Here is a 72,089-nt window from a genome sequence, read left to right on the forward strand (position 1 = left end):
TAAAAGAGGAGAAAAACCGGCTTCTGTCACCACGTGGTCGCCAAGTTTTGTTTTTTTTACTTCATTCCTCCTGGAGGAGAAGCTCAGTATAAATCTGCTGCCATCTACTGGTTACACTGAGTGTTACAGCAGAGCAGCTGCTTTATAAATGAAAAAAGGACAAGAAACCAGCGTTACTCTGCCATCCAGACAGTGGCGGTCCTAGCCTGTTTGGAACCCCGGGCAAACACTCCCTCTGCCCCCCCCCCACACACACACACACATAAAACATATTAAGGATTATACATTAACATAAAACTGTTGTCGGAACCATACTGAATTTCGCCAGAGAAACACACATATGAAGAGAGAGAGAGTATGCATAGTATGCAAACAGCTACCAAACAGCCATCATAATACGTCATACAATGAGAACAGGACAAATCAACAACTGACAATGACTAATTAATATTAAAATCTGTAACATAATGTTTGGAGTTTAGTCTGTTACTGTTGCTATTTTTACCATTTCTTCTTGGAGCAACTGTAACACACATAATTTCCTTAGGGATTAATAAAGTAATCTGATTCTGATTGTTTCAGGATGACCTGCCATTATCCAATCACACATCTGCTTACCTGCATCTTTTGCTCGTTTCTCTTCCTCTTCTTTTCTCTTTTTTCTAAACTGAGCACCTGATGGCTTTGAACTTTTCTTGTCCATTGTTAGGTTTTGTAATGTTGATTGTCATTTATGCTTAGAAATATTTAACCATATATGCTTAGAGGTGTATAATTAATTGTGTAGTTATAGGATGTGTGATCCTTAATAGTCTGCAAAGGCTTTGTGCACATTCCAGAGTGTTCTGGCATCCACACCTACACTCTGGGAGCATGGGAAGAGGTCGTACCTTGTTTTATTGTTTTATGGTAGGATAAACGTGGCTATATCTGTTTTAGTCTGAGTGCCTTTTGTTTAGATGAACTGGTGGACTTTCCAGACCAGTAGGTTTAGGGAAGTCATTTATGGGGTCATACTCTGACCCCACACACACACACACACACACACCCACACGCACAGTATTCTTTGTTCACATGTTTACCTATGTAAGATGTTATATGTTAATGACCCTATGCATATTCATGTAACCACAATAAAAGGAGTGCTATGGGGAACCTGGCTGAGAGTCTGATGGAGGTCAAGTGGTGGAACGACACTTGGCTCCAGGCAGGTCTCCCTCATGCATGAGTAACATGAAGAACTTTGCCTACTTTGGGTCTTGCTTTGCTGTGTAATTATATTGTCTTCAACGTTCCAGCGAATAGGTTTAAGCTACAAACCTATCATCCATCTTGGTTTTAATTTTGCACTCCAGTATGAACACCCATCCCTCAACCCAAGGATCACCACAACATAACCTAACAGACCTACACCTTAGTTCACAGATTCACTTTGTCTAATGTAACATATGTGTTAAATACTTTTGAATTTCACCCAAAACACTTTTTTTTTAAAATTGAGATGCAAAATGACATATTTAATCTCCTACCTGTGTGATCTGAGTCTGTGTGCGTTCGTGTGTGTGTGCGCTGCGTGGTGACGTAGGCGCGTGCATGTGTGCCGGGTCACAGCTCCTTTCAGCATGGCCGGAGGTAAGTCACTGCCACGTTGCTCTCTGCTAATTAAAGTTTGTTCAGAGCCCAAGCTGCAATGTGAATACAGCCGAACTGCCGTGTTTTTGTTTGTCATTAAGAGACTCATTCGGGATAAGTTTTGTGGAGGGCGGAGTTCGCTAATATTCACTTTATATGAGTTTTAGCCGAGAACGCAGCTGAAATGCTAGCATGCTAAGTTAGCCTGATCGCTAGCGGCTTGTGAGCGTATTCGCTGCAGTTTTTTTAACAGCGTGCACTCTTTTTTCCTTCGTCAGGAGAGGTGTACTGGCAGTCGCGTAACACACACAGAACAGACGCTTATTTCTGTGTTGCAGGTATGGAGATGTTGTTATGTTTTGGAGATGCAGTCTTTCATTCATTGTTTTTATAAGTACAGTGTTGTATTGCCTGTTAGATGGCGGTTATTAATATAATTGTACTGAAGTATAATGTTTGAATTATAAGTACCAGAATATTGGGTCCTGGTTATTGAATTGTATTTATCTGACTGTTTATTTGTTTTTGAATTATTTTGTTTATTGTTCTTATAAGTTGTTTTTAATGATTTTTCAGTGACATATTATTTATTTTGTGCTTTTTATTTTTGAGAGCTTAAGTTAATGTTTTAAAACAATTTGTTGTATTTGATTTATTATATTGTAGTGTTAATGAAGCTGCGGGCACAGCTCCTTTCAGCATGGCCGGAGGAGAGGTGTACTGGCAGTCGCGTGACACACACAGAACAGACCCTTATTTCTGTGTTGCAGATGTGCAGTAAAGAGCTAAAGACCCAGTACTGTCTCCTGCCTCTTACTTTCACGCCAGAACGCAACGCAAAGACAGGCGTAACACATGAACGGGTTACACTAAGGTTTATTTCTGAGATTTCACACAACCCAGGATTCAAATCATGAATACATAATGGGCTTGGATTTACATCATTATAAATGAAATGTGCTCTACAGGAAGCAGCAGCCCCCCTCCCCTTTCGACGGGTTGTGTGTGAGACTTTAAATCTTCAAACTGTAAATTTTAAATTGTTATTGATCCCTTTACCCCGAGTCCTAAAGTGTATATTTATTTTCTTACTCTTCTTATATTTATTGTTTGTTTACTTGCACTGCTGTAACTGGAGCCTCGTCGTCTCGTCTCTCTATATACTGGACTGTCTGTAGCGGAGATGACAATAAAGTTTACTTTGACTTCAGCAGCGAGCAGGCGCACCGAGGGCTCTCGCTCACTTTTCGTGTATAGAATTTTGAAAAAAGTCTGTATCATGATGTCTGGTGTTTTCGTGTTTGTTGGTTTGTTTTTATTTTGTTTTATTTTGAGACTTGGTTATTTGACGCTGCTCCAGCCAGCCAGTGAATCCCCCGCCGCCCCGACCTCTCCTTCCTGTGCCGCAAGCAGCAGGCGCACCTCGCAAACGGAGGGCGCTCTTACTCCCAGCAAATGGGCGATAGAAAACCGATCGGTGCCTGTACCATTCCCAATAATCGCTGGCTGACGTCGGGGCAGCATGAGTACGAGCATTTTTTTTTTTTTTTTTGCCGATGCCCGTGATGCCGCCCCCACCACGATGCCGCCCCGGGCAACCGCCCGTGTCGCCCGTATCTAAAACCGCTACTGGCAGTGTTTGCTTTATTTTAGACAAACACACCTCCTCCTGGTTCTACCTCCATCACTCTCTCCTCCTCTTCTCTCTGTGCTGTTGCCTGTTGGATCAGTCTATGTTGTGGTTCTACTGGTGTTACTAGTTCTGCTGGTGAGACGATGTGTTCACAGGAAACTTGAAGGTTTGTACATATTCATTCTTATTCATTGTGGTATTTTGTTTCCATTCTGTCATCATAATTTGGTCCATTTAGATTCTTAAATCATAAAAGTGTTTACTTTAAGTCATTTCAGCAGATGGAGAAGATGACATCACCAGTGACATCACATACAGTGTTGTGAAATCATCAAATCATCAACAACCTCCAGTCAAAGAAACCAGAGATGGAGGTTTGTGTGTTCACCCAGGTGTCATCCACATACCTGAACCAATGACTTGGTGGTGTTTCAGGGTAGGATAGCAAAGCCCTCTTTTCCACGTCTTCCATATACAAGTTACCCACAATGGGTGAAACTGGGGAGCCCACGGCACACCCATGTTCCTGCCTGTAGAACTGACCCTTGTATGTGAAACAGGTTGAATTAAGACACAGTTTCAAAAGCAAGCACACCTGGTCCAACAGCCTTGTCTTGTTCTAACTACTTCAGACAGTCTGTCACCCTCGTCCTGTGACCACTTCCTGGGTCTCTTTCAGTCTTCAAATATAAAGTTTTTACAGCTTATAGATTTTAAGTTCTGCTCCAATCATTTGGGTAAAGATAAGAAACACTTTGATGGCCTATAAGTGAAAGAGAAAACGTGATAAACGAATAATATAATTAATAAATAATAAATAATTATATTTTTTTGATAAGTGAAGTTCACTGAACTGAAAGGAAAATTTGGTTTGATGATGGTTGACATGTTTTCCAAATAGAAGTTTTTCCTCTAGTAAGGAGATACAGGTGCAGCAGAGCATTGCTGGAAGAAATGATCCCAAGGGTGGAATCTCCTGAGAAATCTTCAGAGACCCAGTGAGAAGTAGGGACCATAGCTGACAGCCCAGGCAGGGGTTGAGGTCAAAGGTCATGCTGTTTGGGGACCTGCTGGTCATCATAAGAAGATTCTGGAACCACAGCAATGACCATAAAGCTGCATTGGATGGAGAGCTGTGCCACGGGGCTTTCCAGAGGTAATCACGAGGAGATTGTGGACAACAGATGGAGATCTGAAGGATGAGGGGAGCGTTCCAAGCTCCAATCGACCGTGCAGAGAGGAAGTTCAAGGATGGCATCATTATTCTGTGAACAGAAACCAGAAGCTATGGTGGTGACGGGGAATGACTGACAGCAATTTCCTATGAACATCACCTAATGCTGTGTCACTGTGCTATGCATACTTTGACACTCTGAAGAGGGTCTTCCTTTGTGTCATTGTTGTTGTCATTTGCATCATGAACAAGACTGCTGAAGTGACTCAACAGGTGGGGTTATAACAGCAGTAAAATAATTGAATCCAATACCCTTTCCAAAAAAGGTTTTCTGCAGAGACGAAAGGACAATAGAGGAGTCATAAGTATCCCCCCACAGGAAGAATGCATGAAATGAGGTGATGAGGGTTGATAGAGGCCATAAAACAGGAGTGCTGACAAAGGCCTGCAGCCTTGAAGAGAACTGAAAGCCACATTGACAAACAGCAAAACTAACTGGTATGTTTGTTATACCCATGTCTGCATACATTTGGACTCTGGTCATATGGACAGTGATAGAAACAACTGGAAGAGACATTTATGAAGCTCTGAGGAACTCAAACCACTCTGCATGTGTGATTTACACACCTGGAGGAGATGCACCACAAAGCTGGAATGATTTTGCAAATGTTAATTTCTATGTTTGACTATTAACATTCATTTGCTTACTTGGAGGGAACGATGCTCGTCACAGTTCTCTCCCTCATGCACGAGCAACACAAAGAGCTCTGGTGACTTGCGTCTTGTTTTTGCCATTGTAGTAGAATTGTCTTGGCGTTCCAGCAATAGGTCTGTGCTAGATGAACGTATCAGCAACCTTCAAACACGTGTGGAGAATTCATTATTTCTTTGAAAGATTTTTGACTAAATAACAGAAAAAAGAAAGTAAGAGAAAGAGATGTCAGAGATGAGTGTCAGTAACACAAAAGTAACACTCAGTGTCATGCAGTGACTTTTACACAACCAGATCAGATGAACCAACTCACACTAAAACATGCATTTTGCTGCACTCTTTACACTTATTTCTTTTCTTTCTGCTCTTTTATATATTTTGTAAAACCACAAAAAATATTTTATATCAGCAGCAATTTCTCTCAAACTGCTGCATCACAGCTTTCATGCTCTGACCTGCATGTGAAATGAGAGAAAAGCTCTTTATTAGTAACTTTTACAACTTCTGGCAGGTTAATGTCTGAACTTCGGAGTGAAACACACCCTTAGTTACAAGAAATAACACCACAGTCTGTAACTAAGTGAATCCACCTTAACACCACCTGTGTGTGTGTGACTGCATTACACTCCCACTGCTGAGAACCTGAACAAGAAGCAGAACAAAGTCTGAAATAGAAGCTGACAAACAGCTGCACCACCAAGTGACACTTTATTTTATAAACTTCACAACAGGTTTCATGTTGTGACCTGTGGAGGTGAAAAGACACAAAACCTGTTTGACAGCTTTTGAGCTGCAGGCAGGATTGAAACACACCTTAGTTAAAAGTCAAACAACAACATTTTTCTCCTCCCCTCACGTCACTCAAATGTGACAAACCAGGAAACAGGAAGTTCTTCGTCCTCAGTAAAGAGAGACGCACAGACGATCAGACTGAGCTCAGACCAAACTAGCAGCTTCCTCTGAGTGAGTCCAGCTACAGGAGAGAAAAGTGGAAAACTCCAACACTGCTGCTTCAAGCTGCTGACGCTCCACACACTGAATGTGAGTTTGAGCAAAAACACGACTCAAAGGAAGTTTCAGTGAAGGTGGTAGAGGAGGGAGGGGAGCCAGGACTGACTGTACTTCCTGTCTGCTGTTTTCAGCTTCACTCACAGACTCAATGGATCTCTGCAGTCTGCACTCTGAGAAACTCAAACTCTTCTGTCTGGACCATCAGCAGCCAGTGTGTGTCATCTGCAGAGACTCAGAAAAACACACCAATCACAGATTCAGACCCATCGATGAAGCTGCACAACAACACAAGAAGGAACTTCAGGAAACTCTGGAGCCCTTAAAGAAGAAGTTAAAGGTTTGTGAAGAAGTTCAAGTGAAGTTTGATTCAACAACAAAACACATTAAGGTCCAGGCCCGACACACAGAGAGGCAGATTAAGGAGCAGTTTAAGAAGCTTCACCAGTTTCTAGCAGAGGAAGAGGAGGCCAGGCTGGCTGCACTGAGGGAGGAAGAGGAGCAGAAGAGTGGGATGATGAAGGAGAAGATGGAGGCTCTGAGCAGAGAGATAGCAGCTCTTTCAGACACAGTCAGAGCCACAGAGGAGGAGCTGAGAGCTGAAGACGTCTCATTCCTGCACAACTACAAGGCTGCAGTGGAAAGAGTCCAGCGCTGCCCCCTGCTGGATGATCCACAGCTGCCCTCAGGAGCTCTGATAGACCAGGCCAAACACCTGGGCAACCTGACCTTCAACATCTGGAACAACATGAAGGACATGGTCTCCTACACTCCTCTCATTCTGGACCCAAACACTGCTCATTCAACCCTCATCATGTCTAAAGATCTGACCAGTGTGAGAGAAGGAGGAGAGAGGCAGCAGCTTCCTGATAATCCAGAGAGGATTGATCGTTACTGGTCTGTCCTGGGCTCTGAGGGCTTTAACTCAGGGACTCACAGCTGGGATGTTGATGTTGGAAACAGTACATGGTGGGTACTGGGTGTGTTAGCAGAGAGGAAGGGAAGCATACATTCTGGATTATGGATAATATGGTTGTATAAAGGTGAATACTCAGCATATTCACCATCAGTAGAATCTGCTATCTCAGTCCAGAAGAAGCTCCAGAGGATCAGAGTGAATCTGGACTGGAACAGAGGAAAGCTGTCGTTCTCTGATCCTGATACTAACACACACATACACACCTTCACACACACTTTCACTCACAGGATGTTTCCATACATTCGCACTGATGGTAAAGTGAAGGTGTGTCCGTTGAAGGTGTCAGTGTCAGTGCAGCAGATGAGTTGAGGATGATGATATTTCTAATGTTGTTTCCTGTCAGTGAATTGAAGCTGTTAAACTGCAGCTGTCCTCCTGCTGCCTCGTTGTTCCAAAGCTCTTTGTTTCTCTTTTAGTTCTCACTGTTTCTTTCTGTTTCTGCTGTCCACCTTTTCACATGGAAAATCATTTCACTGTTTCTCACTGAATGACTCCCCAAACTAGATTTGAAATTCTATCAAGTTTCTAATCATTACAAGTGATTCATGTTTCTATTTGATGTGTAAATGGAGATGATTTAGTCTGCTGGGATATGGACTGACATGTGTTGAATGGGAGGAGCAGTTTGTTGTTGTCTTCTTGTCTGTTTATGACAACAATAAATCTATTGTTGAAACAATGATTCATGTTTAACTCCATATATGAAATGTTTCTGATCTTTGAATTCTGTTTGATTAAAGACTTTCTTCATGACACAAATGAGATTTCAGTGTATTAATAGAACTAAATAAGCTCAGAGTTAAAAGGCTGGAGTATTATGTACGTGCTTCACTGTCAGTATCTTCAGGGGGATTCAAAGGGAAACATCAAACATCAAAGATTTAAAAAATAATAAAGATAATAAACACACAGGTCAAAGGTCAGAGTCACAGGAATTAGGAAACAGTTCAGTTTCTTCCGTTTGAAATGTTTCAGTTTCTTTGCTTGATCAGTTCACACTTCTCTCTGTGAACGACTTCAGTGCTTCGTCCATGACTCCTGAAGGTAAAGGGCCCAAAGAGCCAATCAGCAGCTCTGAAACAGGAAATATGACTCATGGAGAAGTTCACAACAGTTTCAGCTGCCAATTGTACTCATCACCATGGAGACTGATGCATCAAATCTAAATAAAGGCTGGATGGAGGCAGAGTGAGTGTTGTAGATGCTGCATTTTGAAGCCTCAGTGTTTAAATTGTGTCCACAGCCATGTAGACAGAGTGGGTGGATTTGCTTCTAGAAGGACTTTGTTGCAGCTCTACAGCAGGTATTTGTTGTTGGATGACATCACATTCAGCAGTGCTGTGACTGAGCCATAAATGTCAGGGCTCAGACGAGGCCCACACATGCGTGTTTGTCGGTACACACAGTTAAGATATGGAACATGTGAACATGAGACATATGAAGAGACTGAACAGATAAAACGTCCTTTATATCCATCAGTGACTTGATGGAGCTTCTTGCTGCAGTGTGTTTGGGTTTGGCTGATAACACTGGTCCTGCATGTTTCCTTCATGCTCTGTGGTAAAAGTGCATCAGTCTGCAGCTCTGTGGTCGTCCTTCTTCTTTTTTTTCCTTAAACTGTCCATTATAGCGTGGTCTTCCTACTTATCTTGACACAATACTCAGTCACGTTGCCTGCTGCAAACTTAAAAGAAGTCTGACGAATGAAGTGAAATTGTGCTCTAAGCAGAAGTGATTGTGAGCGTGTCTGAGGTCACGGTGTGTGTGAAAAGGTATCCAGCTGGGGCAGACATGATTCTGCAGGTCACCTGCCCAGTGGACAAAAAGAAATAAAATAGTTGTGTGGATGACATATGAATGATAATACGAAGAGTGTTTGGTGTTTCTCAGCCTGAAACAGCTGTAATGCTACTTTCTGTTTTGGAGAAAGGACAGTTAAAAAAACAGAGAGAGAGATGTGTGTTGTTTTAAGCAGTGATGAGAATAATGAAAATGTGATGAGAGAGCAACACAAAAGTATAAGTACAGGGATGAAGCTCTTTACAGGAAGGGTCAGAGCAGACTCTACCTGCTGAGGCGGCTGAGGTCATTTGGAGTCCAGGGAGCGCTTTTAAAGACCTTCTATGACTCTGTGGTGGCATCTGTCATTTTTTACAGTGTTGTATGTTGGAGCAGCAGTTTATCAGCAGCTGAGAGGAAGAGGTTGGATAAACTCATCAGGAAGGCCAGCTCTGTTCTGGGATGCACCCTGGACCCAGTGCAGGTGGTGGGAGACAGAAGGACTCTGGCCAAAATAACATCTCTGATGGACAGAGTCTCCCACCCCATGCATGTAGATGTTGCTGAACTGCAGAGCTCCTTCAGTGACAGACTGCTGCATCCTCGATGCATGAAGGAGCGTTTCTGCAGCTCCTTCCTCCCTGCAGCTGTCAGACTGTACAATCAGAACTGCTCCCAACAAACACAGATGTTTACATCTGCGCTGTTTCTTGCTCTATTTTATCAACCGATTCACACTATAACCAGGGTTGCCTCTTATCTGTATTTAATTTAATTTAACAACAGTATGGTACTCAGTTTTTGGTAAACATTGTCCTTCATGTAAATATGTAAGAATTATGTATGTTTCTGTTCTGTGTCTTGTGTACTGTTTGTTTGTATATGTGTTTTCTTGCTGCTGTTACACCCAAATTTCCCCTTGTTGGACAATTAAAGGATTATTCTATCCTTGTGATATTTAATCCATCATCTCCCTGTCAAACAAAATAGATTTTGAATTGTGTTTCTGTCAGGAAGCCCCACTTTGACTCTTGGAAATCGTCTCTTCTAAATCAGACCATCCAAAGTGGACTATATAGATGATAGAGTCATCCCTCCAAATTGATATAACAACACTCGTGGTAAAGTTGTGGACTGGAAGAATACCTGACCAAGATTATCTTGCAATGTTTTGCAGCCGCCAGTCAAGCCGGTAGATAAATTTGGTCTGTGATTGTCGCAGCTGGCTGTGTGGCTGGATGGAGGACGGACCCAAATGCAGGACTCTCATATGGGAATTTAACTGAAAAGGCAGCTTTATTGTAGGACCACGATGGGAGAAGGGAGACTCTCTCTTCAAACGCTAGCTCCACAGCTGCCATCTAGCAAAGTTTTGAATGCGTCCCTGCTGCAACACACCTGAATAAAATGATTTGGTCATTAGCAAAACTCTATAGAACGTGACTGCATGCTGAGGTGTCAAATCACCCTTTTGATTCATGTTACAGCAGCTCATGAGTGAATGAACTAAATAAAAGTATTTTTAGAAGTACATTTTTCCAAACACTTCCATTGACTTACATTTATTCAAATTTACTTGAGTAGGGTTAGGGGTTCCACCTCTGCATGCAGTCAAGTTCTACCCATATGGAAAAGATATATATAAATCTGATAAAGTTTGTATCTGTCTTGTGTGAAACTTGTATGAAAAGCATACAAGAGTGAAAACAGATATAAGATCTCTTGAAAAATTATATAATGAAACTTGAATGTTTTGGATACTTACTAAAACAATATATGAAAGTAATGAGAAAGTGGCCACTTTCATGAGTAAATCATGTAAGCCTTATATGATTTACTATATGAAGTAGGCCACATCTGATGCAAATCTTTTATAAGTTTTCTTTTCCATATGGGTTTGCATGGCCTCTGCACCTGTCCCTCCTGCACTTTCCTGCTCAGTGTTTCGAATGTTTAGTTACTCCTCGGCCTCTTTAGCAATAAAGACACTTTTAATAAATCTAGCCTATTTGTAGCTCTGTACTGAACACTTGGCTTCACAAAAAACTGTGGCTGTGCAGCCGAAGGTAGCGTTACCTCTGGCAGATTGTCCCTGACAGCCGGGAACATGAGGAGGAAGCGTAGTCCTAAACAGAATCCCCCGGTACACAACCAACCCGTTCATGTGTCTAACAGTTGTTCACCACTCAGCAGCACACCCACCGGGAATCAAAGCAGTGATTCTGATCTGCGACATGTGAAGCTAGAGACACCAGTAACCACAGTCTTCTAGGGGCCGTAGTGTGGTGGGCCAGGAGTACCAAAATCAATTAATTTAATCCACCATTAAATAATTAATTAAATGTTACATTAATTAATTAAAATTGGAATTAATTAATTAATTAAATAAACATTACAATAATTAATGAAATGCCCATTCATTTCATTTAAAATGTCAATAAATTATTCATTCAATTATTTCCAATTTTAATAAATTGACACATTTACTTAATTATTTAAGTTTATTTATGTATTTATTTAATTCATTTTGGCAGTCCTGGCCCTGCGGCTGTCTTCAAGAATTTATTTTATCTGTCAGCCTCACCCATCAGGTGGCCAAGTCAGGGGGCGGGGTTCACACCGATCGAGTCATAACTAGGGATGGGTACCGGTATCCGGTGCCATGATGGCACCGGTTCTGACATAAACGGTAGTAACCAGACCGAAAAGCAGCGCACATTTCGGTGCTTTATTTCAGTGCTTTTTTTTTCCTGAAATGTGATACACTTTAGATTCTAGCCAATTATTTTACGTTTCCGAGGATAGTAGGCGGGTCCAGGTACGTACGTTCTTTTAGAGCAGAGCTACAGATTAAAAATGCCCAAGGCGAAGCGGTCAAAAGACTGGCTGTACTTCACAGCAAAATATGCATACTCAGCAGCCTGCAACAAGTGCTTTAAGCTGATACTGTGATACTGTCAAAGGAGGTAACACCTCGAATCTAATGAAACACCTGGCGACGCATAGCGTTTTTTTTAAAAGCCGAGAAATGCGCCGTATTTGATAGCTTGCTGCAAGACCTCACACCGAGCACATCTACTGCGGGTGTGGTGCCTGTTATCGGACCCGGAGTTAGCAACATCCCCCAAAAACCCGAAGAGGAGAGTCCTGGCCCCTAGCCCTGCCAGTGTAGCAGAAATGATGAGGATGATGATGCAGCAGCAGCCGTTCTTCTCTGCGTGAGTCGCTTAATGTTATTCGTGTGTAATTTAAGTTGAGTACGCTAACCACGTTATTACATTAATGCATGTAAGGTGAACTAGCAAACACCGTCGTAGTTACATGCAGCTGTCTTCTTGTTTGATGGCAGATACTCCCTTCACCCTGGCCAAAAAGGCTAAAATGACCAAAGAAAAAGTGGAAAACAGTTAAACATGAGAGGTTTTTGGACAAAGTTTGTGTTTTTTCCATTGATTAAGCACTGCTTCCAGCCCAGAATGATACCATATATGCCCCATAGCTGCAGAAAATGCTAACATTGTTACCTTTTTACAAAAGAACAGCTGAATATGAGAGGTTTTTGGACCAATTTTGTTTTCTCCATTCTTTAAGCACCAGTTTGAGCACCGTTTCAAAAGTACCGGTTTGGCACCGGTATCGGATAAAACCTAAACAATACCCATCCCTAGTCATAACCATTGCTTTTGCCTGGTGGCCGTTGTTTAGTGGGTACTCCCAGTGGAAATGCCCCCCCCCCCCCTCTTTCCTCCTTGTATAAAAAGATGTTAAATGTTAGTTTTAATTCAAAATGAATGCTTAACAAAGTTTAACACAAATGAACACCAGATAACAAAGAAAACGAATGGATAAGCCTAACATGCTCAAGTGAGACATTAAACTTTACCAAAACTATGCAGTTATGAAACGTAACTTTAACCTCAGCCAAACCGATTTGCTCAATTGTAAATAAAACAGCGAAGTAAACATGACCCAACAGACAAAACCTGAGTGAATTATGTCCTGTGTTTAATCACTGAGAGCTAAAACTCAGCGGAGGTTTTAAAGCTGTGCCAGTGACCGGATATCAGCCGCTGATAAAGTTGGTCCGTGGTTCGAGTACTCTAGTTTTCTCAGTGTCCATCACCTCCTTTTAAATCTCGTTTGTCATCTTTAACACAGGTCAGTCACTCTGAATAAAACACAAGCTCCAGCAGCTCTGCGCTCAGGAAACAAACTACATTTACTTATCTTACTTATCTAGCCAAAAACCAAAAATTGGCCCGTGTATAGCATCCTGCTATGCGATTGCATTTGTCCCTGACCACCAGAATCCCTCACGTTAACTTTTATCGAGTGGAAAAAAAGTTGGTGTTCATCCTCCAGCTTCACTGTGCTAATGTTATGCTAACATAGATGTGTCGCTAGCGATTACGTAGCACAACATTATATACCAGTTAGCCCAACTTCAGTAACCCTACAAACACCACTGCTGTTTAGTTTTCTGTCTTTATGTTGGAAGTGATAGCAGAGCTGTACGTTTGAATTACTTTCAAAAATCTCTCAGTCAGAACATGGTATGAAATGTTTAGGTGTAAACTAGCGAGCTAACTTCCTGTTAACTTCTAACTCCATTAAATTTAATAAATTCTGTTTTCATGGATGTTAAACTTAATTGTTACACCTGGTAAAGCAGCAACGCTGATGATTTTATTAAAGATGAAAGAATTTAGACCGTTTTTAAAAAAAAATTTAAATAATCGTTTTCTTATTTTCTTATTTTCAAGTGTGTGTGAAGCTGACACACATGAGCAAAATCTGTTGATTTCATTTGAAAGTTAATATGTCTATAATATTTTTTAGTTCTTCAACATATGTTTAATCAGCATGTGGCTTCTTTGTTAGTCACTGAAAATATAAACAGACTCACACTGGTTCTGAAAATAAATCAATATTAAATGAATATAAGATCAGATCTTCATTTGCAACAATGTGGACACCATCATGTTAGTGATGTTCGATTCGTGAACGAATCGTTCAATACTGGAGAATCACTTTACTGACTCGTGAATCATGATTCACAAGCCCAACTGACTCACTGACTCATCCCTGTTTCTGTTAGCAAACTAATTCCATTAGTAGAAATATATCTAGCTTATAATTAAAATTGTGGGGGGGAAAAACAACAGCCAGTTTATTAACAAAAACATTTCTGCTCTGAACTGGAAGAAAAAACCCTGAGTAGAAGCTCACATCAAGAAAATAGCTCCTCGGTTCACAGTAGCATCGCAGGCAAAACATGCTAACAGCACATTTGAGCTACTCACCCCCTCCCTTCCTGTGCTGAATCGTAAGCGTAAGCAAATCACTCAGGTCTCGCTCACCCCCTCCCTCCTGTGCTGAATCATAGAGCGAGCAAACAACTCACTCACTCACTCACCCCCTCCCTCCTGTGCTAAATTTTTTGCACTCTCTGGTCAACTGACTCAGTGAATCAAATGACTCAAAAACACGATTCACTTTGGTGAGTGACTCATTAAAACTCGATTCAGTAAAAAGAATCAAATTTACCATCACTACATCATGTCATCTTTGGCTCCTCCAGCTGAGACACACCTTCACAGACACACAGCCCCTCCCCTCACTAACAGCTGGATCACTGTCACAGGTGACACACTCACCTGTCTGTATTTCTGCATGTTTCAACATTCACAATGTGACGACAACTTAATGACTGTGTTCAGTGGCGGTCCTAGCCTGTTTGGCAGGCAAAACATATTAAGGATTGTACATTAACATAAAACTGTTGTACACACACACACATATGAAGAGAGAGAGAGTATACATAGTATGCAAACGGCTACCAAACAGCCATCATAATACGTCATACAATGAGAACAGGACAAATCAACAATTGACTAATCAATATTAAAATCTGTAACATAATGTTTGGAGTTTAGTGTGTTACTGTTGGTATTTTTACCATTTCTTCTTGGAGCAGCTGTAACCCACATAATTTCCTTAGGGATTAATAAAGTATTCTGATTCTGATTGTGCCTCTGCCATTCCCAATATGCGCTGGCTGATGTCGGGGCAGCAAGAGTACGAGCATTTTTTCTTTTTTTGTTGCCGCCCAAGGCGGCAACCACCCATGTTCCTTACAAATTCTTTACAAATCCTACCATGTGAATTCATGAATTTTTTTTTCACATTCTGTCTCTCACAGTTGAAGTGTACCTCTGGTGCAAATTACTGACCTCTGTCATCATTTTAAGTGGGGGAACTTGCACAATCGGTGGCTGACTAAATACTTTTTTGCCCCACTGTATTCATTCTTATTCATTGTGGTATTTTGTTTCCATTCTGTCATCATGATTTGGTCCATTTAGATTCTTAAATCATAAAAAGTTTTTACTTTAACTTATTTCAGCAGATGGAGAAGATGACATTACCAGTGACATCACATACAGTGTTGTGAAATCATCAAATCATCAACAACCTCCAGTCAAAGAAACCAGAGATGGAGGTTTGTGTGTTCACCCAGGTGTCATCCACATACCTGAACCAATGACTTGGTGGTGTTTCAGGGTAGGATAGCAAAGCCCTCTTTTCCACGTCTTCCATATACAAGTTACCCACAATGGGTGAAACTGGGGAGCTCACGGCACACCCATGTTCCTGCCTGTAGAACTGACCCTTGTATGTGAAACAGGTGGAATTAAAACACAGTTTCAAAGGCAAGCACACCTGGTCCAACAGCCTTGTCTTGTTCTAACTACTGTGAAATCATTATTTTAAATTAGGTTATCTTATACCCATAGTCAAGGTAGATGAAGTATGTTAAACAGCTGTAGAAAATAAATATATTCCTTAGTCTAGGATGTGTGCAAAATATGTAACTTAGTTTCCTTATATTTTTAGGTTAAAGAACATGACCCCTTTGCAGTATATTCTTATAGTATGTTAGACAAAATGTCTCAGTATATTTTTGGTAGTAGGATAGACAAAAGTTCAAGTATATCTTTGGGGATTAAAAGAATGTGACCATCCTTTGGGTTCTGTTAGACAGGTGGGCGCCACCATTTATCTGCTGTGAATGTTTTACACTGTTTTCTTGTCATGTCAGACTGCGTAAATCATTTTCTGAGAAGGTTGCGTGCGAAGGACCTTGGTCCAGTAATAGCAAAAGCAGACAACATTCTGTGCCCCCACCCTTGTAGGAGGTAGAAAGACAGGGAGCCCGAGGTCATAACTTAGGCGCCATGACAGATAAGGGACTGTGAATGTTTAGGTTTACGACCAGGTGGGGGCCAGTGGAAAGTATAAAAAGCTGTGTAACACATCAGCATTTTGAGACCTGCTGTGACCCTCTCATGCATCTCTCCCCATCCGGATGGTTTTTATGCTCATTGTGTGAAAATTGTATGGAAATAAAGGATTGTTGATTGAGCATTTATACACCGAGTAAGTGTCCTTCCTTCAGCCCAAAGATTCAAAGAACTGGGAGAATTCAACAACTTGGTGCCGTGACCCGGATCTTTTGGTGTGCTGAGGAAGGGGCAGATTTGGCCTGTGGTGAGATCATGCGACAAAGCGAACGGAGGACCGGTCCAAACATCAAAAGGTAAGCACAGCCTGTTGTATTATAAATACCAAATGTGCATATTGGGCTTTCCAAATTAATCTGTTCGCTGAGTTACACGTATTTTCACATTAAATTATCGGTGACTGGTTTTCGGCGCAAGATACTAAAACCATTCTACGTTGAGACTAGAATTCAAGTGTGTTATAGGAATTTTCTAGCAAGATACTAAAAACACACTACGTTGAGACTAGGGTGCAGCCCACTTTACCCTACATAATTAATTTTGTCTAAAACTGGCTTCTGTTGCAAGAAATGGGGAAAAGCTTCCAAAACGCGGCCAAAGTGTAGAATATGAAATAGAGGTGAAATAGAATCTGGCTTATGGTGCGCTTGCATTTTCAAAGGTGAGCTCAGAGGTTTCCGTGTGTGTTTCTGCTGGTGAGACGCGCTTGCTGTGTTTCTGTGTGTGAAATATGAACATGGTGACAGTGACGGTTAATGTGTGAATGGGAGGACATTAGAGCAAAGACACATTTTAGGATCAAAGGTTGATGCCTAGTGGACCTGTGGAAATTATTTTTGTTCATGGTGTGGCAACCCCCCTGCCTGTGGACGCGCAGTCAGGTCCAGCGGCGTCTGGTTAGCTGAGGTGGTGACTTGGGAACTGAGGACTCCCGCATAGCCACAGAATAACACTGAAAACGTTTGTGTAATCATGGGTTTACATTTATTCTGGACTAGAGCAAGACACATTTTGCGAACAAAGGTTGAGTTCTAGAGTAGTAAAAGAAAAAAGGTTGAAAAAGGTTGCATTCCTCGTTTCAGTGGTTGAAATTGTTGTTTGCCTGTCCCCTGACGAGTGTTAAATTAAATAAAGAGGGCATTTGGAGCCACATAGAGAGAGACGGGTTGAATTGGGTGTATTACTCTGTGGTGTAAAAAAAAAAAAGGAGAGAGAAAGAGAGTTGGAGGTGTGTAGTTTGTGTGAAAGCGCCGTAAGAGTCGGCGTCTCGTCAGAAGTACGGGAGTCAATTAAAGTAACAGAATAATTTGTGTCTAAAAGTGTGTTTGTGACGAATTGAGGAGGCCCCCGTTTGGGAGAAATGGAGGCTGAGAAAACAGTTGCAAAAGTGCAGGAGGAGAGAGCCCATGTAACGGGGTGGGCAGTGACGTGCCAGGGGGTGGAGCATTGGATGAGGGAGCCAAAGGAGGAGTCTGATAAGCTGATGCTGCCGGCTTCCCCGGTGAAGTCATCGCTTACTGCCTTCCCACCCCCTCTATCCTGTGTTGAGAGTAGAGCAGGGCTGGCTGGTTAATTAATTACAAAAAAGCTGGACTTTCTTCGGTTGGACCAGTTATCTTAAATTTGTCAAAGTTGTGTAGGCGTTAAAACTTTCAGGCCTGAGAGTGATTGTAAATATAAGACGTCTTTGTAATATAATAGAGAGTTGAGTGTGAAACGAGGCTGTGTGTGACGACAGCGCGCTGCGAGCTAGTTTAGACGGTGTGTGAACATGCAAATGAGGTGGCTGCTGTGAAGCCCACAGAGGACTTCCTGTTTAGCGTGTTATTGAGTTTTATAAGTATGATTTGCAAACAATGATACATGCCTGTAATTAAAACACTGATTTTGTTGATTATAATATTATAGATACAGTTTTTGAATGACTACGGTGAATGTTTGATGTTTGGCTGGGTTTTGATATAGGAGAGACGGCTTTGCAGCTGCTGGGGGTGAGTGTCGGTGACTGGAAATCTGCATGCCCATAAAAGGCAACTGCCTGACTGTGTGAACTATGCACCAAGAGAGAGAGAGAGTAAAATCTAGGCAGATGAACCAAATGGATGTTGTAAGAAAAATAGTAAATGAATGTTTTAGTCTCTTAATACAGGTGGATTTCTCTCAACCTGGAAACCTGAGTACAGCAGCAAAAGGATAGATTAACAAAATTCGGACGACACACAGGCCAAGCTCTGGCTCAAAATTTTACAGCTTGACCTCTCACTTTGTCCCCACCCGAAAAAGAAGCTTAAAGGACATCTTCTCCTCCAGTTATCGGTTACCATCACTGGAAATTTTCAGGCAAGTTTTTCACTGAATTGTTTTTGGCACCATGTGTCCCTGAATCTCACAAGCAAGCTCTAATTCCTGGCTGAAGACATGGAATGCTGTTATTTAAGGTGGGAAATCAAAATTTGGGAAACAAAATTAAAAACATACACAATTAGAGAAATGCCTTGTTTGAGAAAAAGTTAAAATAACCCACCCACAAACGCACACACACGCAATGAAGAAACAGCTTACATTCATGAACACGTGAAGATTTTCCAGCAAGGTTAAAGCAGCGAAACTTAACATGCACCTGTTGTTAAATGATAAAGTTTATCCACTACTAACAAATAAACTCTCTGGGTTGCAGGACAACAACTTGACTTCAAAAAGAAAGACACTGGTAAATCACAAACCAGTGATGAAACAACAAATTTAGTGGTTAAAAGAGTCAAATTGTGACATGTTTTCTTCTGATTGATTAATATAAGTGATTACTGAATGAAATAAAATTCCTTATTTGAATTATTAAACATGATCTTAAGAATTTTAACATGTACCTGTGTTGTCCTGTCAACTTGGTGGGTTAGGAGTTGATTATATAGTGAGAAAAAACAAAAAAAAAGGGGGGGAGAAGGCTGACACAGGGCCTGGCCCCTCTCTGAACAACACAGCCAAAACAACATCATTTTCAAACAACATCATTTTCCTGTTCGTCTGTTTTTGTTTTGTTTTTGTTTTTTCTCTTTATGCTTAATTACAGGCTGCTTTGTCGGCCCGGAAAGCCGAGGCTGACCTGGACTCCTGCTCTCCCCTCTACTACCTTTGCTCTCCCTTCTACCATCTTTGATGTGACCCCGACTAAATGCTACAGCAGCTGGACCCACAACAACAGCCTGAGAATGTCAACAGTGCTGCAGGAAAACGATCTCATGCAGCGGAGACGGAGAACGTTAAATCCAAGGCCCGTTTCATGACACGGGGAAGATTTCCAGACAGCTTCAGCTGACAGAGCTGTGACGAGACGCCTATTAAGCCCGGAGGAAAAGTGAGGCCGAGCAAAAGAATGCTGACCTTAACAACTCTGCATTAAAACTGTGCAGGACAGTGATGGACCAACACGGATGATCGGGCAGCAAAAAGGGCGTGCCAGAGACACGAGGAGTGACTGAGGTCAGGAGGCACCTCAGATTGGACAAAAGCAGCAGAAGAACATAAGCTGAAGGCACAGGTGTCGGGGCTCGGTCAGGAGGTGACCTCTGAGAAGAGCCGAACAGCAGAGCTGCAGAAGGCCGTGGAGCAAAGCAAGGAAAACATCAATAAACTTAAATCTGACGTGTACGGAAAAGACTGAGGTTTCTGCCCTCAGTAAGAGCTCAAGACATCAGAGCAGAAACTGAGCATGGCTCAGGAGGAGCTGGCTGCTAATCGAACCCATCAGTCAGGCTTAGAGTCCCAGATACAGGACTTAAAATCAGGCCGGAGCTTGCTGGAGCAGGAGGTTGCCAAACCTGACGAGAAGCTCCAACAGCAGGAGCAAAACCTGAAAGAGCTACAGAAGCAAAAGGGTCAAGTTAAGGAGGAGCTGGACAAGGAGAAGATGCAGGACACTGGAGAAAAGGACTGCCTCAATTGGGGCCAGAACCAGTATGGAGAGAACTTTGGGCAGCAGCACCAATGGACCCAAACGGACTGAAAAGGGGGAGGCAGGACCCCAGAGCACGCTTCAGGCCATGGTTTACCCAGAACACCAGAACAGGAAAGTGATGAACACAAACACACACACACACAAACACACACATCTACATACACTGACTCAGAAGCAAGAGAAACACACATATGAACACATATCCACTCGTTGATTGACTGAGAAATGACACACACACGCACACAAATCGAAATGCTGATTCAATTCACTGAGAAGTGATCCACACACACACACATACGAATGTTTGTGCAATGAAGAGTGATACACACACGCTGCTGCAATGAAGAATGCTTTACTAACAAATGCTATGCTGATACGCAAAATGCTGCACACAAACGTTCAAATACAGAATTTGTTACAACAACAAGAAGCCATTGATTGTTTATTGGTTAAATGCATTTCATGTCACCCAGAGGGCATTTGTGTAGATTTAGGGGACAGGGTCTAAAGCAGTTTGGTTATGAAAACAATGTCTGTGAGTGATGTCTGTTCATGGCTCAAGGCCTCGACTGAATTGTTTACTGTGCTTCACACAGCCTGATAAGGAGCAGTGGTACAGAGTGAAAATGATGAATTAACGGTGTGAGCCTTATTTCGGAGCGCCACATTTTTGTGATTGAGATTTAATTGAAGGAGGAACACACTAAAAATAAAAAATAAAAATTAAAAAAAAACAAAAAAAAACAAAAGGGGGCCAGCCCTCGGATTTACGTAAGTATCCCACGTGTATTTAACACAATTGCCTCAGGCTTTAAAGATCTGTACAAAATTCAACAGGAAATCATAGCTTCCTTGTATTTCCTACATTGTTGGCATGCTGGTGAGTGCTGTTGCTCCACAGTAAGAAGGTCCTGGGGGCAAATCCACAGTCTGGCTAGTTTGCAGTGGTTTCTCTCTGGGTATTCTGGTTTCCTGCCACAGTGAAAAGTCATGCAGCTGTTAGAGCTAGGTTAATTGATGATTCTAAATTATCTGTGAATGTAAGTGTAAATGGTTGTTTGTTTCTAGGTGATAGACTGGTGACCTGTTCGGGGTGCACCCTGCCTCGTAACCTATCCCTTTCTGGTGAAGTTTTGGTTGATTTTGGGTTTTGCTTAACACTAGGTTGATTTTATCAGTGAGGTTTGGATTGTTTTCTTTCTCTAAGAGAGAGAAAGGTGGTTTTATGCTTGGACATGTTTCTAACGGGCCCCAGTATTTGTTATTATATGAGTATTTTATTGGTTACATTTGTTTTTGCTTTTGTTACAGTGCACTGAAATAAGAACATCTGAGAGGAGTGATCCACCGGTGGTGATATTTTGGTATTTTGTGAGTTCCTGATTTAACAAATCAGCTCTTTAATCCAGGCCTGAGAGATTGAACTTTAAAGCGCTATAAAACATTCTTACTGAAAACAGTCGCAAAGTATTTTTCTCCACATTAAAATGGGCTCAGGAGAAAGCCACTTATTGGGGACAATTAGAAAATGAGAGTCCCTGCCTAAAAAGGATTCAGCGAGGTAATCCGACCTAAAGTTCTTCTTTTTCCTTTTGAAATGACGTCATTTTGCTGAGGGTGGAAATCAAATGCGGCGATGGTTTCCACTATCAGCAAAGAATGAATGAATGAATGAATGAATGAATGAATGAATGGATGAATGGATGGAAATAAAAACAAACTGACTGACTGGTAAAAGCTGACAAGACTTGACCACGACTCAAAGTTAACCTCCACCTAGAAAGGACAAAAGGGTGGATGAATTTATCTGTGCACAGACAAACATGAATTGGGTTGATTCTCTCCCTATAGCACTCATGAGTGGGAGGTGCTCAGTTAATCAGAGCACCGGGTTTACCCCATATGAACTGCTGACAGGGAGACAATTTCCAGATCCTGCAGCAGGTGTAAGAGAGTTAAGAGAGGAAACAAATGTATCTGAACATGTGAAACAGTTTAAAGCACCGAAGGCTCTTGTCTCTAGTTTCACTACGCAGGTGGGAGATCCGACCGGAAAGGTCGAAGGACCTTGGTCCAGTAATAGCAAAAGCAGACAACATTCTGTGCCCCTACCCTTGTAGGAGGTAGAAAGACAGGGAGCCCGAGATCATAACTTAGGCGCCATGACAGATAAGAGAGTGTGAATGTTTAGGTTTACGACCAGGTGGGGGCCAGTGGAAAGTATCAAAAGCTGTGTAACACATCACCATTTTGAGACTTGCTGTGACCCTCTCATGCATCTCTCCCCATCCGGATGGTTTATGCTCATTGTGTGAAAATTGTATGGAAATAAAGGATTGTTGATTGAGCATTTATACACCGAGTAAGTGTCCTTCCTTCAGCCCAAAGATTCAAAGAACTGGGAGAATTCAACACTACTTCAGACAGTCTGTCACCCTCGTCCTGTGACCACTTCCTGGGTCTCTTTCAGTCTTCAAATATAAAGTTTTTACAGCTTATAGATTTTAAGTTCTGCTCCAATCATTTGGGTAAAGATAATAAACACTTTGATGGCCTATAAGTGAAAGTGAAAACGTGATAAACGAATAATATAATTAATAAATAATAAATAATTATATTTTGTTGATAAGTGAAGTTCACTGAACTGAAAGGAAAAATTGGTTTGATGATGGTTGACATGTTTTCCAAATAGAAGTTTTTCCTCTAGTAAGGAGATACAGGTGCAGCAGAGCATTGCTGGAAGAAATGATCCCAAGGGTGGAATCTCCTGAGAAATCTTCAGAGACCCAGCGAGAAGTAGGGACCATAGCTGACAGCCCAGGCAGGGGTTGAGGTCAAAGGTCATGCAGTTTGGGGACCTACTGGTCATCATGAGAAGAATCTGGAACCACAGCAATGACCATAAAGCTGCATTGGATGGAGAGCTGTGCCACGGGGCTTTCCAGAGGTAATCACGAGGAGATTGTGGACAACAGATGGAGATCTGAAGGATGAGGGGAGCGTTCCAAGCTCCAATCGACCGTGCAGAGAGGAAGTTCAAGGATGGCATCATTATTCTGTGAACAGAAACCAGAAGCTATGGTGGTGACGGGGAATGACTGACAGCAATTTCCTATGAACATCACCTAATGCTGTGTCACTGTGCTATGCATACTTTGACACTCTGAAGAGGGTCTTCCTTTGTGTCATTGTTGTTGTCATTTGCATCATGAACAAGACTGCTGAAGTGACTCAACAGGTGGGGTTATAACAGCAGTAAAAGAATTGAATCCAATACCCTTTCCAAAAAAGGTTTTCTGCAGAGACGAAAGGACAATAGAGGAGTCATAAGTATCCCCCCACAGGAAGAATGCATGAAATGAGGTGATGAGGGTTGATAGAGGCCATAAAACAGGAGTGCTGACAAAGGCCTGCAGCCTTGAAGATAACTGAAAGCCACATTGACAAACAGCAAAACTAACTGGTATGTTTGTTATACCCATGTCTGCATACATTTGGACTCTGGTCATATGGACAGTGATAGAAACAACTGGAAGAGACATTTATGAAGCTCTGAGGAACTCAAACCACTCTGCATGTGTGATTTACACACCTGGAGGAGATGCACCACAAAGCTGGAATGATTTTGCAAATGTTCATTTCTATGTTTGACTATTAACATTCATTTGCTTACTTGGAGGGAACGATGCTCGTCACAGTTCTCTCCCTCATGCACGAGCAACACAAAGAGCTCTGGTGACTTGCGTCTTGTTTTTGCCATTGTAGTAGAATTGTCTTGGCGTTCCAGCAATAGGTCTGTGCTAGATGAACGTATCAGCAACCTTCAAACACGTGTGGAGAATTCATTATTTCTTTGAAAGATTTTTGACTAAATAACAGAAAAAAGAAAGTAAGAGAAAGAGATGTCAGAGATGAGTGTCAGTAACACAAAAGTAACACTCAGTGTCATGCAGAGACTTTTACACAACCAGATCAGATGAACCAACTCACACTAAAACATGCATTTTGCTGCACTCTTTACACTTATTTCTTTTCTTTCTGCTCTTTTACATATTTTATAAAACCACAAAAAATATTTTATATCAGCAGCAATTTCTCTCAAACTGCTGCATCACAGCTTTCATGCTCTGACCTGCATGTGAAATGAGAGAAAAGCTCTTTATCAGTAACTTTTACAACTTCTGGCAGGTTAATGTCTGAACTTTGGAGTGAAACACACCCTTAGTTACAAGAAATAACACCACTGTCTGTAACTAAGTGAATCCACCTTAACACCACCTGTGTGTGTGTGACTGCATTACACTCCCACTGCTGGGAACCTGAACAAGAAGCAGAACAAAGTCTGAAATAGAAGCTGACAAACAGCTGCACCACCGAGTGACACTTTATTTTATAAACTTCACAACAGGTTTCATGTTGTGACCTGTGGAGGTGAAAAGACACAAAACCTGTTTGACAGCTTTTGAGCTGCAGGCAGGATTGAAACACACCTTAGTTAAAAGTCAAACAGCAACATTTGTCTCCTCCCCTCACGTCACTCAAATGTGACAAACCAGGAAACAGGAAGTTCTTCGTCCTCAGTAAAGAGAGACGCACAGACGATCAGACTGAGCTCAGACCAAACTAGCAGCTTCCTCTGAGTGAGTCCAGCTACAGGAGAGAAAAGTGGAAAACTCCAACACTGCTGCTTCCAGCTGCTGACGCTCCACACACTGAATGTGAGTTTGAGCAAAAACACGACTCAAAGGAAGTTTCAGTGAAGGTGGTAGAGGAGGGAGGGGAGCCAGGACTGACTGTACTTCCTGTCTGCTGTTTTCAGCTTCACTCACAGACTCAATGGCTTCCAGATCAGAGGAGGATCTCTGCTGTCCGGTCTGTCAGGAGGTCTTCAGAGATCCTGTTCTTCTGTCATGTAGCCACAGCTTCTGTAAAGACTGTCTGAAGAGATGGTGGAGAGAGAGACCAACACACGAGTGTCCAGTTTGTAACAGAAGATCTTCAAAGTCTGAACCACCTTTTAATCTGGCTTTAAAGAACCTGTGTGAGTCGTTCTTACAGGAGAGAGATCAGAGAGCTTCAGAGGCTCTCTGCAGTCTGCACTCTGAGAAACTCAAACTCTTCTGTCTGGACCATCAGCAGCCAGTGTGTGTCGTCTGCTGTGCCTCAGAAAAACACACCAATCACAGATTCAGACCCATCGATGAAGCTGCACAACAACACAAGAAGGAACTTCAGGAAACTCTGGAGCCCTTAAAGAAGAAGTTAAAGGTTTGTGAAGAAGTTCAAGTGAAGTTTGATCAAACAGCAGAACACATTAAGGTCCAGGCCCGACACACAGAGAGGCAGATTAAGGAGCAGTTTAAGAAGCTTCACCAGTTTCTAGCAGAGGAAGAGGAGGCCAGGCTGGCTGCACTGAGGGAGGAAGAGGAGCAGAAGAGTGGGATGATGAAGGAGAAGATGGAGGCTCTGAGCAGAGAGATAGCAGCTCTTTCAGACACAGTCAGAGCCACAGAGGAGGAGCTGAGAGCTGAAGACGTCTCATTCCTGCACAACTACAAGGCTGCAGTGGAAAGAGTCCAGCGCTGCCCCCTGCTGGATGATCCACAGCTGCCCTCAGGAGCTCTAATAGACCAGGCCAAACACCTGGGCAACCTGACCTTCAACATCTGGAACAACATGAAGGACATGGTCTCCTACACTCCTCTCATTCTGGACCCAAACACTGCTGATCCAGAACTCATCCTGTCTGAAGATCTGACCAGTGTGGTAGAAGGAGATGAACAGCAGCTTCCTGATAATCCAGAGAGGTTTGATCATTACTACTCTGTCCTGGGCTCTGAGGGCTTTAACTCAGGGACTCACAGCTGGGATGTTGATGTTGGAGACAGTACACGGTGGACACTGGGTGTGTTAGCAGAGTCTGTGCAGAGGAAGGGAAGCATAGACTCTGGATTATGGGTAATATTTTTCTGTGAAGGTAAATACTACACATACTCACCATCAGCTCCATCAACTGATCTCTCAGTCCAGAAGAAGCTCCAGAGGATCAGAGTGAATCTGGACTGGAACAGAGGAAAGCTGTCGTTCTCTGATCCTGATACTAACACACACATACACACCTTCACACACACTTTCACTCACAGGATGTTTCCAATCATTGGCACTGTTGGTAAAGTGAAGGTGTGTCCGTTGAAGGTGTCAGTGTCAGTGCAGCAGATGAGTTGAGGATGATGATATTTCTAATGTTGTTTCCTGTCAGTGAATTGAAGCTGTTAAACTGCAGCTGTCCTCCTGCTGCCTCGTTGTTCCAAAGCTCTTTGTTTCTCTTTTAGTTCTCACTGTTTCTTTCTGTTTCTGCTGTCCACCTTTTCACATGGAAAATCATTTCACTGTTTCTCACTGAATGACTCCCCAAACTAGATTTGAAATTCTATCAAGTTTCTAATCATTACAAGTGATTCATGTTTCTATTTGATGTGTAAATGGAGATGATTTCGTTTGCTGGGATATGGACTGACATGTGTTGAATGGGAGGAGCAGTTTGTTGTTGTCTTCTTGTCTGTTTATGACAACAATAAATCTATTGTTGAAACAATGATTCATGTTTAACTCCATATATGAAATGTTTCTGATCTTTGAATTCTGTTTGATTAAAGACTTTCTTCATGACACAAATGAGATTTCAGTGTATTAATAGAACTAAATAAGCTCAGAGTTGAAAGGCTGGAGTATTATGTACGTGCTTCACTGTCAGGATCTTCAGGGGGATTCAAAGGGAAACATCAAACATCAAAGATTTAAAAAATAATAAAGATAATAAACACACAGGTCAAAGGTCAGAGTCACAGGAATTAGGAAACAGTTCAGTTTCTTCCGTTTGAAATGTTTCAGTTTCTTTGCTTGATCAGTTCACACTTCTCTCTGTGAACGACTTCAGTGCTTCGTCCATGACTCCTGAAGGTAAAGGGCCCAAAGAGCCAATCAGCAGCTCTGAAACAGGAAATATGACTCATGGAGAAGTTCACAACAGTTTCAGCTGCCAATTGTACTCATCACCATGGAGACTGATGCATCAAATCTAAATAAAGGCTGGATGGAGGCAGAGTGAGTGCTGTAGATGCTGCATTTTGAAGCCTCAGTGTTTAAATTGTGTCCACAGCCACGTAGACAGAGTGGGTGGATTTGCTTCTAGAAGGACTTTGTTGCAGCTCTACAGCAGGTATTTGTTGTTGGATGACATCACATTCAGCAGTGCTGTGACTGAGCCATAAATGTCAGAGCTCAGACGAGGCCCACACATGCGTGTTTGTCGGTACACACAGTTAAGATATGGAACATGTGAACATGAGACATATGAAGAGACTGAACAGATAAAATGTCCTTTATATCCATCAGTGACTTGATGGAGCTTCTTGCTGCAGTGTGTTTGGGTTTGGCTGATAACACTGGTCCTGCATGTTTCCTTCATGCTCTGTGGTAAAAGTGCATCAGTCTGCAGCTCTGTGGTCGTCCTTCTTCTTTTTCTCAGAAACCTCCTGATTTCTTTGTTCTCACTGTTTTGCAGAGGTGTTAAGATTAAAAATAAAAACTGTGAAAAGTTGCTGCTATTTATAAATTTATAAAAAGACACCATTTAATGCTTTTAATAAGCTTAAAAGAACAGAATGAAATGTCTCCATCGCTGTAGTGTAATAATATCACAGCACTGTTGCAGTAATTTTAATGTGTTTATTGTACAGAGACTGATTCAGCTGTGGTCTACTCAGCAGTGAGAACTGAAGACGTCCGTTATGGACAAACAACCATCAGAACAAGGAGGCCCAGGTACAGCTGCTCTTTATCTTTGACTGTGGACAGAGACAAGCTAGCTGCTCCCCCTGTTTACAGCCATCATGCTAAGCTAAGCTAACCAAACCACATTGTGACTCAAGCCCAGAGCTCAGACTTCAAAGACATCAAACGTCTCATCTTTCTGTCAAAACACAAAACAAAAAGATTCCTTGTAAAGTTGACCTTTTCCTTAAACTGTCCATTATAGCGTGGTCTTCCTACTTATCTTGACACAATACTCAGTCACGTTGCCTGCTGCAAACTTAAAAGACGTCTGACGAATGAAGTGAAATTGTGCTCTAAGCAGAAGTGATTGTGAGCGTGTCTGAGGTCACGGTGTGTGTGAAAAGGTATCCAGCTGGGGCAGACATGATTCTGCAGGTCACCTGCCCAGTGGACAAAAAGAAATAAAATAGTTGTGTGGATGACATATGAATGATAATACGAAGAGTGTTTGGTGTTTCTCAGCCTGAAACAGCTGTAATGCTACTTTCTGTTTTGGAGAAAGGACAGTTAAAAAAAACAGAGAGAGAGATGTGTGTTGTTTTAAGCAGTGATGAGAATAATGAAAATGTGATGAGAGAGCAACACAAAAGTATAAGTACAGGGATGAAGCTCTTTACAGGAAGGGTCAGAGCAGACTCTACCTGCTGAGGCGGCTGAGGTCATTTGGAGTCCAGGGAGCGCTTTTAAAGACCTTCTATGACTCTGTGGTGGCATCTGTCATTTTTTACAGTGTTGTATGTTGGAGCAGCAGTTTATCAGCAGCTGAGAGGAAGAGGTTGGATAAACTCATCAGGAAGGCCAGCTCTGTTCTGGGATGCACCCTGGACCCAGTGCAGGTGGTGGGAGACAGAAGGACTCTGGCCAAAATAACATCTCTGATGGACAGAGTCTCCCACCCCATGCATGTAGATGTTGCTGAACTGCAGAGCTCCTTCAGTGACAGACTGCTGCATCCTCGATGCATGAAGGAGCGTTTCTGCAGCTCCTTCCTCCCTGCAGCTGTCAGACTGTACAATCAGAACTGCTCCCAACAAACACAGATGTTTACATCAGCGCTGTTTCTTGCACTATTTTATCAACCGATTCACACTATAACCAGGGTTGCCTCTTATCTGTATTTAATTGTATTTAATTTAACAACAGTATGGTACTCAGTTTTTGGTAACCATTGTCCTTCATGTAAATATGTAAGAATTGTGTATGTTTCTGTTCTGTGTCTTGTGTACTGTTTGTTTGTATATGTGTTTTCTTGCTGCTGTTACACCCAAATTTCCCCTTGTGGGACAATTAAAGGATTATTCTATCCTTGTGATATTTAATCCATCATCTCCCTGTCAAATAAAATAGATTTTGAATTGTGTTTCTGTCAGGAAGCCCCACTTCAACTCTTGGAAATCGTCTCTTCTAAATCAGACCATCCAAAGTGGACTATATAGATAATAGAGTCATCCCTCCAAATTGATATAACAACACTCGTGGTAAAGTTGTGGACTGGAAGAATACCTGACCAAGATTATCTTGCAATGTTTTGCAGCCACCAGTCAAGCCGGTAGATAAATTTGGTCTGTGATTGTCGCAGTTGGCTGTGTGGCTGGCAGGAGGACGGACCCAAATGCAGGACTCTCATATGGGAATTTAACTGAAAAGGCAGCTTTATTGTAGGACCACAACGGGAGAAGGGAGACTCTCTCTTCAAACGCTAGCTCCACAGCTGCCATCTAGCAAAGATACCGGTCTGGCACAACTTCCTCCCACATTTCCGGTTCACGCACGTCAAAATATGCAATTTTGAGACGCGATGGATTTTTCTTGGACACGCGTTGAGGTGCGAATGTGCACGCGTCAAATTAGGGGCGTTTGGGGCGTTTTCGTTCGCGACTATCGCGTTCGGTGTGAACACACCATAAGAAGCACTAAGAGCATGGGTCTCCAACTGCAGTCCTCAAGGGCCGGTGTCCTGAAACTTTTGAATGCGTCCCTGCTGCAACACACCTGAATAAAATGATTAGGTCATTAGCAAAACTCTATAGAACGTGACTGCATGCTGAGGTGTCAAATCACCCTTTTGATTCATGTTACAGCAGCTCATGAGTGAATGAACTAAATAAAAGTATTTTTAGAAGTACGTTTTTCCAAACACTTCCATTGACATACATTTATTCAAATTTACTTGAGTAGGGTTAGGGGTTCCACCTCTGCATGCAGTCAAGTTCTACCCATATGGAAAAGATATATATAAATCTGATAAAGTTTGTATCTGTCTTGTGTGAAACTTGTATGAAAAGCATACAAGAGTGAAAACAGATATAAGATCTCTTGAAAAATTATATAATGAAACTTGAATGTTTTGGATACTTACTAAAACAATATATAAAAGTAATGAGAAAGTGGCCACTTTCATGAGTGAATCATGTAAGCCTTATATGATTCACTATATGAAGTAGGCCACATCTGATGCAAATCTTTTATAAGTTCTCTTTTCCATATGGGTTTGCATGGCCTCTGCACCTGTCCCTCCTGCACTTTCCTGCTCAGTGTTTCGGATGTTTAGTTACTCCTCGGCCTCTTTAGCAATAAAGACACTTTTAATAAATCTAGCCTATTTGTAGCTCTGTACTGAACACTTGGCTTCACAAAAAACTGTGGCTGTGCAGCCGAAGGTAGCGTTACCTCTGGCAGATTGTCCCTGACAGCCGGGAACATGAGGAGGAAGCGTAGTCCTAAACAGAATCCCCCGGTACACAACCAACCCGTTCATGTGTCTAACAGTTTTTCACCACTCAGCAGCACACCCACCGGGAATCAAAGCAGTGATTCTGATCTGCGACATGTGAAGCTAGAGACACCAGTAACCACAGTCTTCTAGGGGCCGTAGTGTGGTGGGCCAGGAGTACCAAAATCAATTAAGTTAATCCACCATTAAATAATTAATTAAATGTTACATTAATTAATTAAAATTGGAATGAATTAATTAATTAAATAAACATTACAATAATTAATGAAATGCCCATTGATTTCATTTAAAATGTCAATAAATTATTCATTCAATTATTTCCAATTTTAATAAATTGACACATTTACTTAATTATTTAAGTTTATTTATGTATTTATTTAATTCATTATGGCAGTCCTGGCCCTGCGGCTGTCTTCAAGAATTTATTTTATCTGTCAGCCTCACCCATCAGGTGGCCAAGTCAGGGGGCGGGGTTCACACTGATTGAGTCATAACCATTGCTTTTGCCTGGTGGCCGTTGTTTAGTGGGTACTTAACAAAGTTTAACACAAATGAACACCAGATAACAAAGAAAACGAATGGTTAAGCCTAACATGCTCAAGTGAGACATTAAACTTTACTAAAACTATGCAGTTATGAAACGTAACTTTAACCTCAGCCAAACCGATTTTCTCAATTGTAAATAAAACAGCGAAGTAAACATGACCCAACAGACAAAACCTGAGTGAATTATGTCCTGTGTTTAATCACTGAGAGCTAAAACTCAGCGGAGGTTTTAAAGCTGTGTGCCGGTGACCGGATATCAGCCGCTGATAAAGTTGGTCCGTGGTTCGAGTACTCTAGTTTTCTCAGTGTCCATCACCTCCTTTTAAATCTCGTTTGTCATCTTTAACACAGGTCAGTCACTCTGAATGAAACACAAGCTCCAGGAGCTCTGCGCTCAGGAAACAAACTATATTTACTTATCTTACTTATCTAGCCAAAAACCAAAAATTGGCCCGTGTATAGCATCCTGCTATGCGATTGCATTTGTCCCTGACCACCAGAATCCCTCGTTAACTTTTATCGAGTGGAAAAAAAGTTGGCGTTCATCCTCCAGCTTCACTGTGCTAATGCTATGCTAACATAGCTGTGTCGCTAGCAATCACGTAGCACAACATTATATACCAGGTAGTCCAACTTCAGTAACCCTGCAAACGCCACTGCTGTTTAGTTTCCTGTCTTCATTTATGTTGGAAGTGATAGCAGAGCTGTACGTTTGAATTACTTTCAAAAATCTCTCAGTCAGAACATGGTGTTACCGCGCCAGATCCACGGTCCCGAACCGTAGTAAAGAAACTCTGGCAGTTACTTGAAAGTTCCGTAACTGGCTCGTAGCCAGTAACAGCTTACTATACAGGTCAACTCTGCTAGCAAAAAGATCGAAGGAGGCGTAGGAAACTGCTTCACCGAACTTTATTTCTTCTCCAAGGCACGAACACCGCGTACAGTGGGCTGAAACAGTCTACTCACAGCGAGCATCGCCGACACAACTCTGGCTGTCGAGGGAGTTATTATATTCCTTTAATTTATTTTCTTTCCGTCTCTTCTGTAGCTAACCGTTACTTTTTTTCTTCTATTCAATTCAATTCAATTCAATTTTATTTATATAGCGCCAAATCACAACAAATGTCGCCTCAAGGCGCTTCATAGATACAGAGAAAAGCCCAACAATCATATGACCCCCTATGAGCAAGCACTTTGGCGACAGTGGGAAGGAAAAACTCCCTTTTAACAGGAAGAAACCTCCGGCAGAACCAGGCTCAGGGAGGGGCGGCCATCTGCTGCGACCGGTTGGGGTGAGAGAAGGAAGACAGGATAAAGACATGCTGTGGAAGAGAGACAGAGATTAATAACAGATACGATTCAATACAGAGAGGTCTGTTAATACATAGTGAGTGAGAAAGGTGACTGGAAAGGAAAAACTCAATGCATCATGGGAATCCCCCGGCAGCCTACATCTATTGCAGCATAACTAAGGGAGGATTCAGGGTCACCTGGTCCAGCCCTAACTATATGCTTTAGCAAAAAGGAAAGTTTTAAGCCTAATCTTAAAAGTAGAGATAGTGTCTGTCTCCCGAATCCAAACTGGAAGCTGGTTCCACAGAAGAGGGGCCTGAAAACTGAAGGCTCTCCCTCCCATTCTACTTTTAAATACTCTAGGAACAACAAGTAGGCCTGCAGAGCGAGAGCGAAGTGCTCTAATAGGGTGATATGGTACTACAAGGTCATTAAGATAAGATGGGGCCTGATTATTTAAGACCTTGTATGTGAGGAGCAGGATTTTGAATTCAATTCTGGATTTAACAGGAAGCCAATGAAGGGAAGCCAAAACAGGAGAAATATGCTCTCTCTTTCTAGTCCCTGTCAGTACTCTTGCTGCAGCATTTTGGATTAACTGAAGGCTTTTCAGTGAGTTTTTTGGACATCCTGATAATAATGAATTGCAGTAGTCCAGCCTGGAAGTAATAAATGCATGAACTAGTTTTTCAGCGTCACTCTGAGACAGGATATTTCTAATTTTAGAGATGTTGCGCAAATGGAAGAACGCAGTCTTACATATTTGTTTAATATGTGCGTTGAAGGACATATCCTGGTCAAAAATGACTCCAAGGTTCCTCACAGTGTTACTGGAGGCCAAGGTAATGCCATCCAGAGTAAGAATCTGGTTAGATACCAAATTTCTAAGCTTTTCAGCGCCGAGTACAATGACCTCAGTTTTATCTGAGTTGAGAAGCAGAAAGTTAGTGGCCATCCAAGTCTTTATGTCTTTAAGACATTCCTGCAGTTTAACTAATTGGTGTGTGTTATCTGGCTTCATGGACAGATAGAGCTGGGTGTCATCTGCATAGCAGTGAAAATGTATGCTATGTCTTCTAATGATGCTGCCTAGGGGAAGCATGTATAATGTAAACAGAATTGGTCCTAGCACTGAACCCTGTGGAACTCCATAATTAACCTCAGTGTGTGAAGAGGACTCTCCATTTACATGCACAAATTGGAGTCTATTAGATAGATATGATACAAACCACTGCAGTGCAATACCTGTAATACCTACAGCATGTTCTAATCGCTCTAATAGGATATTATGGTCAACAGTATCGAATGCTGCACTAAGGTCAAGAAGGACAAGCACAGAGATGAGTCCACTGTCAGAGGCCATAAGAAGATCATTTGTAACCTTCACTAAAGCTGTTTCTGTGCTGTGATGAGCTCTGAAACCTGACTGAAACTCTTCAAATAAACCATTCCTCTGCAGATGATCTGTTAGCTGTTTGACAACTACTCTTTCAAGGATTTTTGATATGAAAGGAAGGTTGGAGATTGGCCTATAATTAGCTAAGACTGCTGGGTCTAGAGATGGCTTTTTGAGTAAAGGTTTAACTGCAGCCACCTTGAAGGCCTGTGGTACATAGCCGATTATTAGAGATAGGTTGATCATATATAAGATCGAAGAATTAATCAATGGCAGAACTTCTTTGAGCAGTTTTGTAGGAATGGGGTCTAAAAGACACGTTGATGGTTTGGAGGAAGTAATTATTGACGTTAACTCAGAAAGATCGATTGGAAAAAAAGAGTCTAACTTAACATCAATGGAACTACAAGTAGCTGTAGATAATATTACATCTGTGGGATGATTATTGGTAATTTTTTCTCTAATGATAAAAATTTTATTTGTGAAGAAGTTCATGAAGTCATCACTAGTTAACGTTAAAGGGATGGTTGGCTCAAAAGAGCTCTGGCTTTTTGTCAGCCTGGCTACAGTGCTGAAGAGAAACCTGGGGTTGTTCTTATTTTCTTCAATCAGTGACGAATAGTAAGCTGTTCTGGCTTTGCGGAGGGCTTTCTTATAAAGCAACAAACTATTTCTCCAGGCTAAATGATGATCCTCTAAATTTGTGACACGCCATTTCCTCTCCAGATTACGAGTCGTCTGCTTGAGGGTACGTGTTTGAGAATTATACCACGGGGTCATGTACTTCTGATTAGAGACCTTAGTTTTCACTGGAGCTACAGTATCCAGAGTCGTACGTAGTGAGGAGGTGAAATTATTAACAAGATAATCGACCTCTGTTGGGGTAGCGTTCAGATAGCTGCTCTGCTCTGTGTTGGTACAGGGCATTGACGATGATAACAGTGGCTGGATTATATTCTTAAACTTAGTTACAGCGCTTTCAGAAAGACATCTACTTTGATAAAGTCCACTCTCCACTGCTGCGTAATCAATTATTGTAAATGTAAATTTTATCAAGAAATGATCAGACAGGAGAGGGTTTTCAGGAAACACTGTTAAATGTTCAGTTTCTATGCCATATGTTAAAACCAGATCTAGAGTGTGATTAAAGTGGTGGGTGGGTTCTTTTACATTTTGAGAGAAACCAATTGAGTCTAACAACAGATTAAATGCCATGTTGAGGCTGTCATTTTTAGCATCTACATGGATGTTAAAATCACCCACAATAATTATTTTATCTGAGCTCAGAACTAAATCAGATATAAAGTCTGAGAAATCAGACAGAAACTCTGTGTAAGGCCCAGGTGGACGATAGATGATAACAAGTAAGACTGGTTTCTGAGTTTCACAGCTGGGGTGGATAATGTTAAGCATCAGGCTTTCAAATGAATTAAAAGTCTGTCTTGGTCTTTCATTAATTAATAGACTGGTGTGAAAAATTGCTGCCACACCGCCCCCTCGACCTGTGCTTCGAGATTTCTGGTAGTTAGAATGACTCGGGGGTGTTGATTCATTTAAGCTAACATAATCATCCTGCTGCAACCAGGTTTCTGTAAGGCAGAGTAAATCAATTTGTTGATCATTTATTAAGTCATGTACTAACAGAGACTTGGAAGAGAGAGACCTAATATTTAATAATCCACATTTCACTGTTTTACTCTTTGGTTCAGATGTGGATACTGTATTGTTCTTTCTTTGTAAATGTTTAAGTTGTTTGTTGCTGGTTTTTAGTTTGTTTTTTGTCTTTTTGGAAGCAGACACAGTCTCTATGGAGATGGGTTTTTGGGGGGGTAGCAGGAGGAGAGAAGCTGCAGAGAGGCGTGTAAGACTGCAACTCTGCTTCCTGGTCCCAACTCTGGATAGTCATGTTTTGAGGGGTTTAATAAATTTGTCCATATTTCTAGAAATGAGAGCTGCTCCATCCAAAGTGGGATGGATGCCATCTCTCCTAACAAGACCAGGTTTCCTCCAGAAGGTTTGCCAATTATCTATGAAGCCCACATCGTTTCTGGGACACCACTCAGACAGCCAGCAATTTAAGGAGAACATGCGGCTAAACATGTCACTCCTGGTCTGATTGGGGAGGGGACCAGAGAAAACTACAGAGTCCGACATTGTTTTGGCAAAGTTGCACACCGATTCAATATTGATTTTAGTGACCTCCGATTGGCGTAACCGGGTGTCATTACTGCCGACGTGAATTATGATTTTATTGAATTTACGTTTACCCTTAGCCAGCAGTTTTAAATTTCCTTCAATGTCGCCTGCTCTGGCCCCTGGAAGACAATTGACTATGGTTGCCGGTGTCTCTAGCTTCACATGTCTGAGAACAGAATCACCAATTACCAGAGTTTGACCCCCAGCGGGTGTGTCACCGAGTGGGGAAAAACGGTTAGACACATGAACGGGTTGGTGGTGTACCTGGGGCTTCTGTTTAGGACTACGCTTCCTCCTCACCGTTACCCAGCCTTTCCCCAGCTGCTTGGGATCTGCCGGGGAACAGCTAGCGGGGCCTACGCTATCTTCGGCTGCACCAGCTACAGGGGCCTGGCTAGCTAAGGGTGAGTGCAAGGTGCGAAGCTGAGTCTCCAGATCAGTAATCCTGGCCTCCAGAGCTGCAAATATGCTACATTTGTTACAGATATCATTACCGCTAAAGGAGGCCGAGGAGTAACTAAACATCTGACACAATGAGCAAGAAAGTGCAGAAGGGACAGGTGAAGTAGCCATGGTGCTAACGGGTCGGCTACGAGCTAAGCTAGCGAAACAGTACAGAGACAGTGAGTGACAGTGAGTGAATACTTTGGCTATAAATTAGGTAGTGAGTACACAGAAAGTGTGCTTCGGATGAAGCACGTGAAGATTATACTGTGAAAAAAAGAATGTATTTAGAAGTTGTTAATTAAACTGCTAAGCAAATAAGCTACTCAGAAACACCACTGTGTTTGAGCAGGAACAGGAAGTGATACTATACCACAGAGCGAGCGAACACCAAGTGACAGCGCCACCGACAGGGTGGCGCTGTCACTGTTCTCCGCTCTCTCTCCACACACCCACACCAGCAGTCCCGCTACACACATCCCAAAATACATTTCCCATCAGGCTTCACCCTTAAAGGGCCATGCCTGTAACAATGGTATGAAATGTTTAGGTGGAAACTAGCGAGCTAACTTCCTGTTAACTTCTAACTCCGTTAAATTTAATAACTTCTTTTTTCATGGGTGCCTGGATGTTAAACTTTGTTTACACCTGGTAAAGCAGCAACGCTGATGATTTTATTAAAGATGAAAGAATTTACACCGTTTTTTAAAAAAAATTTAAATAATCGTTTTCTTATTTTCAAGTGTGTGTGAAGCTGACACCATCATGTCATCTTTGGCTCCTCCAGCTGAGACACACCTTCACAGACACACAGCCCCTCCCCTCACTAACAGCTGGATCACTGTCACAGGTGACACACTCACCTGTCTGTGTTTCTGCATGTTTCAACATTCACAATGTGACGACAACCAAATGACTGTTCAGTGGCGGTCCTAGCCTGTTTGGCAGGCAAAACATATTAAGGATTGTACATTAACATAAAGCTGTTGTACACACACACACACATGAAGAGAGAGAGTATACATAGTATGCAAACGGCTACCAAACAGCCATCATAATACGTCATACAATGAGAACAGGACGAATCAACAACTGACAATGACTAATTAATATTAAAATCTGTAACATAATGTTTGGAGTTTAGTCTTTTGCTGTTACTATTTTTACCATTTCTTCTTGGAGCAACTGTAATCCACATAATTTCCTTAGGGATTAATAAAGTACTCTGATTCTGATTGTTTCAGGATGACCTGCCATTATCCAATCACACATCTGCTTACCTGCATCTTTTGCTCGTTTCTCTTCCTCTTCTTTTCTCTTTTTTCTAAACTGAGTGTAGCTGACGCTGAAATGTTTGTGTGGGTTGCCATGACAACACTAAAGCGCGTCTGAGATCGTTATTGTTTTCTATTTGTTTTCTTTATTTGCTTCTCATGCTTATGTACATTTGCATTTGCAAAAGATAATCTATGAATCCAGTGATACATCTTTCTTATAAGAAATGTTTCTGTTAAAAAATTATTGTGTTGTAGTCACTTCCTGTGAGTCGCGGGAACCGGAAGTTGTGCGCGGGAGAGACAAGACAGAACGGTAACACGGCGGACTTTTTTTGGAATGTACAACTTTTCTACTGCTGGATTTTCAAGGCGTACACGGTAAAAATCATTATGCTGTTATTTGTTTAATACTTGTGCACTTTGTGAAACGAAATAAGTGGCTGAGATGAATATTATATGTGCTATTGATATTATTTTACTTGTTTTTAGTTTTCACGGTGCTCCATGATTGTGAGAGGAATAAAAGAATTGTGGACATCAGTACGAAGCGTGGATTCTTTCGACCAGAGTAGAATCAGTGAAAACGTGGCCCAATCCATCTGGAGGCTTCGGTGTACAAAGCTCTTCTCCTCCTGCAGCAAGCTACAGGCTTCGGTGTGCAAGTTCTTCTCCTCCTGCAGCAAGCTACAGGCTTCCGTGTGCAAAGCTCTTCTCATCCTGCAGCAAGCTACAATTATCGGTTGCTTCTCATCCTGCAGCGAGCTACAGGCTTCAGTGGACACGTTGCTTTGCATTTTGTAACAACCAATCGGGAGCTGCAGATTCAGCGGACACTCCAAGAAGCGGTTTCAGGCTAAAGCGTGAGTCCTCAGGCTATATTGCGCAGTTATTATACCTTATGAGTTGATGGATAGAACATGAGCTACAAATTTGCTATAATGGACAAGAAATTAATAGTGTTCAAATTTCAGACTGTGTAAAAAAAAAAAAAAAAAAAAAAAAAAAGGGGCAATCTGTTAAAGTTCTGGAAATTGTTGTTTTCTTACCTATTGTTTGCAAGCTTCATGAAGGCTGAAATTGAAGATTTATTTGCTGTCATACGTAAGAATCTAAGTGCCTTTGTGTTAATTTTAATAATTCTCCGCCTATTACATCCATTCCATTCTTGTAATTACCTTAGATATCTTGTCTTCTTCATAAGATACCCCCTTTAAAGTCTGAAAATGTCTAAAGATGGTCATAGTCACCCTGATGTTATGTCAGAAGTACAAGATGCAGTTGATTTGGAAGAGGAAAAAAGTGTAGTGTCCGAGAAATCTGAGACAAAAACAAGAAAATCCTCTCGTGAAAGGCGATTAACGCCAAAAATGCAGGAACTGAAAGATCAAGCGTTAACTCAAAAGGAGAAGAGGTTCAAAGCAACATATGAGAAATGGAAAAGCAACGTAAGAGACATTCGCACAAGGTTAAAGCAAGTATGCTCTGAGAGTGACATGTATGATATGATGGATGAGGCTGAGAAGATAGAGTCTGAATTAAAGGAACAGTATGACAGAATTCGACTCCAAACCTCACCAAGTCAAGAAATTCGAAGAAAGATCGATGCATGCTCAGCCGTGACGGCCGACTTGCTGCAGCTGATGAGAGTGCGTCTGACTGAAGACGAAGGTGAGTTTGACACGGTGGCAGAAAGATCAAGGCTACGCATGCTACTTGATAATGAATACGCTAGGTCCATATATGGATCCACAGCCTCCAGAGTTACTGCACCCAGCTGTCACAATTCTAACCATCTCTCAGAGTCACCTAGCATTTCAGCTATGAGGGCGGAAGTGGCTGCTCAGCTGGCTGCAAAGAGAGCCGAAATTGATATGGAAGCTGCCATCGAAGCTCAACGTCAGCAGTTGAGAAAACTTGAAAATCAGAGGGACATTGATGTAATTCAGGCAAAGCTAAATGTCTACACTGAAGAAGAGGGAAGGGATGGGACACGCAGTCCTCCATTCAGCAAAGTGAGTGATGCTCACCCCTTCACTCACCACATCCCAGATCAAGAACGGCAGGTTGTGCAAAACGAGACATCATTGGTCCAATCGCTACAAGAGTCATTAGCTCTCACTCGCTTGCCAACTCCAGAACCTTCTGTATTCTTGGGCGATCCTCTGAAGTTTACAGAATGGAGCATAAGCTTCAAAGCCCTCATAGAGAGACGATGCTCTGACCCTGCAGACAGGCTATTCTACCTGCAAAGGTACATAGCAGGTGAGGCAAAATCCTCTCTTGAAGGCAGCTTCTACAGAAAAGATGAAGAAGCCTATCAACAAGCATGGGATAGGTTAAATGCTAGATATGGCCATTCCTTTGTAGTGCAGCGGGCTTTCAGAGAGAAGCTAAATGGGTGGCCGAAGATTGGTGGAAAGGAATATCTGAAGTTAAGAGAGTTCAGTGATTTCCTCCAAACATGTAGTAATGCCATGCCTCACATAAAGGGCTTACAGGTTCTTAACGACTGTGAGGAGAATCAGAAAATACTAGTCAAGCTTCCTGATTGGGTGACATCTAGATGGAACCGTTATGTCACAGAGCAGCTAGATCGGGGCAACGACTATCCAAGCTTTCATGAGTTTGCTTCCTTTATCTCTAAGGAGTCACGCATAGCATGCAATCCAGTGTCATCCTTACATGCCTTAAGGCACTCTGCAGAGGCACCACCAAGAGAGATGAAGCGTTCAAAAGCAAACACGTTTGCCACAAATGTGAAACCCCCAATTCCATCAAGCTCCACCGCCAAATCTGACCCTGGTGAAATCAAGTTGGGAGATGCAGGGAAACCAAAGAAATGGACCACACCAACACAAAATTCCAATAATGGCCAGTGTATTTGCTGTAGTGAGAACCATTCCATACATAAATGCAAGAGGCTTATGGACATGTCTGTAGAGGATAAGAAAAAATGCATACTTGAAAATAAGTTGTGTTTTGCATGTCTAAGAAAGGGTCACAATTCTAAAGACTGTAGGAACAGGGCCATGTGTGGCATATGCAGAAAGAGTCACCCAACGCCATTGCATGAAGATCGTTCTACAGCAGCATCAACACAAGGCGCAGTTGAAGAAAGTACGTCGTCATTATCATGTTGTGTGAGTGGAGGTGAAGGTGGGAGTACGTCGATGATAGTCCCAGTGTGGATCTCAACACTTAGTGCTCCGGACACTGAAACCCTAGTGTATGCACTATTGGACACTCAAAGCAGTCACACATTTGTTGATCAGGAGGTGTGCGAAAAGCTACAAGCAACAATGGAACCAGTGAAACTTAAACTTTCCACCATGATGGGGAGAGACTCAGTCGTGAAGAGTCAAAGAGTATGCGAGCTCAAAGTTAGAGGATTTTCCTCTAATGTTTCCATCAGTTTGCCTCCTGCCTACACAAGGGACTTCATTCCTCTTGACCGCACACATATTCCCACTTGCCAGACAGCCAACAAATGGAAACATCTTGTAAGCATGGCCCAGGAGATACCCCCGTTGATGGACTGTGGTGTTGGATTGTTGATTGGATACGACTGCTCCAGAGCATTAATTCCAAGAAGGGTCATCACTGGGGGCATCTATGAGCCTTATGCTATTGAGACGGACCTTGGTTGGAGTATTGTGGGAAGCGCACCACAGTGTGTGCAGGCTAAAGATGTGACTGGTTTTTGCCATCGAGTGTCTGTCAGAGAGGTGCCACCCATAACACCATTTGCTGTCATCAAGGCCCTGGAGTCCGATTTTGCAGACACAAAACCTGGTGACAGAAGCATATCTCAAGAAGATATTTCCTTCCTGCAGATCTTGAAAGACAGAATCCAACAAAATAAGGATGGTCACCTGGAGATGCCTCTCCCTTTCAAAGCACGTCCGCATCTCCCAGACAACAAAAGGCTGGCGTTAGTACGGCTGAAGCATCTAAAGAGGAAGCTGGACAGAGATCCCAAATTCAAAATAGACTACGTGAGATTTATGGAAGGTGTCTTCAAGGATGGAGATGCAGAGAAAGTGGAAAACCAAGCAGAGCTGGGGAAAGTCTGGTATATCCCACATCAAGGAGTTTACCACCCCAGAAAACCAGGCAAAATCAGAGTGGTTTTCGACTGCTCTGCAAGGTATGAAGGCACCTCCTTAAACGACCATCTGATAACAGGACCTGACCTCACAAATAGCCTAACAGTAGTGCTGTGCCGCTTCCGTAAACATCCCATTGCAGTCATGTGTGATGTGGAGAAAATGTTCCACAGGTTTCATGTGAACGAGGATGATAGAGACTACCTGCGGTTTCTCTGGTGGGAAAATGGAGACACAAACTCTGAACCCAGAGAGTACCGCATGAAGGTTCACCTGTTTGGAGCATCATCCTCCCCTGGCTGCGCCAATTATGGCATGAAACACCTTGCCATCCAATGTGAGAAAGAGTACCCCTCCGCAGCTAGCTTCATCCAGAAGCATTTCTATGTCGACGATGGTCTCATAAGTGTAGAGTCGGTGGGTAAGGCAATTGAACTGGTCAAAGAAGCCCAAGCCGTGTGTGCCAAAGGAAAGCTGCACCTTCACAAATTTCTCTCCAATAGCCGAGAGGTCCTTGACTCTGTTGATGTTGCAGAGCGTGCTACGGAGGTAAAGAATGTTGATCTTAATCACGATGATTTACCAGTTCAAAGAGTGCTAGGTATAAGGTGGAACATTGAAAATGATAGCTTCTCCTTCAAGGTGTCACTTGGGGAGAAACCAGCAACGCGTCGAGGGATTCTCTCAATTGTGGCCTCCTTGTATGACCCTTTGGGGTTTCTTGCCCCAGTCATTCTTGAAGGGAAAAGAGTGCTGCAAGAGATGTGTCAGAGAGGCACAGGGTGGGATGAGCCACTACCCAAAGGCTTGAAGTTAAGGTGGGAGACTTGGATGAAGGATTTGGAGAACCTGGAAAGAATTGAAATTCAAAGATGCTTCATACCTGACAGCCTTGGTGAGATTCAGAGAGCAGAGCTTCATCATTTCTCCGATGCAAGCAGTCAAGGGTACGGCCAGTGCTCTTACATCAGAGTGGTAAGCAGAGAAAGGGTATTCTGCTCCTTGGTCATGGGCAAGGCGAGGGTTGCACCAACCAAAATAGTTACCATACCGAGACTTGAGTTAACTGCAGCAGTAACCTCGGCAACTGTGAGCAGCATGTTAAGGGGGGAGCTAGAGCTCAAGATTGATGACGAATATTTTTGGACAGACTCAAAGGTCGTGCTTGGTTACATCAATAATGAAGCAAGAAGGTTCCATGTGTTCGTGGCAAACCGCGTGCAGAGAATTCGAGAAACCACCGATGCACGGAAATGGTATTATGTTGACACAGGAGAAAACCCTGCTGATCATGCCTCGAGAGGCCTCAAAGTAGCTGACCTCATCAAGTCAAATTGGTTCTCTGGTCCCAGCTTTCTATGGGAAAGAGAGATAGCCACAAAACAGGCTACTTCAGATTTGCTGGTGGGGGACCCAGAGGTGAGGACTACTCAGGTGTTGAAGGTTGATGTAGCAAGGCAGTTTGACATCCAGAAGCATCTGCTGCGGTTCTCAAGATGGACTACAGCTGTCAACGTCATTGCTTGTATCCAGCGGCTGGCAAAGAGGATCAGGACTGCTGAGCCTTTAAACGTGGAAGAGAGAAAGCAAGCTCCACAGACTCTCGTCAAGCTTGCACAACAAGATGCTTTTCAAGAGGAGTTAAACACGCTCAGCCAGAAACTAGGAAGACTGCCTTGCAACCACCAACTCTTTCAGCTAGACCCATTTCTCCAAGATGGCATAATGAGAGTAGGAGGAAGACTGAGGAAGGCATCTGTGCCTCTCGAGTTAAGACACCCAGTGATCCTTCCTAAAGATGGTGCTGTTACAAACCTCATCATTGCACACCATCATACCAAGATACAACACCAAGGCAGAGGACAAACCCTCAATGCACTGAGAGCCAATGGTTACTGGATCGCTGGTGGAAGTAAGGCTGTAGCCCAATACATCAGGCAGTGCGTACAGTGCAGGAGAGCCCGCGCGCCACCAGAGGAGCAACGGATGGCAGACCGTGACCGTGTTGATCCCACACCACCATTCACTTATTGTGGTATGGACTAGAGATGGCACGATACCACTTTTTTATGTCCGATACCGATACCGATATCATAAATTTGGATATCTGCCGATACCGATATGAATCCGATATAGTGTGTTTTTTAATCAATAAAACGTTTTTTTAATATCTTGCTGCATTTTGTATAAGTTTATACTCAAGTTTAAATAAATAACAACACTAAAGCAATTCTGTTATACCTGTATGTAAAAAATACACTGCACTATATTTCATAGTTCAGCAAAACTGATCAATCTAATAAACTTAAACCTGCACCATCCTCCCTATTCTGGTATTTTAAAGAGTACTTAGCAGAAATATTAAGCAACCCAACTAATAGGGTTGCAAACTCCCAGCAAAAAAAAAAATAGGGAACCACCCTCCACCTCATGATGCTTAATTGATGTAATCTAATTTAATTTGGTACAGGGGGAAAATGCACAGAAATAAATTATTTTTCAAGAATAATTAAATAGATTCAACATCTTTCTTCTACAGAACTGCAGACTGCACAGATGGTACCCAAAGGAAAAAGTACTGTAGCTTACTAGGGTATATTAGACTTAACAGTTACTATATATAGTAATGGACTTCTATATATTTTACATCAGATTAAAACTTTGGGTGTAAGATTCAGATAATTATTTATTAAAAGCTCGACATTTTAAATGAGAATAAGAAAGAAAAGTATGTCTTTGTGCCCCCTTTTCCCTGTTCATCCCCTATCGGCCCCCCTGGCTACACTTTGCTAGATCCGCCCCTGCACAGTTACCAGCCGTCAGCTGCGTAGAAAAAGATCCTGGTGTAGAAAGTAATAATAAATAAATTCTAACAACAGCTTATCAAGCTTAAACGTGCTGCTGTTGTTCAGCCGCTGGTTTCCTCTTTCTGGTGAGAAGTGGGCCAAAAACTAAGAAGAGAAACGGACTCGTGACAGAAAAGGCGATCAGCTGATCATTGATCAGTTTCATGATTGAAGTAGCAGCAGGAGAGAGAAAGAGAGAGAGAGGCAGTTGCTCTATATATCGGTTGTTAAGCTTACCGGGAATGCTTTACAAACATTCAGAGATGAACTTACACACTTGCTTTACTTCTCTCTGGGATAACGTCCTTGGAGATGAAATGCTGGTTTGCTAGCAAGGCTACAAATACACACAGCTGCTCTATCACGTGATGCATACTGCTGTGACGTGCTACGGTTATGAGCCGAGTTACGCAGTGTAGCAAGTTTTGTGAGGTGCTTTTTTGATATTTAATGGATCGGATTACATTTTTTATTTCTCGCCGATATCCGATCCAGTAATTTGGGTCAGTATCGGACCGATACCGATACGTAATATCGGATCGGTCCATCTCTAGTATGGACTGCTTTGGTCCTTTTCACACCAAACAAGGTCGCAAAGACCAAAAACGGTACGGCCTCCTCTTTACATGTTTTTGCTCAAGGGCAGTGCATATAGAGATGTTGGAGGATTTGACGACTGACGCGTTCATCAACGCTTTGCGCTGCTTCATTGCCCTTCGTGGAGCTCTTAGGCACATTAGGTCTGATCAGGGAACTAACTTTATGGGGGCAAGAAACGAGATGGCAAAGGCTCTGAAAGAACTTGATAAGGAAAGAGTGACTGCATACCTAGCAGAAAATCAGTGCGACTTCCAGATGAATACGCCCCACTCTAGTCATGCTGGAGGCGCATGGGAGCGTCAAATCCGGACAGTGAGAAGCGTACTGGGCACAGTCCTTGCCTGCAGTGTGGGAAGGTTGGATGATGCTTCATTAAGGACATTCCTTTATGAAGCCATGTGCATCGTGAATAACCGCCCTCTCACTGTTGATAACATCAATGACCCCAAAAGCTTGGAGCCACTCACACCGAACCACTTGATCACCATGAAATCCTCAATCCCACTTCCACCTCCAGGTAAATTTGTCAAGGAGGACCTGTATGCTAAGAAACGGTGGAGAAGGGTCCAGTATCTGACTGAGCAATTTTGGCACAGATGGAGAAAGGAATACCTGGCCAATATTGCTCTGAGACAGCGATGGCATACACCAAGACGTAATGTGGAGGTGGGTGACATTGTGATTCTCAAAGAGGAAGATATTCCTCGCAATGAATGGAAACTCGCTAGGGTTGTGGAAGCACATGAGGATGATGATGGACTTGTACGGAAGGTGACAATCCAGACTGGTGATCGGAAGTTAGGAAAGGGAGGCGAACGCCTCGTCCAACCCTCCATCATTCAGAGACCCATTCAGAAATTAGTGGTCCTGTTGAAAAACAGCTAAAATTGGGAAAATGCCATTCATTGATTAGATTTCCCTTCTAAAATAGAAGTTGTCATTATGCTGTACTTCATGCACATGTTATGGAGATGTAAATTCTACTGTTCATATTGTTGAATTCATTTGTTGAGAAAAGAATATTGTTTATGTCAATGCAAGAGTGTTTTAAAACAACAACATGGTTCTTGGGAATTACCATTGATTTAATGAGCAATGCCAGTGTATTTACGTTCACAGTTGTAATAATCAAAGGTAATTGGTGGGAGTGTAGCTGACGCTGAAATGTTTGTGTGGGTTGCCATGACAACACCAAAGCGCGTCTGAGATCGTTATTGTTTTCTATTTGTTTTCTTTATTTGCTTCTCATGCTTGTGTACATTTGCAGTTGCAAAAGATAATCTATGAATCCAGTGATACATCTTTCTTATAAGAAATGTTTCTGTTAAAAAATTATTGTGAAGTAGTCACTTCCTGTGAGTCGCGGGAACCGGAAGTTGTGCGCGGGAGAGACAAGACAGAACAGTAACACGGCGGACTTTTTTTGGAATGTACAACTTTTCTACTGCTGGATTTTCAAGGCGTACACGGTAAAAATCATTATGCTGTTATTTGTTTAATACTTGTGCACTTTGTGAAACGAAATAAGTGGCTGAGATGAATATTATATGTGCTATTGATATTATTTTACTTGTTTCTAGTTTTCACGGTGCTCCATGATTGTGAGAGGAATAAAAGAATTGTGGACATCAGTACGAAGCGTGGATTCTTTCGACCAGAGTAGAAACACTGAGGACCTGATGGCTTTGAACTTTACTTGTCCATCTTGGTTTTAATTTTGCACTCCAGTATGAACACCCATCCCTCAACCCCAGGATCACCACAACATGATCTAACACACCTACACCTTAGTTCACAGATTCACTTTGTCTAAGGTTTATTTCTGAGATTTCACACAACCCAGGACTCAAATCATGAATACATAATGGGCTTGGATTTACAACATTATGAATGAAATGTGCTCTATTTGGAAGCAGCCGGCCCCCCTCCCCTTTCGACGGGTTGTGTGTGAGACTTTAAATCATCAAACTGTAAATTATAAATTGTTTTTGATCCCTTTACCCCGAGTCCTAAAGTTATATTTATTCTCTTACTCTTCTTATATTTATTGTTTGTTTACTTGCACTGCTGTAACTGGAGCCTCGTCGTCTCGTCTCTCTATATACTGGACTGTATGTAGCGGAGATGACAATAAAGTTTACTTTGACTTCAGCAGCGAGCAGGCGCACCGAGGGCTCGCGCTCACTTTTCATGTATAGAATTTTGAAAAAAAAAATCGGTGCAAATTATAAGTCTGTATCATAATGTCTGGTGTTTTCGTGTTTGTTGGTTTGTTTTTATTTTGTTTTATTTTGAGACTTGGTTATTTGACGCTGCTCCAGCCAGGCAGAGAATCCCCCGCCGCCCCGACCTCTCCTCCCTGTGCTGCAAGCAGCAGGCGCACCTCGCAAACGGAGGGCGCTCTTACTCCCAGCAAATGGGCGATAGAAAACCGATCGGTGCCTGTACCATTCCCAATAATCGCTGGCTGACGTCGGGGCAGCAAGAGTACGAGCATTTTTTTTTTTTTTTTTTGCCGATGCCCGTGATGCCGCCCCCCACCACGATGCCGCCCCGGGCAACCGCCCGTGTCGCCAGTATCTAAAACCGCTACTGGCAGTGTTTGCTTTATTTTAGACAAACACACCTCCTCCTGGTTCTACCTCCATCTCTCCTCCTCTTCTCTCTGTGCTGTTGCCTGTTGGATCAGTCTATGTTGTGGTTCTACTGGTGTTACTGGTTCTGCTGGTGAGACGATGTGTTCACAGGAAACTTGAAGGTTTGTACATATTCATTCTTATTCATTGTGGTATTTTGTTTCCATTCTGTCATCATAATTTGGTCCATTTAGATTCTTAAATCATAAAAGTGTTTACTTTAACTCATTTCAGCAGATGGAGAAGATGACATCACCAGTGACATCACATACAGTGTTGTGAAATCATCAAATCATCAACAACCTCCAGTCAAAGAAACCAGAGATGGAGGTTTGTGTGTTCACCCAGGTGTCATCCACATACCTGAACCAATGACTTGGTGGTGTTTCAGGGTAGGATAGCAAAGCCCTCTTTTCCACGTCTTCCATATACAAGTTACCCACAATGGGTGAAACTGGGGAGCCCACGGCACACCCATGTTCCTGCCTGTAGAACTGACCCTTGTATGTGAAACAGGTGGAATTAAGACACAGTTTCAAAAGCAAGCACACCTGGTCCAACAGCCTTGTCTTGTTCTAACTACTTCAGACAGTCTGTCACCCTCGTCCTGTGACCACTTCCTGGGTCTCTTTCAGTCTTCAAATATAAAGTTTTTACAGCTTATAGATTTTAAGTTCTGCTCCAATTATTTGGGTAAAGATAAGAAACACTTTGATGGCCTATAAGTGAAAGTGAAAACGTGATAAATGAATAATATAATTAATAAATAATAAATAATTATATTTTTTTGATAAGTGAAGTTCACTGAACTGAAAGGAAAATTTGGTTTGATGATGGTTGACATGTTTTCCAAATAGAAGTTTTTCCTCTAGTAAGGAGATACAGGTGCAGCAGAGCATTGCTGGAAGAAATGATCCCAAGCGTGGAATCTCCTGAGAAATCTTCAGAGACCCAGCGAGAAGTAGGGACCATAGCTGACAGCCCAGGCAGGGGTTGAGGTCAAAGGTCATGCTGTTTGGGGACCTACTGGTCATCATGAGAAGATTCTGGAACCACAGCAATGACCATAAAGCTGCATTGGATGGAGAGCTGTGCCACGGGGCTTTCCAGAGGTAATCACGAGGAGATTGTGGACAACAGATGGAGATCTGAAGGATGAGGGGAGCGTTCCAAGCTCCAATCGACCGTGCAGAGAGGAAGTTCAAGGATGGCATCATTATTCTGTGAACAGAAACCAGAAGCTATGGTGGTGACGGGGAATGACTGACAGCAATTTCCTATGAACATCACCTAATGCTGTGTCACTGTGCTATGCATACTTTGACACTCTGAAGAGGGTCTTCCTTTGTGTCATTGTTGTTGTCATTTGCATCATGAACAAGACTGCTGAAGTGACTCAACAGGTGGGGTTATAACAGCAGTAAAATAATTGAATCCAATACCCTTTCCAAAAAAGGTTTTCTGCAGAGACGAAAGGAGTCATAAGTATATAGAGGAGTCATAAGTATCCCCCCACAGGAAGAATGCATGAAATGAGGTGATGAGGGTTGATAGAGGCCATAAAACAGGAGTGCTGACAAAGGCCTGCAGCCTTGAAGATAACTGAAAGCCACATTGACAAACAGCAAAACTAACTGGTATGTTTGTTATACCCATGTCTGCATACATTTGGACTCTGGTCATATGGACAGTGATAGAAACAACTGGAAGAGACATTTATGAAGCTCTGAGGAACTCAAACCACTCTGCATGTGTGATTTACACACCTGGAGGAGATGCACCACATAGCTGGAATGATTTTGCAAATGTTAATTTCTATGTTTGACTATTAACATTCATTTGCTTACTTGGAGGGAACGATGCTCGTCACAGTTCTCTCCCTCATGCACGAGCAACACAAAGAGCTCTGGTGACTTGCGTCTTGTTTTTGCCATTGTAGTAGAATTGTCTTGGCGTTCCAGCAACGGGGTCTGTGCTAGATGAACGTATCAGCAACCTTCAAACACGTGTGGAGAATTCATTATTTCTTTGAAAGATTTTTGACTAAATAACAGAAAAAAGAAAGTAAGAGAAAGAGATGTCAGAGATGAGTGTCAGTAACACAAAAGTAACACTCAGTGTCATGCAGTGACTTTTACACAACCAGATCAGATGAACCAACTCACACTAAAACATGCATTTTGCTGCACTCTTTACACGTATTTCTTTTCTTTCTGCTCTTTTATATATTTTGTAAAACCACAAAAAATATTTTATATCAGCAGCAATTTCTCTCAAACTGCTGCATCACAGCTTTCATGCTCTGACCTGCATGTGAAATGAGATAAAAGCTCTTTATTAGTAACTTTTACAACTTCTGGCAGGTTAATGTCTGAACTTTGGAGTGAAACACACCCTTAGTTACAAGAAATAACACCACTGTCTGTAACTAAGTGAATCCACCTTAACACCACCTGTGTGTGTGTGACTGCATTACACTCCCACTGCTGGGAACCTGAACAAGAACCAGAACAAAGTCTGAAATAGAAGCTGACAAACAGCTGCACCACCGAGTGACACTTTATTTTATAAACTTCACAACAGGTTTCATGTTGTGACCTGTGGAGGTGAAAAGACACAAAACCTGTTTCACAGTTTTTGAGCTGCAGGCAGGATTGAAACACACCTTAGTTTAAAGTCAAACAGCAACATTTGTCTCCTCCCCTCACGTCACTCAAATGTGACAAACCAGGAAACAGGAAGTTGTTCGTCCTCAGTAAAGAGAGACGCACAGACGATCAGACTGAGCTCAGACCAAACTAGCAGCTTCCTCTGAGTGAGTCCAGCTACAGGAGAGAAAAGTGGAAAACTCCAACACTGCTGCTTCAAGCTGCTGACGCTCCACACACTGAATGTGAGTTTGAGCAAAAACACGACTCAAAGGAAGTTTCAGTGAAGGTGGTAGAGGAGGGAGGGGAGCCAGGACTGACTGTACTTCCTGTCTGCTGTTTTCAGCTTCACTCACAGACTCAATGGCTTCCAGATCAGAGGAGGATCTCTGCTGTCCGGTCTGTCAGCAGGTCTTCAGAGATCCTGTTCTTCTGTCATGTAGCCACAGCTTCTGTAAAGACTGTCTGAAGAGATGGTGGAGAGAGAGACCAACACACGACTGTCCAGTTTGTAAGAGAAGATCTTCAAAGGATCCACCTTTATGTCTGGCTTTAAAGAACCTGTGTGACTCGTTCTTACAGGAGAGAGATCAGAGAGCTTCAGAGGCTCTCTGCAGTCTGCACTCTGAGAAACTCAAACTCTTCTGTCTGGACCATCAGCAGCCAGTGTGTCTCGTCTGCAGAGACTCAGAAAAACACACCAATCACAGATTCAGACCCATCGATGAAGCTGCACAACAACACAAGAAGGAACTTCAGGAAACTCTGGAGCTCTTAAAGAAGAAGTTAAAGGTTTGTGAAGAAGTTCAAGTGAAGTTTGATCAAACAGCAGAACACATTAAGGTCCAGGCCCGACACACAGAGAGGCAGATTAAGGAGCAGTTTAAGAAGCTTCACCAGTTTCTAGCAGAAGAAGAGGAGGCCAGGCTGGCTGCACTGAGGGAGGAAGAGGAGCAGAAGAGTGGGATGATGAAGGAGAAGATGGAGGCTCTGAGCAGAGAGATAGCAGCTCTTTCAGACACAGTCAGAGCCACAGAGGAGGAGCTGAGAGCTGAAGACGTCTCATTCCTGCACAACTACAAGGCTGCAGTGGAAAGAGTCCAGCGCTGCCCCCTGCTGGATGATCCACAGCTGCCCTCAGGAGCTCTGATAGACCAGGCCAAACACCTGGGCAACCTGACCTTCAACATCTGGAACAACATGAAGGACATGGTCTCCTACACTCCTCTCATTCTGGACCCAAACACTGCTCATCCAAACCTCATCCTGTCTGAAGATCTGACCAGTGTGAGACGAGGAGGAGAGAGGCAGCAGCTTCCTGATAATCCAGAGAGGTTTGATGGATCGATCTTCTCTGTCCTGGGCTCTGAGGGCTTTAACTCAGGGACTCACAGCTGGGATGTTGATGTTGGAGACAGTACAGGGTGGGGACTGTGTGTGTTAGCAGAGTCTGTGCAGAGGAAGGGAAGCATAGAGTCTGGATTATGGGGAATATGTTTCTATGAAGGTAAATACTCAGAATGTTCACCATCAGCTGGTTTCACTGTTCTCTCAGTCCAGAAGAAGCTCCAGAGGATCAGAGTGAATCTGGACTGGAACAGAGGAAAGCTGTCGTTCTCTGATCCTGATACTAACACACACATACACACCTTCACACACACTTTCACTCACAGGATGTTTCCATACATTTACACTGGTGTTAAAGTGAAGGTGTGTCCGTTGAAGGTGTCAGTGTCAGTGCAGCAGATGAGTTGAGGATGATGATATTTCTAATGTTGTTTCCTGTCAGTGAATTGAAGCTGTTAAACTGCAGCTGTCCTCCTGCTGCCTCGTTGTTCCAAAGCTCTTTGTTTCTCTTTTAGTTCTCACTGTTTCTTTCTGTTTCTGCTGTCCACCTTTTCACATGGAAAATCATTTCACTGTTTCTCACTGAATGACTCCCCAAACTAGATTTGAAATTCTATCAAGTTTCTAATCATTACAAGTGATTCATGTTTCTATTTGATGTGTAAATGGAGATGATTTAGTTTGCTGGGATATGGACTGACATGTGTTGAATGGGAGGAGCAGAAACATCAAACATCAAAGATTTAAAAAATAATAAAGATAATAAACACACAGGTCAAAGGTCAGAGTCACAGGAATTAGGAAACAGTTCAGTTTCTTCCGTTTGAAATGTTTCAGTTTCTTTGCTTGATCAGTTCACACTTCTCTCTGTGAACGACTTCAGTGCTTCGTCCATGACTTCTGAAGGTAAAGGGCCCAAAGAGCCAATCAGCAGCTCTGAAACAGGAAATATGACTCATGGAGAAGTTCACAACAGTTTCAGCTGCCAATTGTACTCATCACCATGGAGACTGATGCATCAAATCTAAATAAAGGCTGGATGGAGGCAGAGTGACAGTGTTGTAGATGCTGCATTTTGAAGCCTCAGTGTTTAAATTGTGTCCACAGCCACGTAGACAGAGTGGGTGGATTTGCTTCTAGAAGGACTTTGTTGCAGCTCTACAGCAGGTATTTGTTGTTGGATGACATCACATTCAGCAGTGCTGTGACTGAGCCATAAGTGTCAGGGCTCAGACGAGGCCCACACATGCGTGTTTGTCGGTACACACACAGTTAAGATATGGAACATGTGAACATGAGACATATGAAGAGACTGAACAGATAAAACGTCCTTTATATCCATCAGTGACTTGATGGAGCTTCTTGCTGCAGTGTGTTTGGGTTTGGCTGATAACACTGGTCATGCATGTTTCCTTCATGCTCTGTGGTTTTAATTAATTTAGTTTTAATTCAAAATTAATGCTTAACAAAGTTTAACACAAATGAACACCAGATAACAAAGAAAACGAATGGTTAAGCCTAACATGCTCAAGTGAGACATTAAACTTTTCTAAAACTATGCAGTTATGAAACATATGCAGTTATGTCGTTAACTTTTATCGAGTGGAAAAAAAGTTGGCGTTCATCCTCCAGCTTCACTGTGCTAATGTTATGCTAACATAGCTGTGTCGCTAGCAATCACGTAGCACAACATTATATACCAGGTAGTCCAACTTCAGTAACCCTGCAAACGCCACTGCTGTTTAGTTTTCTGTCTTTATTTATGTTAGAAGTGATAGCAGAGCTGTACGTTTGAATTAGTTTCAAAAATCTCTCAGTCAGAACATGGTATGAAATGTTTAGGTGTAAACTGGCGAGCTAACTTCCTGCTAACTTCTAACTCCGTTAAATTTAACAACTTCTGTTTTCATGGATGTTAAACTTCATAGTTACACCTGGTAAAGCAGCAACACTAATGATTTTATTAAAGATGAAAGAATTTAGACCGTTTTTAAAAAAAAATTTAAATAATTGTTTTCTTATTTTCAAGTGTGTGTGAAGCTGACACACATGAGCAAAATCTGTTGATTTCATTTGAAAGTTAATATGTCTATAATATTTTTTAGTTCTTCAACATATGTTTAATCAGCATGTGGCTTCTTTGTTAGTCACTGAAAATATAAACAGACTCACACTGGTTCTGAAAATAAATCAATATTAAATGAATATAAGATCAGATCTTCATTTGCAACAATGTGGACACCATCATGTTAGTGATGTTCGATTTGTGAACGAATCGTTCAATACTCGAGAATCACTTTACTGACTCGTGAATCATGATTCACAAGCCCAACTGACTCACTGACTCATCCCTGTTGCTGTTAGCAAACTAATTTGCTTAGTAGAAATATATCTAGCTTATAATTAAAATTGTGGGGGGGGGGGGGGGGGAAACAACAGCTAGTTTCTTAACAAAAAAATGTCTGCTCTGAACTGGAAGAAAAAACCCTGAGTAGAAGCTCACATCAAGAAAATAGCTCCTCGGTTCACAGTAGCATCACTCTGCTAACATGCTAACAGCACATTTGAGCTACTCACCCCCTCCCTTCCTGTGCTGAATCATAGAGCGAGCGAATGACTCACTCACTCACTCACTAACTCACCCCCTCCCTCCTGTGCTAAATTTTTTGCACTCTCTGGTCAACTGACTCAGTGAATCAAATGACTCAAAAAATCCGATTCACTTTGGTGAGTGACTCATTAAAACTCGATTCAGTAAAAAGAATCAAATTTACCATCACTACATCATGTCATCTTTGGCTCCTCCAGCTGAGACACACCTTCACAGACACACAGCCCCTCCCCTCACTAACAGCTGGATCACTGTCACAGGTGACACACTCACCTGTCTGTGTTTCTGCATGTTTCAACATTCACAATGTGACGACAACTTAATGACTGTGTTCAGTGGCGGTCCTAGCCTGTTTGGCAGGCAAAACATATTAAGGATTGTACATTAACATAAAGCTGTTGTACACACACACATATGAAGAGAGAGAGTATACATAGTATGCAAACAGCTACCAAACAGCCATCATAATACGTCATACAATGAGAACAGGACAAATCAACAATTGACAATGACTAATTAATATTAAAATCTGTAACATAATGTTTGGAGTTTAGTCTGTTACTGTTACTATTTTTACCATTTCTTCTTGAAGCAACTGTAACGCACATTCATTTCCTTAGGGATTAATAAAGTATTCTGATTCTGATTGTGCCTCTGCCATTCCCAATATGCGCTGGCTGATGTCGGGGCAGCAAGAGTACGAGCATTTTTTTTTTTTGTTGCCGCCCCGGGCAACCGCCCATGTCGCCCGTATCTAAAACCGCTACTGCATCCAGAGGAAGTATCTGGCTGTGCATCATGTTTAGTTGTTGAGATTTTTACAGTAACCTCAGTTTTCTGTGAATTCCTTCCTTTTCTTTTGGATGTTCACTTTACTGGTCTCCATAGTGACTCGTCAGCCTCCATCCCTGCATCCTCCTCCTTCTAACCAACCCTCTGTTGTATTTCTCTTTTCCTCCTGCCTGCAGCTCCATCTTCACCACCCTTTGTCCAGGATATCCACTCTCCCTCCTCTGCACACGTCCAAACCATCATAACCTTTCCTCTCTAACTAAAGTCATCCAGGCTTTTACATCTTTAAGATGTGGCTGTAGTTTAGCTAGCTTGATGTTTTTCTATTAGTATGTTGACATGGGTGGACAGTTCCAACATGCACTGAACTCTGTTGTAATTGTGATGGTTTTATAATTTAATTTTCTTAAATTTCACACATGGCATCACATCTGAGTAGTGTTTACCTGCCTCGTCCATCTTTGTCACAGCTGCAAAATGAAATTACCATGACAACATCTCAGTACAGCAAGATAAACACCTGATACAGGGGCTTCATTTAAGAGGTAACAAAGTACAGGTTAGGTGTCAAAGGTTACTTATTAAAAACTAAAATTTGTTTTCGACCCCACTGTTGTGCAGTTTTCTCTCAGTGGGAAAAGAAAAGAATGCAATGATCTGCATCTGGACCAGCTTCAGCCTGTGTCCACCAACAAAATATGTTAGAACAATATTTGAGCGTTGATGGCCCAGTGCTCCTCTGCAGACTCAGACACACATTTTCTACACTTATAAAACATTTGAAACAGTTACATCACTCTTGTGAACGTACCTGCTGACTATTAAAACTAGAAGACTTTCATTTTTCATTATTAATCTTTAAAACTGAGTGACAGATTCTTCTGAAATGTCAATATTTAGTCATCCACATCACACAGAACACGTTTAATCTGTCAGAGATTTTAATATAAGAGTGAAATTATTTAAAGCCGATTCATAACGTTTTTTATTCATTTATTTAAACTTTAAACAATTTAAAGTTCCCTAAATTTTAAGTGAAATGTCTTTTTGCCGAATTATATCATGTAATGTTTTACTTGAACCTCATGGTGGCAGTGTTGCTCACTGTTAGGTTACCTGGAAGACAGTGCATCATATCACAGTGCATCACAGACATCATGTGTTTAAACATTAGGGTGCATTTACTGCAGAATCAATGTACTTTAGTGTACTTTAATCTTCATCAGTGTTGGATCACATTATATTGGACATTATTAGTTTCTTTAAACAAACAAACAAATAAATGCATCCACGCAGTGCTGCAACTTTTAAGCAAGCATTAAAACTCAGTGGCTGCACATTAACAGCAAAGAACAGTCTGCAGTCTGCAAAAAGAAAGCATTTTTTACTTCTGACTGTGATTATTAAATATGTTCACTGTACTGTACAGCTGATCAGGATGCCCATACATGTTAAAAATTAGTCTGATCATCATAATTATGAACACTTAATTAACTAAACATATTTTTTTAATAACGAGTTGAATAAAATACTGACATTTTATTAGGAACTGCACATGATCAGCTCGTTTATTCCTCAGAACAAACTGAGGAAGCATCATTGATGATCTGCTTGTATTCATTAAAGTGTTTAAAGTCCAATATCTCCCTCTAGTGGTCATATATAAACATGTGTGAGGATGGTGTTAATGTAAAATGTAAATCATAGTGTTCCCATCAGTCATCAGTGTGTCTCTGCACAGCTGTAATTAAAATGTGTTCAGAGGGCCTCAGTGTCTGAATGGTTCCAGTTCAGCTCCATAACAGCAGCGTCCCTGGTTTGATTCCTGTGTTTCAGCTCATATCTGCCTCTCTCACTGAGGGGGACGTCCACTACATGGACATGGATTTGTTCATTAACCAAACTACAGATCACTGAGAGCAGAGGACATTAGATCCTCTTTAAAGTTTGTGAATAAACTGTGAAGTTTCACTGAGTACAATGTTCTTTATTGATCCTCATATAAAACTTATTTCTTTTTTATAATACATGGGCATTGCAATGTGACATATTTAAGAATAGATTCATTAATGAAACGGATATTCACCACTACTTCCGGGGCATCAGTTGTACCACCGTGTCTGTACTAAGAAAGGAACAGGACATCTTCAGAAGAAGACGGAGGACTTTACTTGGTGTGACAGTGACAGAAATATATACATGCATGTCATAATTTTATCACATGTTGTGAGACACCCACAGTCTTTGTACTTATAGATCAACCACAGACTCAGAGGAAGAGGGCGGGCTTTACTTGGTGTCAGTGAGAGAAATGAAAAAAAGCTCAAATGAGTGAGAAGGACGATGAAGGAAACATCTGTGCTGTGTCTGCTCTGTAAGTAGAATCTCTGTGTTTGTTTGAATTCTTGTACTTTGACTGTCTGCCAGGGGCGATTCTAGAATCAGAGCTTTGGGGGTGCTGAGCACCCAGAGAGCTGCCCAGCCAGGCAAGATAAACCTGTCTCTGTCAGTCCCTGCATCCTTAAATGTTGTCCCGAGTTCTCTCTGACTGTCACTTTGGTGCATTTAAACCCCTGTTCCTCCCTGTCCTCATCGTCTGTTGTCTTCATCTCCATTATCAGTCATCATAATTTTACCATCTCTGTGTAAGTCTGCAAATTTCTTTATTAAATCATAAGATTCTTAAATTCATCAAGTCTCTCTGTGCCTGGGTCCTCGTCACAAAACATGACATCACTGTTTTGTACATTTTAACACAATTTAATCCCCACATTTGTGAAAGAAAAGCAAAACACTTTTTTGAAAAGTCTGTAACAAAACCATCAAATCTGATCAAGGTTATTTAAATGCTGCTAAAGAAGAATGGATTGGAATAAAAAAAATACATATCCTAACCTTAATTACTGGGTGAGAATAATGAATGATGCTCATAGTGAGTAAGAAGTAAACTGAGTGCATTTTTTGGACAGAGATTCACATTTAATGTGTATGTATAATATAATACAGATACATAAAAAACACTCCCGAAACAGAATAAATTGTTACAAATAAATTATTACATAATATTAATAAAAACTATAAAAATGGAGGCAACTTTGCCTGTGGTAGAATGTATACAATGTGTACAATGTATGCAGATACTAATTTTACTAATTTAATAATACTAATTTTCTGTTGTAAGATTTATGAGTTTCATGCTTTCATAGTGGTACTTAGGAGAGCTTGACATTTTATCAGGTGGTACACACTGTAAAAGGTTTGAGAAACACTGAGAAGTGTATGTGTGCTTTTGGAAAACATTTAAAGCTGCTGTACAGAATCTTTGAAACAAGCTTAAAACATTTTTAGAATATAAACAGAGCACTCTGCTTCTCTTTACAGCTCCTCACTCCACCAGGGCTGTTTGGCACTTTCTGATAGTGTGCAAATGTGATGTACGTACTGTGGCAGTCAAACAGACAACTGGACGGTCCAAAAGCTGGCCTACCTATTACTGGCTGAGGTTTTAGAAGAGTTGTGGCTGAACCACATAAAAATATATCATTAATTTTAATCTCCCCAATCAATTATAATGTTATGTTGGAATGTTGTTAAAGAGGGTCAAAAATGTTTCAACCCAGTTTGTTTTGCAGATTCTGTATAGCAGCTTTAATATAGGGAGGACACAACTTCCAGATTGTGTGAGTTTCTGTTGTGCCTGTCACTGTTCCCTGTCTGTTTTCTTACCTGGTTCTTCCTGACCTTGTACTTTCTCCTCACATTCCCCTCTTTCCTCTCTCCCTCTTTGGACTGACAATCATACACAAATAGATTGTATTAAATTAGATGAAAATTAAATTAATATGAAAAAATACTATTAAGATCACTAATAAAAAAGTCCTCTCTCAGTGTACTTTCAACCAAAAGGCAAATAACCAAACCACATGAACATCTAATAAAACATAAATATTGAAACACTGATCCAACATTATTCTTGATTGACGGATCATTTGATTTTACACTTTTACCTGAATGTGGCTCCTTTTTTTTTGAAAAAACTTCCTCATATTCATTATGAACCTGGCTGTCTCTGTACGCACACACACACACACACACACACAACAGGAGTTATAAGGTTAATGGGCATTCAGTCAGTTAGCTAGTTAGTATCCATTTAAAACAGGACAGTGGTAACAACTTTAGGCTACGGAAAATTTAAAGTTTTAGATTTTTAAATAGGCTGTATACATTTCAATGGGAGGAACAGGACGGTGAAATGTCGCTGAATTTACTACAAAGCAGGACGGATTGTAGGGTAGCAAACATTGTCGGAAAACACGTTTTCAACACTGCAGGTTACCTGGTGTAATGTTTTTCAGTTAAAACGAAACATGGTCTGACTCCTACCTAACTATATAAAGAGTAACTGAAGGTTAAATGCAGCTAATATGTCCTGTTTTAAGCCAGGCACTCACACCTCCGCTCCGCTGTGTCTCAGCCACCATCGCTCTGGCAGCAAGAGCGCTAGAGCCAGAGCAGGGGCGAGCTGGAACAAACCATTTTGGGAGGAGGGGGGGGGGGGGGTTATCTATACTTTTGTTGTTAAAATGTTACGTCTCAAACAAGTACAGTACTGTATGCTTTTTATATTTTTAGTAGTGTGTCACACAAACAGCAAATATTGTCAAAAAAAGTAAGAAATCTTTGGGGGTGCTTTGATTCATTTTGGGGGTGCTGAAGCACCCCCAAAACTGGGCTAAAATCGCCCCTGCTGTCTGCTCTCCTGATAACAGACATGAAAAACAAATCAGGCTAGAGAGTGATATTATACCCCTTATGTCAAACCGAGTGATTTATGACCCCCTAGAGTGATTTATGGCCCTAGGAAGTAATAAAGTAATAAAGGAAGTAATCAAAATATGATATTCATAAAAATATGATATTCATAAAAATATGATATTCATAAAAATATGCTAGTTCATAGCTCTTTGCTTTTTCCCCTTAACCCTAACTAATTGATTATTTAAGTTTCTTATATCAAATAGCATTCTTTTATTTTTTAATCCAATAAAAAAAAGTTTATTTTTTTTATGCTTAAAAACGCCATCTGGTGGTGGCTCAGCGTGTGTGCGAGGGCGCGTGCCCGAGGCTGTGCGTCAGGGCGCGCGCGTGTGTCTCCGGACTTTGTGTTTTTCGGGCTCCGTGCTTATGTGTGAAAAACGTGTTAATACATAGTAAAATAGTGAAACTGTTTAGTTAAACTTGTGCTTTGTAACGTTCAGTATGGCCAAAAATACAGGCTGCATGCCTTGGGGGAAAACTTTATTTCAATTTATATGTATTTGTTTAATCCGAACAAGGAGATTTAGAATAAAACTCAGAATCGTGAAAAAAAAAAAAAAAAAAAACTCCACCGAAAAACGCACCGCGGCTCCCAACATAAAAAACTCTTTTTCTCCAAAAAACCCCTGATAGGTACCCCTCTATTCCCCAAAACCTTATATTTCGGAAACAGGGGAAAAATCCTGAAAAAATACTTAGTCTTTTGTCCCCCCTCCCACCCCGATCCTCCGCTGAGGAAAACCAAAAACTCCCGCACCGCGGCTCCCAACATAAAAAACTCTTTTTCTCCAAAAAACCCTGATAGGTACCCCTCTATTCCCCAAAACCTTATATTTCGGAAACAGGGGAAAAATCCTGAAAAAATCCTTAGTCTTTTGTCCCCCCTCCCACCCCGATCCTCCGCTGAGGAAAACCAAAAACTCCCGCACCGCGGCTCCCAACATAAAAAACTCTTTTTCTCCAAAAAACCCTGATAGGTACCCCTCTATTCCCCAAAACCTTATATTTCGGAAACAGGGGAAAAATCCTGAAAAAATCCTTAGTCTTTTGTCTCCCCTCCCACCCCGATCCTCCGCGGAGGAAAAGCAAAAACTCCTTAAAAAATCCTCTGCGTTTTCTCCAAAACACCTGAAAAAACCTTAGTCTTTTGTCTCAAATTCACCCCGATCCTTAGACTAAATAACCAGGGAAAAAGTCCTGAAAAGTCCTTAGTCTGTTTTCTTCAAAACGACCCCTCTTACCAGCTACCTCTAACACAGAGTCTAAGTTCTCCCTTTGCTCTTAATCGATCCGCTACCAGAGCACAAATATTCCCTGCCTGTTCGCTCCTGGCTCAACTCCTGAATACTGGTTACCTAGTACCTCAAATCCAAACACCATTGATCTAGATACTCACAAAATTCATCACGAGATTCTTAAGGTCTTAAGTTTTTGTTGTTAGGATGCAAGGATATTTTTCTTTAGTGATGTTGCTTCAGCAATCTCAAATACTAATTATTCTGGGAATTTTTATGGTCAAACTATGTGATTTTCCAAATGTGTGTTTGTGTGTGTGTGGAGTAAAATGACCTTAAGAATCTCGTGATGAATTTTGTGAGTATCTAGATCAATGATGTTTGGATTTGAGGGTCAACAGGGCGAAACACTGAGGCTGGGTATTAGAAATACAACATGAGACATGTTAACTCTGAGAACACTAACATTTGGTTTAACGTGTGAGAGGTAAATGCATAGCAGAAGCTAAAAAGGAGTTGCTTGCCTCTAGATTAGTTGAAATAAATTGAAAATAAACTGATTTGAACAGGTTTGATGCATTATACAAAAAAGAAAAAGGCTCATGACATAGTTCACACGATCTAAGCAAGAGTAACTTGGAATCTCAAATGTTAAAGTACACTTACTGATTGTACTTTTACTATATGAGCTAATGTAGATGCTCTAAAAGCACGCTGACTGAAAAAGAAGCACACACTTGGAGAAACTGTGCTGTAACTTCTCATACTGTGAAGTTTTCTGACAAAAGTGAATTGAAAACTTATGCTGTACAGCTTACTAAGGGGTCCTGTGATGGGCCATGTGCAATTACACAAAAGAACAAGTTCAATTTCACCATAACACTGACTGGAGAAAAGCCAGTTTGGTATTCCAATTGAGATTACAACTGTAATCAGTAAAATCAATGCTGTGATAGTTAGTTTAAGATCACAACCTGATTTAAAACACAGTCTAACATCAACATTCTTGCCCCTGGAAATAGGTTAGGATGGCCGAAAAATGTACCTTAAAAATGACATTTTCTTTTTGTTTCATTGGAACAGTAAAGTACCATAACAAAGAAATGAGTACACCTTTGTAGATATCACTGATATGGAGTTTTTCATGTTTTACATAAAGGGCTGCTAGTTTCCTAGTGGCATTTTCTCTTTTAAACCATGGTGACTTAAAAGTTTAGCAGCGAGACACTTGTTTCCTTTGTCCCATCAAACATTTATTTCAGACATCTGTGTTTATCAGAGCGATGTGTGACTAATTTTTTATCAAATCAGCAGAAAGTACACAAATACAAGATTAAATATTTTATTTATTTATCAAAGATACATAATTACACATTGATACAATGAACAGGGTGTCTATAAAAATTACACATGGTGTAAGAAAAACATTATAACATACAAATAAGTGTTTTATGATAATCTGACATAGTTTTAAAAGCATAAGAATAAAGGTTTTTTTTAAAAAAAAAAAATCATGTTCTTTCATGATCACATTCTTTAAAGCATAACGTAGGGAGCAGAGTGTTCACAAAAACAGTTTTATGATTACTTTTTCCACAGTGCTTGTATGCCTCTTGCAAAACTATGTACTTTTCACCATAAGACACAATAACTCACGATTATCTAAGACCAGCCATGAAATGTCCGTCGCTTCATTACAATCATTTGTCCCCGCTGCTGCCCTCAGATCCAGATGCAGTCTTCTGTACTGTGGGGTAAAATTGCTTGTTTGGTGGTTCATAAAAAATATCTCAAAAAGCGATGTTGGTGAGGGGACCAGAAACCCTGGGTTGCAGAGCAGTTGGTAAGGACTTGTATATTTCTGGAGAGTCTGCAAAAGCTGTCTTGCTCGTGCTCCTGATTGGATATGTGGAGCCCGGCTCTGATATCTCAATGGTGGCAGCTAAAGGTAGGCACGCCTTGGAGGCGGAGTTGGTCTCGGGCGCAATCTTTCAAACGAGCCTCACGGCATTTCAGGCAACCTCAGGCCGGAAACAACATCCGGTCACTCGCGGTCAAAATCCACGCAGAGCTGGTGTTTCGCAGCGATCAGGTTAACACATCTGGCTTAAATCAGAGTCTAAAAATATAAAGAAAAACAAAAAGAGTTTTAAAACACGCAAACTAGCAAAATATCAAAGGAGCATAACATAACAATAACAAGATGATATGAGATACCTGATGAGGGCATGATAGGTGATGTAGACATGTAATGTAGAAACTTTTACGGGAGTTAAAGTCGAGCTTATATATATTTTAAAGTGTATTGTACGTGGGATAGGCTCCAGCGCACCGCGCGAGCCTGAAAAAAAGGATAAGCGGAAGCGAATGGATGGATGGATGGTGTATTGTACGTGTTACAAACCATTGTGATATTTTTTAAATGAAAGGATTGACAGAATGGTAAAAAGGAAAATGCAAAAATGTAGTTAGAGAGGAAGATTAACACTTACCGAATGATATGCACATAGGGAAAGCGACGGCAGTTGTTGTTGATCCCTGGTTCGTGGTTGTTGCGAGCTCGTTTCCCGCAGGCTCTTCTGCACTTCGGGCGTAGCGATGAGGCTCAAAACACCCCAATCAGACAAAGTAAAGGCGATCCGCGGTGATAGCGGGCCAAAACTTTCACCCGCTTTGAGCTGGTAGAAATAGATTTCGCTCTCTCTAAGCCTGAAAGCATAGCCTCAAAGCCCACCGGTGTTGAGCCTGAATCTCTCCTCCATCATACCTGCAGCCGAATGGCTAACCGGGGTGCGAAGGGAGCCGCCCCATTGTTATGTGATTGGCAGCGAGGCTAAGTTAGGCGGAGTTGGTCTCTGGCGGAAATTTTCAAACTAGGTAACCAGTATTCAGGAGTTGAGCCAGGAGCGAACAGGCAGGGAATATTTGTGCTCTGGTAGCGGATCGATTAAGAGCAAAGGGAGAACTTAGACTCTGTGTTAGAGGTAGCTGGTAAGAGGGGTCGTTTTGAAGAAAACAGACTAAGGACTTTTCAGGACTTTTTCCCTGGTTATTTAGTCTAAGGATCGGGGTGAATTTGAGACAAAAGACTAAGGTTTTTTCAGGTGTTTTGGAGAAAACGCAGAGGATTTTTTAAGGAGTTTTTGCTTTTCCTCCGCGGAGGATCGGGGTGGGAGGGGAGACAAAAGACTAAGGATTTTTTCAGGATTTTTCCCCTGTTTCCGAAATATAAGGTTTTGGGGAATAGAGGGGTACCTATCAGGGGTTTTTTGGAGAAAAAGAGTTTTTTATGTTGGGAGCCGCGGTGCGTTTTTTGGTGGAGTTTTTTTTTTTTTTTTTTTTCACGATTCTGAGTTTTATTCTAAATCTCCTTGTTCGGATTAAACAAATACATATAAATTGAAATAAAGTTTTCCCCCAAGGCATGCAGCCTGTATTTCTGGCCATACTGAACGTTACAAAGCACAAGTTTAACTAAACAGTTTCACTATTTTACTATGTATTAACACGTTTTTCACACATAAGCACGGAGCCCGAAAAACACAAAGTCCGGAGACACACGCGCGCGCCCTGACGCACAGCCTCGGGCACGCGCCCTCGCACACACGCTGAGCCACCACCAGATGGCGTTTTTAAGCATAAAAAAAATAAACTTTTTTTTATTGGATTAAAAAATAAAAGAATGCTATTTGATATAAGAAACTTAAATAATCAATTAGTTAGGGTTAAGGGGAAAAAGCAAAGAGCTATGAACTAGCATATTTTTATGAATATCATATTTTTATGAATATCATATTTTTATGAATATCATATTTTTATGAATATCATATTTTGATTACTTCCTTTATTACTTTATTACTTCCTAGGGCCATAAATCACTCTAGGGGGTCATAAATCACTCGGTTTGACATAAGGGGTATAATATCACTCTCTCAGGCTGAATTCAAGTTCAAAACACCACGAGGACCAACTGCAGGTCTGAACTGACTCTTTATCTTTGCTCAGGAGTCGAGGAAACACAGCAGGCAGTGAAAAGATCAAATCATTCACTCATTATATCAACACAGCTGCACAGTGGACACATGAGTTTACTGGGTTATTTAATTACACTAAATATTTTGTAAATACCCACAGTATAGTCAGTGCAAATAAAAATAATTATTTTAATTATTGCTGTTAAAACAATGTTGCTCATTTTCAGAGCTGCTTTTTAAAAATGCCAAACTAGAGGTACAGGAAAGAGAATGTTCGAGAGATCTTTCAATAGTTGCTGTTCAGCAACTGCTGTTGAAATGATTGTAGTATTAGAGGCATCATAGCGGTCCAGTTGTTAGTGCTGTTTGTGTGGAGTTGTTCTTTATGTTCACCTCAAATCAACCTGAGTGTCATTTCTCTTTAGTTCTGATCTCACTGCTGAGCTGCACAACAAACCAAGGTCAGTAACCTTCTTCTGTCACAGTTTGAACCTGATAAACTCTGACAGGTTTTACACATTTGGATTAAAACTTTCAGTAAAGATCTCAAAGACATCATCAGTTTTTCATTTGATAAAAACAGATCATCAGTTTTTCATTTTAACCCTCACAGCTCGTCTGACTGTGAGTCCCAGCAGCTCTCAGATCTTTGAAGGAGACTTTGTGTCTCTGAGCTGTGAGGAGGACGACAGCTCTGCTGGATGGACTCTGAGGAGAAACACAAACAGACAACAGAGGAGTCAGTGTGGAGATGGGTGGGGAAAACCAGCTGGTTCTTCCTGTACCATCACTTTGATGACACTTCATGACAGTGGAGTTTACTGGTGTGAGTCCAGAGAGGGTCCCATCAGTAACATGGTTAAGCTGACAGTCACTGGTAAGCTGAGTGTGTGGAGTTAGTGTTGATGAAGCTGTGTGTAAATGGATGAAATGCTGTAGTTTGTCTCTGTGTTGAGGTGGATCAGTGATCCTGCAGAGTCCTGTCCTCCCTGTGATGGAGGGAGATGACGTCACTCTGCTCTGTAAAACAAAGACCACTCCCTCCAACCTCCCAGCTGCTTTCTATAAAGATGGCTCCCTCATCAGGAAGCAGCCTACAGGTCACATGACCATCCAGCATGTTTCCAGGTCTGATGAAGGCCTCTACAAGTGTGACATCAGCGGTCATGGAGAGTCTCCATCCAGCTGGATCACTGTCACAGGTGACACACTCACCTGTCTGTGTTTCTGCAGCTTTCAACATTCACAATAAACTAATGATTATTGTTTGTCTATTTAAGGGAAACCTCTTCATGTTGGGACAACATATTCGCTTCATGATGAAGTGTGTCTGATTGTATTGAAAGAAGATGGCAGCTTTGTGGACACCAGCTTCCTTTTTCATACAAAAGCCGGCAGTTCCTCTTATTCAGAGGTGTTAAAATGAGAAAAAAAGCAAAAACCTGCTGCTCTCTGTAAAAAAACGTGTGATTTTTTTATAGACATTACAAATAATAAAGAAAATGTGCAGATTTCATACCTGCTGTAATTTAAATGTGTTTTATTTTGCAGAGATTTATACAACTGTGGTTTACTCAGCAGTGAGAGCTGAAGACGTCAGTATTGGAGACAAAACCATCAGAAAGAGGAGTCCAAGGTACAACTGCTCTTTAACAGAGACAACCCAACCGCACAAACTGTTTCCACACATCATGCTAAGCTAAGCTAACCACATCAATGCTCAGTCTTCGAGCTCAGACTTGTGAGCTCTCCGTGACAAATGATTTCCTGTTAAGTTGTCTAGTTCACTTAAAGAACCATGAGCAGCAAGATGTGAGCTTCATTAAATTCACCCTGTTGGTATTGAAACAATGCTGAACAACAACTATGATATTACGTTTTTATCAACTTTTAATACATTTTTATACAACAAATATCATCACAGTAATAATAATAATAATAATAATAATAATAATAATAATAATAATCATCATCATTGTGAGTCAAAAGCTCAGAAAGCAGAGTGCTCCAAACACTCTACCACAGTCTATTTTTATTTGTTGTTGTGTGTGAATGATGTCACAGAGGCAGGGTATCAATATGTCCATCTCAACCATTAAAGCCCCACCCACATGCTGTTTAATCAACCAATCAGAAGAGAGTTTTGATTAAAGGGACAGGAGGGAACACAGTTGGCTGCACAAAGGCCCCATGTAAAGAAGGATTATACTAAACTGTGAATCATGCAAAGCTACTGTAGTAGAAAAAAAAACATGCAGCTGGAAATTGGCAGAAAATGTCCACTTCAAATGTAGAAATACAGCATCTGTTATGTAATATCAGATTAAAGATACTCAAACTTACAGTGATGTTACAGACTGTTGTTACAGTGTTACAGTGATGATCAACAGTCTGAAGACAACCTGCACAAGAGCCAAAAGCCTCCATAAATGATATAAATGACTTTCTTGGCCTTTTCTGGGGGAAATGTACTAACGGAGTAGAGAAGGTCGTACAAAAAGGTCTCTGAGTTGGTAAAAATAAGGTGAATTGCTGTGAATATCTTATATCAGAACATCAACCAACATCTGAATTAGACTACAATGTTATTCATATGGAAGCTCTGTGTCACGGTCCTGGGTCGGTTCACCCAGCATTTTGAGTTTCTTATGTTTTGGTTTATTTTTGCATTATGGATTAGTTCTTATTCTCTGGTGATACTGTTTTGATTATAATTATATTCTGATTCTTTAGTTATCCGATGATGATGATGATGACGATGATGATTATTTCTGGTTTAGGTTTTGTTATCTTGCCCTCATGTTTGGTTTAGGTTGCCTGTGCTTATTCTTCTCTGCCCGTATGTCCCTCTGTCTGTCCATGACGTCATTATGTCTGTTTACGAGTCTGTGTCTCTGTCTGTCGTGTGCTTCCTGTTTTATTTTGTAGGTCTGTGTCAGTGCGTTCAGCTTTGTGCTCTCCCTTGCTGTGTCCCAATTCGGGGTATGCACGCTTGAAGTGTGCTACGTGCTACGCGTACTACGTACGGTGCGTACTATAAGTACGAGAAGTGCGGAAGTGAGAGGCTTGTGAAATGGGACGGTATATGCTTCGTCGCGCTGTTCAGGTTGCCTAGCAACCATGATACTAACCGCGAGACACGCTACATACAGCTTTGTTTGACAGAAATGAAGGAGAAAATTGTTTTGTTGGTCAATCATTTTTGTCATGACATCACTTTGATTAGTTGAGTATCTGAGGCTGAGACCACAGGACTGTAAAACATGATTGTTGGCCTTCATTTCTGTACTGAACAGTCATTTAAGATTAGCTAGTAAATAATAATTAGTTAATGTTGTTCATGAGACTAAAATTATCTCACTGTGGTAATGTAAATATAATATGGCCAATATTATAGTATTGTCAGATTATTATGAGATAGATAGATAGATCACTGACTTTCAGCTTGTTGTGTTTGTGGATATATGACTGACTTTATTTATCCATAAAATCATCAGATTCTCTGTAAGATTAAGGTCGACTATATGTATATTTAGAAGTAGAGGCTTTAAAACCAAGTTAACGCTCAAAGTACAAACATCACTAGTGTCACATAACTTTGCCGACATGTGGCCAACAGCAATGTTTTAATGTTCTTCATTATTAAACATTCGCACATGAATAAGTGACGTCATATTCAGTACTTACTTTTGACAGTTCACTCTTGGCCGCTCCCTTCTGCCGTATTTTGCGGCAAAATTATCCACACCCACCGCCGCGCTATGAATTGTGGGATATATGGGACCACGAAGCGTGCACCGGACCACGCTTGATATTTGGGGAAATCGACGGCGCATTTGGAGTATGCATTTGAAGTACACTTCGAATTGGGACAGCCGTCGTCGCGTGGCGGTGACGTAACCGCACTTAAAATGCGTACTTCAAGCGTGCAGACCCTGAAATGGGACACAGCTTGTGTCTTCCCCTACTCGGTGTCGTGACGTTAACGTCTGTTCACCAGGGCCGTGCAGAGAGGTTTAAAGGGGCGGGTGCTCAAAGTTAAAAAGGGGCACATTGAACCAGGCTGAATAACAACAACACACATTCATCAAGAATCTAATATGGGAAGGGCAGGGCTGTGTTGATCTGAGACTGTAGACATTAAAAAGTCCATAGGAGAGATGGTAGCTGATTAAACAAGTGTCATGAGATAATAACAAAATGCAAAGATTGGTGACAGCGCTTGGAACCATAAGGCAACAAAAAACTGTGAGAAATAAACTCGGCTCTGCCTGTGAATCACTCTTTGCTTCTCTTCTTCCTTCCATCCCATCATTTCATATATCACTCTCCACTTGCTGTCTATCTGAGAACAAGGCACAACTTGCTATTGCAATAAACTATAATCTAATTATCCACACCTAACAACTCCAGCACTTAATCTATAATAAAATGATGATAGAAAAATGTTATAGCCCTGCCTTTAGTAGCCTCACACAGCTCCTACTGTTCCCTCCTCATGTCCTTACCAGGCATGTCTGGACAATGTTATATCATGAGTAATAATTTAAAAAAATCCATATACATAAAACACACACATGCACGCACACACAGTGACATTTTAGACCTTCTTCAGAATACTGTATATACTATGGGCATCATGGTGCTGATCCAGAATCCTTACATTATTATTTATTACTAGAGCTACAAGGCTAGTAATAGCTGGAGGGGCGTGATTGGGAGGAACGGCCTCCCTGATCTGAACCCGAGCGGTGCTTTGTTATTGGACTTCTGTGCTAATCACAGTTTGGCCATAACGAACACCTTGTTCGAACATAAGAGTGTCCATAAGTGCACGTGGCACCAGGACGCTCTAGGCCGTAGAGCGTCCTGGTGCCATTTATATAAATAAAAATATAAAATATAAATAAATATTTTTTTTTTAAAAAAGTTGCCTCAACAAAAGGGCACTTTGGGCACCCATCAGGAAAGAGGCGGGTGCTCAAGCCCCTCTAGCCCCCTCCTCTGCACGTGCCTGCTGTTCACCCTCATATCTTATCATATCAGGCATATAAAGGATAAACCATTTCACGCTGCACAGAGCTGAGCAGGAGGACAGGAACAGACTTAGAACATTTAAAGGAAATCTGTGATTTGTATCTGAGCTGGTTCCCAGTAATGTCTGAACTGGGACTGTGTGTGATGCAGAGAGGTGGAGATTGGAGATCTTGATTGAACTACAAAGCTTGTAATTATGTTTCCTGTTGTTTGAACTGTGTGTGTTTGTGTTCAGACTTTAAATCAGAGCCAGACGTCGTCTACTCTTCACTGAAGTAGTCCACCAGTCCAACCACTGACGTCCAGCTGCTGGTCTCTAACTGGTCCCCCCAGCACCTCAGACCAGAGGACATCCACAGATTTTTACATGTCTTAAGCCTTTTTTTTTTCTCACTGAGAAAACCCATAGACCCATAGGACTCATATATTGCATCATGGATTTTTTAAAGTGTCCTTTAATAAGGAATCACAGCTTCATGGTTTTATAAAAATGTTTCATGTCTTCAAAAAAATGCTTTTTATGTGTTTTTTATGAGCCTCTTTTGTAGAAGTGAAATGAAAAAACTCAAAAAAATACATACAATACATGGAATTAAAAAAGCATTTTGCAGCAAATCTGCAGTAGGAAAATAAAAATGTGATTTGTATTTCTTTTTTTAATTTCTTAGCACTTATTCCCACGGCAAACGCCTTCCTTCTGAGGGTTTGTTCTCACTTGTTTTAAACATTGATGCTTCCTGATATATCTGGTTTCGTTATGATTTAATTATGATTATATCACCGTCAAATTTCAGCATATTCAGACAAAGCTGCTGAAGATGATTCACATACACTGATATTAAAGTATCACAGACCAACAGCAGACAGTCAAACAAAGCAGAAGTCATTTTGGGGGCCCAGGGTGAGGTGTGAACTGTATGTTCTCTTCATTCAAACATGGAGATTTGAATCTCTCTGTTTTAAATCTCCACTGCTTTTTCCAGCCTTAACATTTTTAGCAACATCATGTTTGTCTTTATTGCCAAGAGCGATTTAGTTTTGATGAAAGGGTGCAGTGCTAATTTATTAGCTAGTGTCAGATAGCTTGGTTATCAAGCTGCTTCCATAGACTGTAAGGAGTCAACAGAAAGGCACTGATAGCTGCTAAATAGAGCTTTGTAACATAAAAACAAGATCCTAGATTTAAACTTACCAGAACTGCTAATGTTTGTTTATGCAATGAGCCACATAGTATTGGTTACACATTTGCATTAAAAATACCCCCGAAGCACAAAGATGGTCCAGAGGTCCAATTGGCTGAGGTGAAGCCTAACAGACAGTTGGCAGTTACAGCAGCCTGTGTCCAGCCACCTCTCAAAGAGGCCACGCCCCTAATAATGCAAACTTTCAGCCTCATTAACATTTGAACAGGTGAGTTATAAAGGCGTGTTAGCTATAGAGACCAAATATATTTTTAATAGCAGGTTGTATACATTTTTATTTCTGCTGTAAAGTTGAACATGTTCACATGAGTGTCTATGGAGAGTGACTGACTCTAT

General features: G+C 41.5%; 2 protein-coding genes across 4 annotated transcripts; both read left to right on the forward strand.

Annotated features, from left to right (window-relative positions):
- Positions 1–25,012: 25,012 nt before the first annotated feature.
- On the forward strand, positions 25,013–26,401 carry LOC148103381 (nuclear factor 7, brain-like). The gene has a single exon (XM_087839125.1). It carries the CDS (start codon positions 25,013–25,015, stop codon positions 26,399–26,401), a length of 1,389 nt encoding a protein of 462 aa, XP_087695251.1.
- Positions 26,402–51,085: 24,684 nt separating this feature from the next.
- LOC148103382 (nuclear factor 7, ovary-like) lies at positions 51,086–52,489 on the forward strand. Of its 3 annotated transcripts, XM_087839127.1 has the most exons (3): positions 51,098–51,331; positions 51,518–51,784; positions 51,818–52,489. In XM_087839127.1, exons 1-3 carry the CDS (start codon positions 51,098–51,100, stop codon positions 52,487–52,489), a joined length of 1,173 nt encoding a protein of 390 aa, XP_087695253.1. The 3 variants fall into 3 exon arrangements, with proteins under 3 accessions (XP_087695254.1, XP_087695253.1, XP_087695252.1); XM_087839126.1 differs by having other exon boundaries at positions 51,098–52,171; positions 52,209–52,319; XM_087839128.1 differs by having other exon boundaries at positions 51,086–52,489.
- The last annotated feature ends 19,600 nt before the right edge of the window (positions 52,490–72,089 follow it).

Source organism: Neolamprologus brichardi, chromosome 3 (genome assembly GCF_056152115.1).
Source record: "Neolamprologus brichardi isolate AB-2024 chromosome 3, ASM5615211v1, whole genome shotgun sequence".
Classification (NCBI taxonomy): Eukaryota; Metazoa; Chordata; class Actinopteri; order Cichliformes; family Cichlidae; genus Neolamprologus; species Neolamprologus brichardi.

Bases quoted from the DNA above. Each gene is read 5' to 3' on its own strand.
- LOC148103382 (XM_087839128.1), top strand. From the start codon at position 51,098: ATGGCTTCCAGATCAGAGGAGGATCTCTGCTGTCCGGTCTGTCAGCAG.
- LOC148103381 (XM_087839125.1), top strand. From the start codon at position 25,013: ATGGCTTCCAGATCAGAGGAGGATCTCTGCTGTCCGGTCTGTCAGGAG.